General features: G+C 39.9%; 2 protein-coding genes and 1 non-coding gene across 3 annotated transcripts in view; 1 reads left to right on the forward strand and 2 right to left on the reverse strand.

Moving 5' to 3' along the window:
• Positions 1-2837: 2837 nt before the first annotated feature.
• On the reverse strand, positions 2838-32833 carry YTHDF2 (YTH N6-methyladenosine RNA binding protein F2). Its single transcript, XM_052656964.1, has 5 exons — positions 32561-32833; positions 32027-32051; positions 31371-31450; positions 26776-28362; positions 2838-3683 (listed from the first exon to the last, which is right to left on the reverse strand). The coding sequence occupies exons 1-5, from the start codon at positions 32585-32587 to the stop codon at positions 3660-3662; spliced, it is 1743 nt and encodes a 580-aa protein (XP_052512924.1). The 5' UTR covers positions 32588-32833; the 3' UTR covers positions 2838-3659.
• Positions 32834-40307: 7474 nt separating this feature from the next.
• On the forward strand, positions 40308-40414 carry LOC128043984 (U6 spliceosomal RNA). Its single transcript, XR_008198981.1, has one exon. It is a non-coding gene; the product is annotated as a U6 spliceosomal RNA (small nuclear RNA).
• Positions 40415-49608: 9194 nt separating this feature from the next.
• Positions 49609-72089, reverse strand: part of GMEB1 (glucocorticoid modulatory element binding protein 1) — a 25772-nt gene continuing 3291 nt past the window's right edge. The window contains exons 2-9 of the mRNA XM_052662986.1: positions 66946-67028; positions 66016-66140; positions 64860-64963; positions 62087-62244; positions 60374-60505; positions 58769-58906; positions 53752-53874; positions 49609-51022 (exon numbers count right to left, since the gene is read on the reverse strand). Coding sequence (XP_052518946.1) covers positions 50322-51022; positions 53752-53874; positions 58769-58906; positions 60374-60505; positions 62087-62244; positions 64860-64963; positions 66016-66140; positions 66946-67028 — 1564 coding nt within the window. The 3' untranslated portion in view covers positions 49609-50321. The remainder of the gene's footprint in view (positions 51023-53751; positions 53875-58768; positions 58907-60373; positions 60506-62086; positions 62245-64859; positions 64964-66015; positions 66141-66945; positions 67029-72089) is intronic.

The following is a 72089-nucleotide window of genomic DNA, read 5'->3' on the forward strand; positions in this document are numbered from 1 at the left end:
CCCATGCTCATCGGCCCCCACTCTAGATGAAGTATTAATAAGCCGAGTGAAAAGCCCTCTCCACAACTCCAGAAGACTGGTACACAGCTCTACAAAAGTGGAAGAGAGGAGTGGTTAGTGTTTTGATTAGGCTAAATAGTTCTTTACTTATACAAGAAATAAAGCCTCCAACTTTAATAATCTATTGCAATTCAAAGTGCTGCTTTAGAAAAAAATCAACGGTTGGTTTCTAAATATTCTCCAATAAAAAGAACTTTTGTTCTTTGGAAAAATGGGGCTGAGAGACTAAAAATACAAGACTAGCCAAGAACATCTTATAGTACATACCAGAATGTTAAGGAAAGAACACTAGGGGCATGTCAAAAGGACACAGGAGCCAACTTGAAGGAGCTCCCAACAGCCAAAGCTGGGACAATTTGAGCAACAAATGATAGCACTGACCCATAGAATAAAATACTTCTGAGTCCATACTGATGTCACTAAATAAATAAAATGGGGAGAAGGGACAGTGTCTCCTTATAGAATTCTAACAGTACAAATGTAGAAGAAAGAATAGACACAATGAATTAACACTTGGTAAATGTCACATACTTGACAGCCAGTGAATAACAATCCAAGGTGTCAAAATTAGTGAACAGAGATTGTTTAAAATTATATCCCTCCACAAGTTACTTCTTCACTACAAAGGGAAACAATAACTTTACAATGGAGAAACATGGCAAATACTACCTTAATGTGATCAAAGTTAACACCACCAATAATAATACATGTGGATATCATGTGTCCAGATATAATGCACCAAGAAGGGCATACGATTTTTGCAGTATTCTTACCAAAATATAACTTCAATCTAGTAGTGAGACAGTATTAGACAAAGTCAATTCAAGGGGCACGATATAAACAACTGGCCAGTACTCTTTCCAAGTGTCAAACTCATAAAAGATAAAGGCTGAAGAACCTGCAGTCTACAAACTAAAGACAACTAAACACACCATGGGATCCCGGACTGAATGCTGAGCTGGAAAAAAAAAGACATTCCTTGAACAGATGGCACAAGTCAAATAAGGTCTACAGATTAGTTAATAGTACTGTATTGGTATTTACAGCTTTTGAAAATGGTTCAGTGGCTTATATAAAATGTTAGCATTTAGGGGAAGCTGAGTGAAGGGTATATGAGAACTCTTCACACCATTTTTGCAAAGTTAAGTTTTTAAAAAATGGAACATGGTTGGAGAAAGGTAGCCAATTAAGTATTAAATCAAGTGAATGTGAGACACACAGTTTGTTCACATTAAAGATTTAAAATGCTCTGAGTTAACACTGATGGCACGCTGTGAGACTGTTCAGTTTCCCTTCATATTCAACAAAGGAGAAAGGTAAACAAGCATGGCTGCTGGAGTCTTACATTCACAAATGACAAACAAAGCATTAAGGGCAAATAGTCAAAAGTCAACAATTTCCACTGGCAAAGTTGTCATTAGCAAACGAGAGAACTAGTTTAGCTGCATTTGGGGATCTTCACCAAACCAACTTTTGGACAAACTTTTTAAGAGCGAATATAATCTAATTTTTATACTACTTATATATTAAAAGTCCAATAAGTTTTTTTAAAAAAAAAATACACAAATCTAACATCCTGACTCCCTCAATACTCGCTCAAGTGAGCAGCCTTTTTAAAGGCTCCAAATTCCTTTCAGCTTGTCCTCAAAGCCATACCAGTATTTTTTATGTGATGTAAAAATAAAGACTGGCTTAAATACTGAGGCAGTAACATTTCGAATTGCAGAAAGGCATCTTAAATGATCTCATATCCAACTTGAATACAATGTAGGAAAATCTAGCTGAAACTGATTTTGAATTTGCTTTTCTCAGGATATTTTTTCCCTTTCAAAAGTGAAATACTAAACCTCCATTAAGCCCATGGGAGTCCTCTAGAAGGCACAGAAGTCTCAGCTTAACTTGAATGTAATAAATGTTACATTTCCAATTCGAAACTGGGCATCCTCAAACTGATAAAAGCACAAAGGACTCCCTGATTTGGGGGGAATGTATTTCAGAAAGCCTAGCAAATAGGAATATCTAGATATACTGGACCGTGTCTCAGGCAGAGCAAAGTTCTCAACTCTAAGTGTTAACAATAATGCTAATTATTATTATCAGCAATTTATGAGTTAGTAGCCTGGGTTGTGTAGAATGGGATGAATAAATCATTTGAGGGCAAAACACGATCCAACGGTATTATAATCTATTTCCTGAATCCATTACTACGGAAGTTTTTACATTTAACTGAGACACCTTAAGGCTAAAAATCTGTAAGAAAAAGAGAATCTCCAAACCTTAGAAAATAAATAATGATGAATCAATTACCCTTATGGTTACATGGTTCACAAAGATCGAAGCCTACTGGAATTTCTTATTCTTGGGACACATGGAATCCTGCCTCAGTCATATTTCAGACTAAACCGTATATCCTTGATACTGGGCTCTACCTATTTCGCACAGAAGCTATGTGGCCAGGTTACTATAGGGTTATTAGCACAGTGCCTGCCTGGCAACTAATAAAGATACACAATCAAATATTTGTTGAACAATCTTAGCATAGCAGGGGCACTACCTTCTCAGAAGTATCCAGAAATAAAGCAGCATGAATATTGGCCTACCCTGCTTTGCAGTGGTCATGGTTATCCAACTCTGGGTACAAAGCATTTCCTGAACTATTCCATCTCAGTGAACTTTCTAAAAATGGTTGCTGTCTCACCTCATGAAACTCCTTGTACTCCAAAGCTCTCACAAAACATAGCAAATCAAATAATACTAATAAATGGTACTAGAAGTGATGCTCAACAGGATCTCACGTTTATTGAGAAGTGATTAATGGTAAAAAGAAAGGCAATGCCCTTTCCTCATTGGCTGAACAAGAAACTGAAGAAACATTCACTACACGTTTTTACAATATTTTTCTCTTCCAAAATGCATTTCTGTAAACAAGTTTTTACCACTGTTCTTAGCTTTGAAATCAAATTAATCCTGACTTAATCAGTATAATGTACAAGAACAGAACATTTCTTAGGACTCCTAGTACTTTACTTTGAGTAACAAAGGGTCAGAGAAAATGAACCACCCTTAAAGACACAACCTTGGGTAACACTGTTAAATTCTCCAAGACAGAAATTCTTCATAAAAATGTTCTTCCAGTTCGGAAGGAAAAAACCAAATTCCCACTTTCTGGGGTGGATGCCCAAAACCTTCAAAACTCAAGTGTTCTCCAAGTGCAAATGTCAAAACGGGGGGAGGAAAGGGTTTAAAAATTAGAGAAAACTGTATGTACTTACGGACTTTAAAATCCGAAAAACATAGTAAAAAGACAAAAAAACAAAGCATTATGCTCTGAAATCACAACCAAAGCCAAAATAAAAGGGACATTTTTCACCTAAACTACCTAGAGGGATTTTTTGTTTAGTTTTTCCTTTTTCTTTTTTTTTTCATTTTCCAGTTAAGTCCTATGTCTTTTGTGAAATTCCAATACTTAAACTGCAAGTCTGCAATCGTCTCTGAAGTCAATGAAATTAAGAAAAAAGTCCTAATTCTCTTGAAGGTCATTTTTTTCCTCTTAGGATATGCAGATGCAACCGTTGCTGCAGTCTGTGCAGAACTGCCTCTTATTTCCCACGACCTTGACGTTCCTATAGAAGTTAAAAAAAAAAATTGAAATGGTTAGTTAAAACTTAACTGAGCAAGAATTAAAGCTTCACAGAATAACACTACAGAAAATTAATTATTTGAGCTAAACAGAAGATTCCCCACAGGTAAAGACTTTTTACTTCTAATATTTTATTTTATTTTAAAATTTTATTTATTTTTGGCTGTGCTGGGTCTTTGCTGCTGCCATGGCTACTGTCTAGTTGCGGTGTGAGGGCTTCTCACTTCAGCAGCTTCTCTTGTTGCAGAGCATGGGCTCGGGGTGTGGGCTTCAGTAGGTGCAGCTCCCGGGCTCTAGAGCACAGGCTCAGTAGTTGTGGCCCACGGGCTTAGCTGCTCCATAGCATATGGGATCTTCCCAGATCAGGGGATCAACCCTGTGTCTCCTGCATTGACAGGTGAGTTCTTTACCACTGAGCCACCAGGGAAGCTCTACTTCTAATATTTTAAATTGAAGTACTAACACTCACGAACCCTAATTAATATGAAATTATTTTTCTTGCGTAAGCCCTAAACAATACTGGAGTCCTCCTATATTAGTCCCAAGGCATTAAACATATTCACAGGCGTCAATTTCCTTCTTGTTTTTGGTAAAGTGAGGATATGTATCCAGGTCGTGGGAGAATTAATGAGCTGACATACAGAAAGCTCTTACTCCATAGCAGGCAAGAAAATCATCCTTTTCCCCAAGGGAGAGTTTAAAATCCACTCAGAAATGGATTTTGAAAACTGAATGCAATACTTATGTTTCCCCTGAAATAAATCTAAATGCTCCTTTCTTACTAAGAATCTTTTCTTTTATGAGCTTTTCATAAATTTACCCTAAACATCATTCCATTTCACACACTACCTCACAAAGGAATTTTAAAACATACAACTAAATCCACATGCCTTTTAAAAACAAAAAACAAAAGCAAAAGCATTAAGTGATTAGGAGCAAGCGCACATACCTGAACTTAAGACTCAATTCATCAAGCTACGTAAGTAGTCATTTGCTCCTATTCACCTTATGTTAACTATGGTTCTGAAGTTAAATATTCCTATTTAAACAACCAAAAAAGCCAACTACCACTTATGGGCTACCACATTCCAGGCGCTGTACATAATGATCTTCATAACCAACCCGCAACGACTGAACTACTCCCGCTTTAGTGATAAAAAACTAAAACTCAAAATAGTTACTTGACCAAGGTTTCCCAAGAACCAAGATTCCAAACCCATGGCTATGTGGTTCTTTGTCTACAACATGTAGGAATATTTATCCAAAAGTCAACAAAGTGAAGTGAGGCTTTGTGGTGAACTGACTACCCTACCACTAAATTACTCCATGGATATGAAAAACAGTAAACTATTCAGAAGGAGCAGTTATCTTTTTGTGATGTCCTATTGGACGTGTCTGGAATTCAGAGATAAACTCACCAACATACAAAGAAGTGGAATATTATTTTCAAAATAAGTCATTTGGAAATTTCAAACAATAAAATTAACAAAATTCACCCACATGCTATTTCTGGAATTCAAACTCAACAATTTGAAAAAGGAAAAAGAAAAAAGAAATTAAATCCAACATAAATAAGGGACCTCAAAAATTCTGATGTTCCTGGGCTGCAATATTGACCCCTACACACACTTTCTATATAACTGTCCCAAAGTTTTGATGATGGATATAATATTTATAATAGGAAAATTCCAACTAAAAAAACCTCTGGCACTGACCAAAATGAAACTTTCAACAGCACATCAATTCTCATATCATATGTCTTTTTTTTAATTGAAACATAGCTGATTTACAATGTTGTGCTAGTTTCAAGCATATAGTAAAGTGATTCAGTTACATATATTCTTTTTCATCATGGGTTATTACGAAATACTGAATGCATCCTATGCTATAACAGTAGGTTCTATCAATTGTTTCTTTTTCCTTTTTTTTTATTGAAGCATAACTGCTTTACAGAATTTTTCTCCTATCAATCTTAAACTTATCTACCTAGTTCAGTCTTTCTTAATTTGGATGAATACTATTTATCTAACCTCTCTTCTGTTGCTAATCAAAATCTATCTTTCCTTTCAGGAAATATGGACTTTTTTCATGTTTCTTGATTAAATCTCATTCTTATAGTTTTAAGCCAAGAATGCTTAGAATACCTAGCCTTCTGACCTTTAGGGTACAGTTCAAAACTCCTTCCTTGAGACCTCTTTAACCACTGCAGTTTTAAAGGTCCTTCTAAATCTGCAACCACAATTGAAAATTTAATTGTTTTGTTTCATAGAAAATTAGTCCCAACTCAACCAAAACCTCCTAGAAAGCAAAGAAAAGGTCTTCAATTACACTCACACACTTACTTACAAGTTTGGCAGAGGATAACAGGCTACAATTGACTTTTAAATAAAATTCTGGTTATCACAAGAAAAAAAATGGTAATGGATGTTAATTAACTTATTGTGGTAAGCATTTCTCAATATACACTTTTATCAAATAACTATGCTGTAGTACACATTTAACAATGTTGTATCAATTATATCTCAAAAAACTGGGAAAAATCCCTAGAGGCAATTTCTATTACCAGTTCCTCCTGTCCTTCCTGAGTTATGTTACGCACATAAAAGCTGATATTGTTTTTTGCTTTTCACAAGTAGCATATAACACTCCCTTCACTTTGCTTTCTCCCCCGACTTAATACGGCCTGCAGACTGTTCAATTTCAGCACATACAGATCTGCTTTTTTATGGATCTGGGAGCACCCTGCTAGCTCTGAATGTAAGTACTGAAGATCTAAAAGAAAAGCAGTTCAAAAGACAAGTAGTTCTCAAAGACATGCTGAATGAAAGAAGCCTTAAACAAAAAGAATGAACACATAATGCATGACTCCAATTATGAGAAGTTTTATAACAGGGAAAACAAATCAATGGGGACAAAATTAGAAAAGTAGTTGTCTTTGGTGAAGCAGGGGTGGGACTAAGAAGGGGCATGAGGGAAACTTCTAGATGTTTTTTGTATCTTTTTTAAATTATTATTTTTGATGTAGATCATTTTTAAAGTCCTTATTGAATTTGTTGCTTCTGTGTTATGTTTTGGATTTTTAGTGAGAGGTAGGTGGGATCTTGGCTCCCCACCAGGGATTGAACCGGCAGCTCTTACGTTGGGAGACAAAGTGTTAACCTCTAGATCACCAGGAAGTCCTCATTCTATATCTTCATAGGAGTTTGAGTTACACAGGTAGGTACGTTTGTCAGCATTCCATAAATATACACTTGTGCATTTCATGTAAGTTAAACTCAAAAAGTACATAAAACAAATACTGAGCTCTAATAATGACATGTATGCTGAAATGTTTAGGGGTGAACTATACTGATAATGACAACTTCTTTGTAATGCATCAAAAAATAAAATGGACTGGTAGAAAGACAAAAAAAAAAATACTGGGGGAAAAATTCTGCCTACTATTTCTTATTTTAATATAATGTGGCCCCAAGAATACAAATAAACTTATATGCTCCAAATTGTACTGCTAAATTAGAAAACCTAGACTCTGCCAAATCTGTTTTCCCCTAAGAAATACATTTATAGGAAATTCCCTGGTGGTCCAAAGGTTAGCACTCCATGCTTCCACTGCAATGGGCACGGGTTCAATCCCTGGTTGAAGAACTAAAATCTCCATGTGCCCAGTGGCTTGGCAATTACAACATTTAAAATATTTAGTGAAAAGAAATTCAAAACAGCACTGTAAAACTGCACTTATTATAAACAAAGTTTGTTTCTCCTTATATAATATGATACTAAATCCACAAACACCTGTGTTCAACTTTGCCTCCAACAAAACTATTCCTGAATTTAACCACACAATTATACCAAGAGGGCAAATACCACCTGTGTCCTAATGTAAACCTGTGTGACAGGTTTACTTTAAATCAAGGGTCCTAAAACACCACCCCACCCCACAGTCTGTCAGGAACCATACTATACAGCAGGAGGTGAGCAGCTGTGGTAGGGCAGGGGCCAGGGTGGGGGCAAAACCGAAACCACTCCCACCCCCACACTATGGAAAAATTGTTTTCCACAAAACTGATCTCTGGTGCCAAAAAGGTTGGGGACCACTGCTTTAAATTATGGAAATTTCATGCAAACAACAAATGGCATTAGCTGCCTTAATCTCCTAATCAACATCAAGAAAATATCACATTGATCCAATTCTGCAAGCTGATTAAACTGCTCTTCTACTTCCAAATACTAATTTTGATGTGTACACAAATAAGTTTACATATTTACAAATAAATATCCATCTTCTCGGAAATTGTAAAGATACTTAAGCTTTCACATCTTGAAAAGTAAAATGAATTTGGCACCAATAATAAAACTGTAAATATAAATAATAATAAAACTGTAAATGATTGACAAGATTTTTAATATTGCTATATATTTTAAACATTAAAAAAAGAAAAAGAAAAAAAAAACTAAGGGGAATTCCCCAGCAGTCCAGTGGTTAGGACTTCACACTTCCACTGCAGGGGACATGAGTTTGATCCCTGATCAAGTTTGATCCCTGGTCAGGGAACTAAGATCCGGCAAACCATATAGCACACCCAAAAAAGAAAATCAAAACACAACACAAAAACAAAGATCCACAACTTGGCTAGAAACAGAAATGAGTCAGATGACCCTGCTTGAAGGGCCCATGACTGCCCACATCTATGATGATGTGAGCATTACACAGCCTTAATGATAAGTGAACAACTATCTTAGTAATATCTTAACTGGGCAAGAATGGATGCTAAATCTAAAAGGTGAATATTTGATGAGGAGCAAGATTTATTTATGGTCTCAAACTATTTTCCCACTTATTGAAAGGAAAACAGTACCTTTGCAATGAAAAACCACATGAATACCTTAAGTGATCAAAGTAAACACTACCAATAATAACATAACAGACATCTTGTGCCTCCTAATGTGATGCGCTGAGGACAGTCACGCAGTATTCCTGTCAGAAAAGCATAATCTGATTGTACACTATGAGGAAAAGAAACTTTAGACAAACTGAGAGCAACATCTACAAACACAGAATTCATATACTCTTCAGAAATATCATGTAATAAACAAAAAGGGCAAATGGGTGGGATGCTGGTGTGTGATTATGTGTGTATAACTGCAGATTAAGAGACTAAAAAGACATAAAACTGAAAGGTCCTGTACTGGGCCTTGGACCACAAAAAAACTGCTACCAAGGACATTAAGACAACTGGTAATAATATGAATACCATCTGTAGATAAGACAACAGTACTGCATCAATGTTAAATTTCTTGATTCTGAAAAACTGCACTGTGGTCATAAATGCATGCTCTTCTTTTTAGGAACTACACCGCAAAGTATTGAAGAGAAAAGGGCACGGTGCCTTGGAATTTACTTTCAAATGGTCCACAAAAAAATTTCACACACATCTCCAAAGAAAATGACAAAACAAATGTAGCAGAATATTACACTGGTAATCTGGGTGAAGACTATTTGGGAGTTCTTTGCACTGTTCTTTAAATTTCTCCAAATTTGAAATTATTTCAAGATAAAAAGCTAATAAAATGTGGGACAATTCATTTAATTCTGCAAAAATTGGCTGCATTAAAAAGCTATGTTTGGGGACTTCCCTGGCGGTCCAGTGGTTAAGACTCTGCACTTCCAATGCAGAGGGTGTTAGTTCGATCTCTGGGCAGGGAACTAAGACCCCACTTGCAGCTGTAGCCAAGAAAAAAGTTTATGTTTAACAACTCATAAAACTTTGAAATGTGTTTATTTCCTCATATCTATACTAAAATAATCAAACATGAGAGTATTTTAGCAAAAGAAAAAGAAACATATGCCTATCAGCTTTTTACAAGTCTTTTAAAATGAGAAAAAATGACAGAAAAGATTCTAACACAAGGACCATTATTTTAACCATTTTGAGACATTGAAACCTTTTAGGTTTCTATAAAATACTTCTCTTACAACAGGCCTTTTGTTTTACTTGTTTGACTATTTCCTATTACTGCAGGAATCCCAATAAATTGATTGCTTTGACAATCTATGGTCAAGACTTCATTTGTCAGATGCATTTATAACATTTCTAATCAACCAGTGCTACCGTGGTAATATTTAATAAAGAAAAACCTGGGGGTGAGACAGAAGAATGATGATAGATAGACAATAAAAGGGAAGAGCAGAACACATAAAAGCAAGCTGAGACCTCCAATGGGTGCAGGTCCCAGCTGGAATTGCCAGAAGCACAAAATGTACTTGAGTCTTGCTGGGCACTCCAGCTTTTATACATGGAGATGCTACTGATCCACCGAAGCAGGGGAAGTGGTAAGGCATATTGGCTTTCCCCACCGTGGTGTCCTCTTGCAGCCTATATCTACCACATTTTTTAAACCTAGTGTCATGTGCAAGGCAGCTATAGTGTGATCAGTGGTAGGAACAGGCTGGAGTGGCCAGTCTAGGTTAAGCCCCTATATAAGATCCCCAAATACAAACACAAAATTAATCATGAAGTCCTAGTTAAACAGAAAACAGACCAAATGCTAAAAGGAAGGAAGATGCACTCCCAGAGCTTTACAATATACTGTGATATAATAAGGAATAAAGGAAAATAGCAGAGCAAGATTTTACTGAATTCACACTGCATTACAAAATTCCCACTAGAACATTCACCTAATCTTTAAATCAGTTCACAATTCCATTATTCATTGTTCAATAAAGGAAACAATCTTATGAAATTAAATAAGATAAATGTAAAGATATTAACTAAGAATATATAAGCCAGGGGAAGAAGTTTCTAGGCCTCAATATCTGGTCTGTCACTTAAACAACTAGAGGTTAATACACCATCTATCCATCACATTTTAGTCTCTTCTCACCTTACATCTATGACTATAAAATGCAAAAATCCATCTCTAGAGGAAATATCCTGAAGGCCACAAAGTGGCAATGTTACTTAAAGTCTGCACATTTCAAATCTCTTTGAGATTCTTTAAATCTGCTTAATTTTCCCTCTATTTAGCTGAATATCCTTTCTCATCTCTACTACCACTCCTCTCCCCGCGTTTAAGTGGGCCACAAACACAACAGGCACACATGCATCTATTCATCAGATATGATCTTATTAACTTTAAAATCTGATGTCTATCCTCTGAAATAAAATTTACTTAACAGCCCTCAACTAAATCTTCTTATGTCCCCACGGTCCTTGGTAGATAAGAACACACACTTCACAACCTCTGGCTGAAAATAAGAAAATGGTAGACAGCTTAACATGAAAAAGTAGGATTATACTAAAATAACTTCCACTGTTTTATATGGTTTATGGAATAAATCTTTTTTTGGTCCCACTTTGAAGTTTGTGGGATCTTATTTCCCTGATGACCAGGGATTGAACTCCTGCCCTCGGCAGTGAAAGTGTGGAGTCCTAATCACCAGACTGCCAAGGAACTCCCTGAAAACAATCTTAATAATCCCTGATGCTGTTAATATATGCATTACCTGAGTCTAAGGGCAGAAAGATCACAAGCTGTATATAAATTAATATTCTGCCTTCCCCATAAAGAAGGAACAAAAATATCTTCCATCAATTCTTTAAAGCAGAGCTATAGTATTTTATTTAAAGTATCTTCTATCTTCTCCCTTTTGAAGATTTTCTAGGTGCAGAAATGGACATTTAGTTTAAATAAACTTCTAGGAAGTGACATAGGAGCACCAGGATGAAGTAAATGCATTTAACTATTAACTTTTCCTACCATCACATTTATAACGAGTTAGTAGCTGAACTCCTATATACATTTCACCAAAAGGGTTAGAAGTAAAAGCCTGGATAATCTACTATTTTCAAGCACTGAATAGTAAGTCTAACTGGTAACAGAACAAAGGGTAAGACAGATTACATTTTTTCAGTTATTCTTCAAAAATAACTGATTCTCCAATAAGAAATACACTTGAACAAAAACTAATTTTACAATAAAACCAATTTCTGAAAACACTTCAGAATACAATTTAACAAATAAGGTTTTTTAATAGCTTGTCAGTCAAACCCCCCCAGCTCCCAGCATTTGACAGTAAGTTCAGAAAATGAAGCAATCACTGAATATGCTTCCCAGCTATTTGATAAATGATATAGCCTCCAGTTCGACCTTCAAAAATTTGCAGTGGAACCATCCTAGACACCTCCATGAATACCTCTCTAGCCCAAGCTACTGTGATCTCTCAACAGAACTTTGCTACAGACTCCTTTTAACTGATGTCTTTCAGTATTGCGCCCTCCTCAGTCTGTTCCAAGAATGGGGACCCAGCAGCATTATTAAGTACTGTATCAAAAGTTACTGAAGAATTTGATGTTTGACCCAAAATAAACACAAATATATGTATATTTATGTATATATGTTTATATGCCTGAGATTATGGCTAATATTAATAAAAGACCTGTATGCAAATACTTCAGTCATATACATATATTTAATCCTAACAAGAGAAACGATGGACTGGAAGAAACACAAGCTGGAATCAAGACTGCCAGGAGAAATATCAATAATCTCAGATATGCAGATGACACCACCCTTATGGCAGAAAGTGAAGAGGAACTAAAAAGCCTCTTGATGAAAGTGAGAGAGGAGAGTGAAGTTGGCCTAAAGCTCAACATGCAGAAAACTAAGATCATGGCATCCGGTCCCATCACTTCATGGAAAATAGATGGGGAAATAGTGGAAACAGTGTCAGACTTTATTTTGGGGGGTTCCAAAATCACTGCAGATGGTGATTGCAGCCATGAAATTAAACGCTTATTCCTTGGAAGAAAAGTTATGACCAACCTAGATAGCATATTCAAAAGCAGAGACATTACTTTGCCAACAAAGGTCCATCTAGTCAAGGCTATGGTTTTTCCTATGGTCATGTATGGATGTGAGAGTTGGACTGTGAAGAAGGCTGAGTGCTGAAGAACTGATGCTTTTGAACTGTGATGTTGGAGAAGACTCTTGAGAGTCCCTTGGACTGCAAGGAGATCCAACCAGTCCATTCTGAAGGAGATCAGCCCTGGGATTTCTTTGGAGGGAATGATGCTAAAGCTGAAACTCCAGTACTTTGGCCATGTCATGCGAAGAGTTGACTCACTGGAAAAGACTCTGATGCTGGGAGTGATTGGGGGCAGGAGGAGAAGGGGACGACCGAGGATGAGATGGCTGGATGGCATCACTGACTCGATGGACGTTGAGTCTGAGTGAACTCTGGGAGTTGGTGATGGACAGGGAGGCCTGGCGTGCTGCAATTCATGGGGTTGCAAAGAGTTGGACACGACTGAGCAACTGAACTGAACTGAACTGAATCCTAACAACTCAGTAAGATGTTCCCCCTATTTTCCTAAAATACTAAGGCTCAAAAGGTTTACTCGCTCAAATCACTAAGAGTCAGAGAAGGGTCCTAGGCTTTTCACTACTATGTTAACAAAAGCACAGACTTTATGATTCATGGTCATCAATAATACCAACCTAATGAACAATATATAAATACCTAAGTTTTTTAAAAGGCCCGTCATACATAATATACTTCACAGAATCCCTTCCCACAATCCCCCAAAACTAATTACCTTTAAAAATCAGTTAACATCTTTGGACAACTTCAGGATGGATAGTGGTCACTAAATCTTATTCCTTTAAATTATCTAACAACTCTAAACAATTAAGGTGCTCATAAAAAGGAAGATACAATAAAATAAGCTAAAACTTAAAAACATTAAAGCCTCTTAGAAGTAGCCATAATGTCTCTGAGGAGTAGATTACAGCATAAAGTTACATGCAGGATATTCAGTTACACTGCCACCTTTTAATGAACAATTACAGGCAATTCACTGGAGGCTTGTAATATTGATAGCTGATGAAAAATACTACTCAAAAGACCCTTTCAGCCTCAAGGTAGGCCACAGTATAAAAAGGTATACAGCCAGGCTTACCAGACACATATGACTTCTAACATTGTTTCCAAACATCAAGTCTTGAGACTAGCAGGCAGAGACTGGGAAAACTTTAGGCCAAATGAAGAAACTTCCAGGAAAAATAAGCATGAGGAATCTGAGGTGGGGGACACACAAAAAACTACCTAATGACATTCATAATTTAAATACAAGGAATCAACTATGGAGCTGAGAAAATGCAGATTCCAAAGCCTCAGCTTCAAAGGTGCTCACTCAATAGGAGAGGAAGGGCAAGAATCTGTCATGTAAATGGTAACTTGTAGGACTTCCTAGTTGGTGGTCCAGTGGTTAAGAGTCTGCCTGCCAATGCAGCAGAGGTGGGTTTGATCCCAGAGCAACTAAGCCCGTGTGCAACAACTACTGAACTGGCGCTCTAGAGCCAATGCTCTGCAGGAAACCTGTGTACAACTAGAGAAAGGCTACACACAGCAACAAAGACCCAGCACAGCCAAAGATAAACAGTAAATAAAATTTCTAAAAACTAAAACAAAAACCCAAAGAACCATTTATGTTCTCCCTTACTCCTGCTGTCATTAGCAGCAACTCTCACAAGGTTAGGTAGATACAATTTGCTCCCTTTTGATGCTTGTGATGAGGGAAGTTTTAAACCTAAGTGCTTAAATAAAGGTTTAAGTTTCAATTAATTATGCTCTCCTCATATAGGCAACAAAGAGGTGACTGGCTATAGGCATCAATAGATAATAGATCATTGCTGTTAGCTACTTTACTTTAAATGACAAATGTGAAGATTCACAAGACCAAAGAACAAAAAGCTTTGGGGCAAAACAAATTCCAGCTCTTTCACGACCCAGCCAGTCTCTTAAGAAAGTTATTCCTTTTTGAATCTCAATTCCCTAATTGTAAAATGAAAACAATCTTGGGGATTCCCCAGCATCCAATGGTTAGGAGGACTCTGCTTCCATTGCTTGGCACCCAGGTTCTATCCCTGGTGGTTGGATCCGCAGTCAGGATTCCCTCCCCTCCTTGAGCTTCACAGTGGGGATAAAAAAAAAAAAGCCAAACATAATCTAAATATCTGAAGTGTCAAGAGGGAAAAAGCAGGATTAAATACTATATAGAATATGATAACTACATAAACCACTGAACTGTGTAGGAAAATCAGTCAAAATGATGAGTGGTTTTGTCAGAGCAGAGGAACTATGGGTCAGCTTTCATTTGCTACAGTTTTTTTACAATTAGGTTATATTTTCCAGTGAAAAAACAAATGCACTGGGAAATGTGCAAATGTTAATATAAAATTGGCACACAGCAAATTTAACATAAATTAAAAACTCAGTATGCTATCCACACCAACTGCCAAAAAGGTCCACATGAAGACAAAAGCTTATATATGTCTACCCTTTATAAATGACTTCATGTATTACACAAGTTATCTGTCCAAAATTTTCAGCTTTGACACATGTAGCAGAGTATCAAATATCTTGTTTCATAAGAACCAACAGGTATTACAACAGCAGTAAATGCAAGAGTTGGAAAGAGCAACTGCCTGCTTCTTCCCTCCCCACCCCCCACCAACATTCAACAGCTGAAACTTGAAGACTTAGCCATTTTCTTCCCTCATCTTTCTTTCCACACTTTTTCTATATACATGTCCTTCTAGACCCAACTCAACTCCAGTCTTCCATAAAAATGACGACCCTGGTCTTCCTATTCTTTTCTTCTGTACTTAGTTTCATACTGTAAAATTAGCACTTTAATCACACTATCCTGTACTGTTTCATCTAAGACACCTCCTCCAATACACACTATCTTATACTATTTTATCTGTATCTCCTCCCTAGGGTTAAATGGAGTAAGTTAGTTCAATTAGGGATTGTTTATTCAGCAAGGGAAGAAAAGTATTAGGGCACTATTTACTGAGCTAGCTGTCAGCTCCTGCAGGCTTGCAGAATTCAATGGTGAAGAGATCACATTTGCTTTCCCTAATTCTAACAGAGCTTTTTCTCCTCTACATGAAATTCCTAATCAGTGCAGGTGTCAGTCCTTATCATACAGTTCTTTAAGGCAGTCAAAGCCAGTGCTGTAGCATCCCCAGCTTCTGTGAGATGTTTTCTTAATCCCTCCCTTCCTCCAAAGCTAAATAACCAATACATCTAGATGAGATGTTGAAGCAGCAGATTCCTTTCAGTTCTTCAGTTTCAAAACAGATCACCCCAACTCCCAATTCCACCTCCTTGCACCATTCGTTCCATTAAAAAAAATTCCTGTCACACAGTGGGTTCCCAATTCTGCTTCACAGAGGAGGTACTCTGAAGATCACCCAGAGGGGAAAAAAAACACTGAGCATGTAAGAATCCTCCTGTAAAACAGGCGACCTGGGTTCAATCCCTGGATTGGGAAGACCCTTGGAGGGGGGCATGACGACCCCCTCCAAGATTCTTGCCTGGAGAATGCCCATGGACAGATGAGCCTGGTAGGCTGCAGTCCATAGGATTGAAAAGAGTCGAACACAACTGAAGCAACTTAGCACAGCACACATGTGAAATCAGCCATTCATGGGGTTCTGAGCAAGTGTTTGGAGCAGAAAAAAAAAAACACTGTGATGTTAAAAAGTCTGAAAACTTATAGGACTAATCTTTACTTCTGGTAGATAAGCAAAATAGTTCACATCTCAGTAATTCTTGGTTTATACTACACAGAGTAAATACAAATAGTAAATGATTCTGAAATTGTTAACCACTCCTTGTCCCAAACTATTCAGGTCTGGAAAAATGGCGCCCTCTAGATCAATCTTTACCCCTATCAAAAGCAGAATACTGGACTTCCCTAGTGGTACAGTTGAGAGGAATCCACCTGCCAATGCAGGGGACACAGGTTCCATCCGTGGTCCAGGAAGATTCCACGTGCCTCAGAGCAACTAAGCCTTGTGCGCCACAACCATAGGGCCTAGGGCAGCAGCTACTGAAGCCCGCGCACCTAGAGCCTGCGCTCTGCAACAGGAGAAGCCACTGCAATGAGAGGCCATCGCACCGCAACTAGAGAGCAGCCCCCGCTCACTGCAACTAGAAAAAGCCCACCACACAACCAACCAAGACCCAGTGCATAAATAAATTTAAAAAAGAAAAAAGAACCAGAATACTGACATTTTCAATACTCAACTGTATTTCAGAAACTGTTATATGGTCTAATTCACCAAAACAGCCAATACTGACTAAACAGAAGCTGGTCTTACTTCCTTAAATCTCTTTAAGACTTGGTTGGAATAGACAGCTTAGAAAACTTCACAGGTTGGGAAGGGTTAGAAAACTACAGAAACAACAAATGCAGAGTCTGTTGAATAATGTGTGGAGGACAAAACCTTCAAACCCTTAACGAAGCACTCTCATGTTGCTTTTATTCAGATAGTTGTTGGCATTTACAGTCATCTGCTACCTCTCTGCAGTCTCTGAATAAGTTGATTATACCCCACTGTTTGAAATTCAACTCAAGATATAGCCCTTTCCTGGTTCTCTTTAAAATTCAAACTACTCCCTGTCAATCTCTCTCACTTGCTCCCTCTTTAATTCATCCTTTAAATTGTGTTACTGCTGGGGGTTCTTTCTTTGGCCCTCTTCTCTCACTGCACGTTGGTTCTACACAGTAAGTAGAACATCAGCTCTGCTTTCTTAGTTTGGGTAACTCTGCAGAAGTATTTACTCTTTAGAGTTCTCCGAAGTCTTCATCTGTAAAACTGAGGTAACTTGTACCTATACCACAATGATACAATTAAATGAAAACATACATAAAAATATGTATTCAGGACACCTGCATACTACAGACATTACAGAACATATAATTTCGGCCATTATTTTTATTACCAATATTCTTAAAGAATCTTAAACTCATCCATGCCTTTACCTACACTGAGGGCTGAAACTCCAAATTTCTATCAACAGACCTCTCTCGTGAGCCCAAGATCCTACCATCAACTGATTGTACCACAGGTACCCCTAATACTATTTCCAAAAGCCAACATATCTCCAAACCCTAACCTGCTGCTCACAGTATTTTCTAAGTTTTTGTTTTTTTTTAAATAACTATCAGCAAATGTTTCTATCACATTTCCCCATTCCCACTATCTTGATTCAGGCTCTCAATGTCTTTCTCCCAATTATTGTAAAAAACTCATTTGGCCTGAGTCACCTATACCTCTCTCTCTCCATTTAACAGATGATTTTAGTTGCATTGCTAACCTGAGTTTCCATTTTCCTACCTATAAATTTTGTCTCTGAGAGTTGGTGCAGGGATTAAAGCAAAACTATGAAAGTGCCTAACAAAGTTAGTGCCCATTACTGACTTAAGACAACTGAAATGAAGACGTATGTCAAGACTTCACTGGCTCATCAATCTGAACAACCCTTGCTAAACTGGATAATGACTTTCAAATTGTGGAAGACTAATTCCTCAAATTTTGTGTTATTCAAAATACGTTAGGATAGAGACATAAGTGTGTTTAATCTGCATTAAGGGAGCTCCCCAGTGGTCCAGTGGTCAGGACTCCACACTTTCACTGCAGGGAACATGGGTTCGATCCCGAATGCCTCACGGCAAATCTGCATTAATATTTTCTCTATCACTTTTAAGTCTAGACAATCAACAAAAATCAAGTCCTGATTTGTATACAGCATTTGCCAATTTCTGTAGTGTCAATAACATAGCTGAGCTCAAACTAAAAATGGGCTATCTGTAGGGCTAAGAGATATGCAATTGCAGTGTATTATATTGATACAGATATAACTTCAAGATTAAATATTATGGTTTAATGTTAATAACAACAGTATTCTAAATTTATGTAGCTTAACTTTACATTTCAAACTGTAGTTTATAATGTAATTAAATGTAAATAGAAATCTAAAACACCTATTAATACAATGTATTAAATTTTTAAATTCATATAATTTGTTTAATGATTGTATTTAACTAGCTTGCTAAAATTCTTGAAACCTGAACAGCTGGCTCACAATGAGCAAGCGCAAGCACATTATTGGACCTGGACACTGAAATACCAACTCCACCACTTGTACCTATGAGACCTTTATACAGAACCTCTTTAAGCCTGCTTCCTCATCTAAAATATGAGAATGATATACTAGATGGGAAAGTTATTATACTAGATGGGTAGTTAACTTTTATATGCAACAAGTGCCAAGCATTACGTGCCTGTAATGTAATAAGCACGTAATGCTTATTACCCCCTTACTCATCCTATTTGATACAAACCAAATGCTGTTTCCTCCATGAAGCCTTTCCTAATTTCACCAAACTTATCACTTCTCCAGAAAGCCAAACTATTTCTTCATCTCTCTATTACAGCTCTTATCTCATATTTTATCCATTTTGTTGTACGCTTAACAACACTGTTTGGTCCTTAGACAAAGATGGTGCCTTGTTTATCTGCTCTATCCCAGCAATTAACACAAACACATTTGTTGAAAGATGGATACAAACAAAGGGCATGCTTCAAAAAGTTCCAAATTCAGGGTCACCTATCCTTTTTTGGTCCTCCTTTAAGAAGGCTACAGAGAGGCATTTCATCTATTCACAAAGCAAGGAAGATGAGTAATACAAATAGAATTCCCTCAATCCTATTAGCAAAAAGACAAGTAAATTTATCTGCAAGACAGAAAATAAAGAATGCCTTAGAATTTTACAAAACATTCAAGTTTGCCATCCAGATTAAAACAGGATGCCCACTCACTAGTTCTGAAGAAGTAATTTAAAAAAACAGGAGTGGAATATTGTTAAATGGAAAGAACAATACTCCCTGGTCATTTATTTCTTAAAGATTTAATAAAGCAATACATGTAGCTAAAGTTACGGCTTTTTCCTTTCTGATTTTTGCCATCACCAAAACTTTGATATTTTAAATATTTTTCTGAAGTTGAAAATGGAGCCAATATTTGTAAACAAGGAACTGAATGTCCAAGTTAAAGGGTGAGGGGGGAAAAAGAGAGCTGCAAGAAAAAAACGCAAAAACAACTTCCTTATAAAGAAAAATATTACTTGTGCTAACACTACAGTAAACCTAGATTTTTTTTTCTTTAAAAAGGAAACAATTATGTGGTAATCACTTTGTGCTTCTTTGCTCAGTCTTTATTACATTTTAGATAAGCTTTTCATTAACACACAATAAATATATTAATAACTACCCAGACACCTAATCTATACCAAGATCCACTGAGAATTCACAAATCCTTTCTGTCATCTATCTTCTTCTAGCCTCAAGCCCTTTTTTATATTTTATATGTAGTAAGTATTTAAGTCAGAAATTATAGAACACAAACAAAAATAAGGTTTTCCAAAAAAGATCTCTTTTGTATCATCAGTTCCTCTCCATGAACCTCAAATGTTATCAAGCCACCTAACCCTTTCTTCCTGGAGAAGGAAATGGCAACCCACTCCAGTATTCTTGCCTGGAGAGGAGGAGCCTGGCAAGCTACAGTCCATGGGATCACAAGAGTCTGACAGGAGTAAGCCACTGGGGAGAGAGAAAAAACCCTCTCTTAACCCTCAATTTCTCTGATCGAAACTACCCTGTATGTGAATCTTCTTTAAAATTTATCTAATAAAAGTCCTTTGGGTCTCTTCTTCAAATCTTCCTGTGACTAAGACTCCATTTTTAGAAAAGTTCTCCCTTTTATTTACAAAAATTTTCCTCCCTATATCCTCTACCCATTGATTCTAGTGCTGTCACTGACATGAAGAATAAACCTACCAGAGTTTTTAAAAAGTTATATTCCCCTTCTAAATCATCTCTACTAAGCTAAACACTATGATGAGAAATAGGATATAAGATAACATGTCTAAAACACACTGCGGGAAGAAGTGAGCTGAGAAGTGAGCTGTATACAGAAGGTAATAGTACAGGCCCACCTTTACTTCTACAAGTTTCCCACTGCCTTTCATGTGAAGGTTACATCAGGGACCTCCTCCAACCTGATTCAAATTAGACCCTACCATACACACCTGTTTTTTCAAGCCAACTTTGTATCTATCTCAGTAGATTCCTTCTACATCCAACTAAATGCAAATCAACTCCCTTTTCCTCATCTGATCTCCAAACTTCCTTAGGAGAAACACATCTGACAATCTCCATTTAGACTTCTTCTTGAACTATACAAGAATTCCTATTCCAAATTATCCATACAATGTTATTATCTAGACAGATTTGAGCTGTTCTGAAACTATGTTCACTCTTTTCAAAACATCTCTGGCTATCCTCTACTTATCTTCCAAGGCGCAGCTCAGAGATCACTTCTTCAACGATTCTTCCATGATCAATCAACCCACACCCCGAACTGGGTTAGGCAATCTTCAAGCTTTCAAACTGGCACCCTGTGCATACCTTGAGAAAACACTTTCCATTTTGTACTGTTATGTATCACTAATGTAAGGCTCCCTGACAAGACTCCTCTGATTTTTCTATAAAGTCTAGCACATTGTAAAATTGTTCAAAGAAAAGATAAATAACTTCCATCTCAATTCTTACACACCATAATAAATTTTCATTACATCCAAACACAATTAAGTCTCCATTTTTAAGTCCTCTGCTTGAAAATTAGAATCCTAGAAATAAAGAAATCCTACTATTCTCACTCACTAGTAATGGAATTTTTTTAAATATTAAAAAAAAATTTTTTTAAACCTTAAGCTGTTGTCATTATAATCACATTTTCTCTAGATCTGTCTCTCCTAAAATCCTCTGAGCTTTCCAGTTAAACAACTGGATAAACTCTTACCCAGATATCTGACTCAGTCTAATGCTGGGCTAGAATTACACAGCCCTTAGTCCCCTCTACTAGACTATCCTATTTGTTGTTATTGTTTAGTCGCTAAATCATATCTGACTCTTTGTGACCCCACGGACTGTAGCCCACCAGGCTCTTCTGTCCATGGGACTTCCTAGGCAAGAATGCTGGAGCTGCCATTCCCTTCTACAAGGGAATCTTCTCAACGCAGGGTTCAAACCCATGTCTCCTGCACTGACAGGCGGATTCTTTACCACTGAGCCACCAAAAAAGCCTATCTTATTTTTGCCTAGAGTTAAAAGGCTAGAAAGATAAAACCAAGCCAACTATTTTATGAGGTTTATAAACAAAATTACAAAAAAGATCTTCACAACCCAGATAATCATGATGATGTGATCACTAATCTAGAGCCAGACATCTTGGAATGTGAAGTCAAGTGGGCCTTAGAAAGCATCACTACGAACAAAGCTAGTGGAGGTGATGGAATTCCAGTTGAGCTGTTTCAAATCCTGAAAGATGATGCTGTGAAAGTGCTGCACTCAATATGCCAGCAAATTTGGAAAACTCAGCAGTGGCCACAGGACTAAAAAGATCAGTTTTCATTCCAATTCCAAAGAAAGGCAATGCCAAAGAATGCTCAAACTACCGCACAATTGCACTCATCTCACATGCTAGTAAAGTAATGCTCAAAATTCTCCAAGCCAGGCTTCAGCAATACGTGAACCTTGAACTCCCTGATGTTCAAGCTGGTTTTAGAAAAGGCAGAGGAACCACAGATCAAATTGCCAACATCTGCTGGATCATCGAAAAAGCAAGAGAGTTCCAGAAAAACATCTATTTCTGCTTTATTGACTATGCCAAAGCCTTTGACTGTGTGGATCACAATAAACTGTGGAAAATTCTGAGATGGGAATACCAGACCACCTGACCTGCCTCTTGAGAAATCTGTATGCAGGTCAGGAAGCAACAGTTAGAACTGGACATGGAACAACAGACTGGTTCCAAATAGGAAAAGGAGTACGTCAAGGCTGTATATTGTCACCCTGCTTATTTAACTTATATGCAGAGTACATCATGAGACACGCTGGACTGGAAGAAACACAAGCTGGAATCAAGATTGCCGGGAGAAATATCAATAACCTCAGATATGCAGATGACACCACCCTTATGGCAGAAAGTGAAGAGGAACTAAAAAGCCTCTTGATGAAAGTGAAAGAGGAGAGCGAAAAAGTTGGCTTAAAGCTCAACATTCAGAAAACGAAGACCATGGCATCTGGTCCCATCACTTCATGGGAATTAGATGGGCAAACAGTAGAAACAGTGTCAGACTATTTTGGGGGGCTCCAAAATCACTGCAGATGGTGACTGCAGCCATGAAATTAAAAGACGCTTGCTCCTTGGAAGAAAAGTGATGACCAACCTAGATAGTATATTCAAAAGCAGAGACATTACTTTGCCGACTAAGGTCCGTCCAGTCAAGGCTATGGTTTTTCCTATGGTCATGTATGGATGTGAGAGTTGGACTGTGAAGAAGACTGAGCGCCAAAGAATTGATGCTTTTGAACTGTGATGTTGGAGAAGACTCTTGAGAGTCCCTTGGACTGCAAGGAGATCCAACCAGTCCATCCTGAAGGAGATCAGCCCTGGGATTTCTTTGGAAGGAACGATGCTAAAGCTGAAGCTCCAGTACTTTGGCCACCTCATGCGAAGAGTTGACTCATTGGAAAAGACTCTGATGCTGGGAGTGATTGGGGGCAGGAGGAGAAGGGAACGACAGAGGATGAGTTGGCTGGCTGGCATCACTGACTTGATGGTCGTGAGTCTGAGTGAACTCCGGGAGATGGTGATGAACAGGGAGGCCTGGCGTGCTGCGATTCATAGGATCGCAAAGAGTCGGACACGACTGAGCGACTGAGCTGAACTGAATGCAAGGAGCAACTCTCCCTCTATCCCAGACTACTCCCAAGTTGAAATAGAAGGAAAAATTGACTGTTGCTGCCTTATTTTTTTTTTTTTTTTGTCGCTGCCTTTTGAATATCTGACAGAGCTCTCTCAAAAAAAATTTTAAGAAAAAGGCTCATGGCAATGTATAGCACAGCCAAGATCTTCAAAAAGCATATCCTTTGACCCAGCACTTAAGGATAGGTGTGAATCAATATTTATATCTTAGAATGTTAAGAGTGAGTGAGTGAAAGCCACTCAGTCACGTCCGACTCTGAGACCCCATGGACTATACAGTCCATGGAACTCTCCAGCTCAGAATACTGAAGTGGTAGGTAGCCTTTCCCTTCCCCAGGGGATCTTCCCAACCCAGGGCTCGAACCCAGGTCTCCCATACTGCAGGCGGATTCTTCACCAGCTGAGCCACAAGGGAAGCCCAAGAATACTGAAGTGGGTAGCCTATCCCTTCTCCACAGATCTTCCAGACCCAGGAATTGAACCAGGGTCTCCGGCATTGCAGGCGGATTCTTTACCAACTGAGCTATCAGGGAAGCCCCTTAGAATGTTTACAACAGTGTTATTTTAGCCGGGAAAAATGTATAAAGAAGCCGACATACTCAACAGGGACTGGCGAATTACAGTAAATCTTTGATAGAATACTATGAAGCCTTCAAAAGTGATGTCACAGAAGAAATATTTAACAATTAGGGGCAAGTTCTAAACAAATGCACAAAGAGTTTACAAAACAGTATCCGAGGTATACAACAAAGTAAACCACATATCGAAGTCACTGAAATTTGCTGGAAGCGTCAAGCCAGACAGCTAAGATATTCAAGCCAGACAGATCTTGAAAAGGTTTTATGATATTGAATTAGATCATGTGACAGAACAAGGCAAAAATGGCCGCAGTTCTGCTTCACTGTGTTCTGCCAAGAAACATGCCCAATCACGGAACTTTACAACAGCTGTGACATCATTTTCAGGATGAAGTATTAAGTATTTCCCTACTGACTGAGTTACCATTTGGTCAAAAGATCTTTTGCAATCTTGTAAATAACACCAAGGCAGACACACAAACACCCCACTTAAGGGAGTTAACTGCTTCAATGAGCTATCAGTTCCATTCTCATGAAACTTGTTTTATCTTGGAAGCCTAATAAAGACTAAAAAGTACAGTTTATAGTCAGTTATGTAAGCATGTTAAAGAATAACAATGGGCAACACAGGAGTAAGGCAATACTGACTGAAAGGGTAACTGGATTTAGAAGCAATCGTAGGGACCTTCCTGAAACCTCAGCAAGTTTTTCTTACAGAAAGTAAACTAAAAAGTAATCTGACACAAGTATAATAGCTTTTATTTTTATTTTTAGTGATTAGTTCACCTGAGAACAACTGGGGTACTCATTCATCAAAAGTCTTTATGGAAGATCCATCAGTTACCTTAACAAAGATCCTAGCTTGATTAATACACTCACTCTTTGAAAATACAATGCTGGTCAATGTATCTTACACCTTCTTATGAAGTTTTATCATTCACTGAACCACTCAAGTGAATTTAATACCTGATAAAGACGGAACATAAGTTAACAATCCTCAAACTTGCTACTTCATTTTTAAACAGCTTCCCCACCAGTTCTAATATATACAGAATGATCTTAACAGTTATGCTGTATGTTCCAAAAAATAGTCCTGTCTTTGCCTTCTTACTTTTAAAACCACAAGATGTAGAACAGAACTTTGCAGATGAAAGCAAGCAGGTTCTTAATATATGACACTATGCATGTTGCCAAGTGATTACACCAAGCACCTGGATGCCCCTCACACACATTAATAATCTGCTCTGCCATTACATGATGCCCAAAAAGCCAGTCTCCTCTCTTGTTCCTCCAGAAAGAGAAGCCTGTGCAGACATACTTAGACCCTTTCACAAGTTTGGCAAAAATAATCAACTACCTTTTTTCTACAAGATTATGGAGAATTTTAAGTTAAATTATTAGAACTCTAGGAAAGGAGCAAGTTTTTTTGACAGCCAACTTTCCAGTAATCTGGCTCTATCTCCCCAATACTTTCAGCATCACTGACAAGTATTATCTTTATTTCTTATTTGTCTGTACATACTGGAAGATAAAAGTCAACCATCCTGTTTTAGGCAACTACAGACCTGATTCTGTGTTATGGAGGTGGAGAATCTACCTGAGCAAAGTTATTTCTTTGAGCAGTCATTCACAGAGGGAAAACAAGTGCCTCAGGTCCTAGATCAAGTACAGAAGATCCCTATGAATTAATGACCAATTCAAGGAGAATATATTTACATAACTGGTGCTGCCGCTAAGTCGCTTCAGTCGTGTCCGACTGTGTGTGACCCCACAGACGGCAGCCCACCAGGCTCCTCCATCCATGGGATTTTCCAGGCAAGAGTACTGGAGTGGGGTGCCATTGCCTTCTCCACGTAACTCTGTTAGGTTTTGTTTATTTTACATTTGAAACTAACCACTCAGGATTCTATCATTAATGAAAAAAATTTCAAAGTATTACCTCCTCGCCATTATCTTCTCACCTACTTTCTACATTTAAATATGTTTAAGTTCTGGATAATACATGACTGCTCTGACCAGTATTTTATCATTTGCTTATGGTCCTTACACAGTCAATGCATAGGACCAACTCTTTCAAATAAATTCAACCTTTTGGTATAGATCTATCCCCATCACTCTATCCAAGATAACCCACCTGTTACAGAGGAAACAAGAAAGTGGATCTTTAGGAATACAGCAAAATGTTAAGAGCAAGAGGCCAGCTTTTTCTGACCATCTGTTTTTCAAGTTTTATAAAATAAACTTTTCTAATGGGAAAAAGATCTTGAAAAAAAAAAATGATTAAGCAGAACACTAAAAAAGATAGGAACAAGGGAGAAAGTTCTGAAAAACATCCTCCTTAACAGTCAGTTGTCAGCAGGCAGGCAGAAATGTTAGGGCTTGGTGACTCTTGAAAATAACCAAGTACCCAGCTAGGCCAAAACCTGCAACAGAATTTTTATCTTTTTCTCTGCCACATTACAGCCTCAATCTTTTCCTACTTTCAGTTCTGTTTCTTTCACTTCAATACTCCCTTCGTGTACTTTTCAGACTCACTCTTCACCTGTTCCTGCATCACATAAAGTCAGTTTCTCTATGCTTTCTGCTTTCCTTTAACTTAAACCCACATTTCTGCCCCCTATTAATATTCCCACACTCTTTCACACTAAGGTTCAAATAGTAAGACCAATTATCCTCCCATAAAGACCTGAACTGTTAAATGATACTTGTGTTATTTACAAAGCTTTATTAACGGTTGAGTATTATACTTCTCCTGTTCTCTCTAGTTCCCTCCCCTTCCCTTAAAGTTTTAAGAAGGGTAAGCTGGTTACCTTTTTAACACTTTCTTCTTCCTCTTGGCGTTTCTCATAGTGTGAGAAGTCATCAAAAATGGAAGTGGTGTGCTTGTAGCTGGCTATGATTTTCAACACCTGCTTAGCTTTTTCCAGAGGCACTTCTTGAGTGTCCCTGGAGTTGGTCACTGGTTTATTCTCGTTGTTCTCTAGGCGAATGTGTCGCAGCTGGCTATTGGGAACGTCCTTCACAAAAATCCACCTGACATCAAAACGGCCCTTCCATTTGTCCTGGGACCACACACCTGCACATGTGTTGTAGTCCACAGCAGATTTCATTTCTGCAACGCCACAGAAGTGTCCACTGCCGTTGACACTGAAAAGTAAGTAAACGGGGCCTTTCCCGTTCATGGAGCGATAAGCAGCATCCAGTCTCTTGTTACCATGCTCTGTGCTGCACCAGATATTATACTTAATGGAACGGTGGATATCGTCCTCGGAGTAGCTCTTAATGATGAAAACCCGGCCATGTTTCAGATTCCAGTCAAAATCCTTGGGGTTATAGTTATTAATGGACCGCAACTTCTCCAAGACCGGATGAGGTTCTGAAGGAGTAGATCCAGATCCAGCCTGAGTCTGTCCTACTCCATTACCATCCACCCCATTATGACCGAACCCACTGCCACGGTTCCGAGGTGCTACCCAGCGGGTTGGCTGAGCTGCCTGCTGCTGCACTGACAGTTGAGCAGGCTGTGGTGGAGGTGGAGGCAATGGCTGCGTCTGTTGCCCTACTGATGCCTGTGCCACTGGTGGGCTATTGTTAGCCTGCTGACCTACAGGCTGCGGAGACCCTTGGGTTGGCTGCTGACCTATATTCTGAACCAAAGCCTGTGAGGGGGCTTTTGCCACAGGACCCTTGTTATCCCAAGTTCCAATATCCATGTTATGCTTTATTGGGGGTGGTGGAAGACTTGACCCTGCAATGCCATTCTTGGTCTTCAACTTGGGTTGCTGTTTTGCAGGCTTGCTAGCAATATCAGCCCAAGATGCTGGTTTTGGAGGAGCAATGGTAGCTGGAGGCAAACTATTGGAAGCCACGATGTTACTAGTAATGGACCCACTACCAACAGCAGAGCCTACAACTTTTGGAACATTGCTTGCAACTTCTGTGCTACCCAACTTCAGTGCTGCCATCCCTTGGTCTATAGTATTCATGCCAGGAGCTTTATTGAGGGTCTCACTGGCAAAAGCTGACTGTCCATCAATCATGGCTCCACCTAAGGAGCTAGGTGCATAAGCATAATTGCTACTATATCCAGAGCTCTGAGTAGACTGTCCCTGAGAACTGTTATTTCCCCAAGCTGAGAAGTCAATCCCACTGGGAAAGAAATTAAAACCATGCTGACCAAGAAATGGAGTGCTACCCAGGGCTCCTGGTTGTCCAAACATTGCATCTGGTAGAAAGTGAGGCTCTCCGTTGCTCAGCTGTCCATAAGAAGTTAGATAGGGCATGGCTGTGTCACCCCCAGTAGACCAAGCAGCTTCACCCAAAGAATAGGAGAAGCCAATGGAGGGACTGTAGTAACTGGGTAAGTAGGAATCTGACATGGCAGTATATGCATTATTCTGTGGAAGAAAAAAAAAGGCAAATTAGAACTAAACACAAAAATAAATAAAACAACCAGGACATTTCCTCTCCAAATTATTCATATAGTACAAACATTTCAGCCATTACCATAAAAAATGAGTGTTTTTTTTCAGATGGTCTCTTCCCATAAACTTGCTGGTATTTTTATAGACTAAGATATTTTGGTTGAATCATTGAAGTGTTTAAACATTTAAAACTAAACTGACATACACTGAACACAGGCCTTAGCTTTTAGTGCTTCAATTCAGAAAAAGGAAAACGCAGCATCTCACCAAGTGTAAGTCCTGTTCTGTGAGAAAGAATGTGTACTTAGCCACTCAGTCCTGTCTGACTCTTTGAGACCCCAGGGACTGTAGCCCACCAGGCTTGTCTGTCCATGGTGATTCTCCAAGCAAGAATACTGGAGTAGGTTGCCATACCCTCCTCCAGGGTATCTTCCCAACCCAGGGAGAACCCAGGTCTCCCACAGTGCAGGTGGATTCTTTCTTTACCAGCTGAGCCACCAGGGAAGCCCAAGAATACTGGAGTGGGTAGCCTATCCCTTCTCCAGGGGATCTTCCCAACCCAGGAATAGAACCAGGGTCTCCTGCATTGCAGGCGAATTCTTTACCATCTGAGTTACCCAGGAAGCCTACTCTCTGAGGATGCCTTTATTAAAACCACTATCTCTGGACTGAAGGAATGGGAATACTGGCAGAACAGAAGAATATTCAAAAGAGTTTCCTATTAAAACTGCATTGTATAATAAATAAAACAAAAAGAACTAGAAATTTCAATTTCTATCCCCAAAATCTGTGCAGCCATTACCCAACCATAAACCAAAAAGAAAAGTTCAATACATCTAGTTTATAATATAGCTTTCTGGCAGACCATCTGAGAACATCAGTAGATGCCACTATTTAATTATAACCTAAAATTTTTAAAAATGAAAAAAAAAATTATAACCTGGAAAGAAAGTGCACACTGGCTTCCAGAGTATTCAAAACTAAACAAGTATTGCTATTTGTTCTGTTTCATCTATAAAAGTAAAGGGTGTAGCTAAAACGTACACTTAACTTTTCCATTAAAAATAGGAATTAATTTCTAAAGGCATGGTACAGTCCATATTTTAAAAAAAAGGAATCATCCTTGAGAATAACAACCAGAAAAAGTTTCACCCAACTAGTCTTCACATTAGAAAACATTACATTGTAAAAACATTCTTTCATCAGTGCTGACAGTATTTTAACTTTTTTTTAAATAAACCCTGTAACTCACAAAGCAGTCCCTTAAATCAAAGTAACAGATACATACAATTGGTTTCTATACATGGAGAGTCAGCTCAACTCAAAAATAAGAGTGCTTTACCCTAACTTCCAAAGAGCTCTGGTATCTAAGAACCCACTAACTAGTCAATAGGGAATGTTGTTGTTGAGAGACTTGGATTATCATAACTATTAATATGCTAGGTCTGTATTAGTTCGTATTATCAAAGCCAAGAGTACTTCTCCCTGGCCACTAAAACACATCTCTTGAAGATTAAATTTTTCAACTAATGCAGTTTAATTAAATAGTGGTGCTTTTCTCTACCAATTTAAAACTTTCTTTTAAAAAACTAAGTGACATATACCCTCAAGTTTATGAAAAACCTACGTCTCAAAGATAGTGTTATAATTTTAACAGCCCCAAATTCATTATAAATAAGAAATTCAGTCTACACTTAATAGATTAAGCCTGAAGAAGTATTCCAAATAATGTGATAAAAACTGGTTAAAAAATAGATCAAACACTCTTGACAAACTACAAAGATTCTCAAATTATGTCTTCTCAACCAAAATTTATATACCCCTCCAAGTTTTTCAAGACATTTAAGTTTTAGCTTTCTTTTTAATAAAACAAATGCACTCATTATCACAGGTTTTGCTATTATAACAGCTGAATACCTACACCTCATCTGGCAGGTTCCCACATGCCCCTGAGCTCAAAACTCTGAATTACACAATGTTTCACAAGAACTACCTAGAATTATGTTTCCAAATGCTCTCACTCTCCCTGTTATGATTATGTAAGCAAACTACTTCAATAGCAGGAACCCAGTGATAGTTCATTCCTCTACCTTCTTCCCTACTTTTCCTGATTAACTGGTTGTCTTCTGTAAAAACTTTTCCCCAATCACTTGCTTAAGTGGTTTCTACACTTTCAATGCAGAAACTTTTACATTAGGAATCAAAGAGTTTTACGTAACAATTAGGCCCGAACATGCACTCTCACTAATACGTCTAGTTATTCAAGACTATTATATATATCACAGAGCATCTGTTCAGAATTTATATAAATGTTCCATAAGCTTCTCTACCTTCTAGGATATTCCAAATGAGTTACTGTCAATTTTCCTTTTGGCTAATTAGTCTGGGGAGTTATATTTATTAGCTACAACTTTGAGGCTGTGTCTTTGGGATTCAAAATACTAATACAAAGAACTGCCAAGTCAAAAGTTTTTGTGTGCACAGGTCATGTTCATACATGAACCTACATGCAACTCATCTTCATATTAGAAGATAATTACATTGCAAAAACTGAATTCCATTTTTCTTGATCTATCTTTGTGCTAAACACTATCTTATATTACTTTAAATCCATTTTGTAAATTTTATAGATCCCCAAAGAAGCCAATGTGAAAAATGTTTTGGGGGTGAAAGCATTTAACACAGGAAAGTACTCTTAAGTTTCGCACTGTTATATTCTTGGTAAGGAGAAGAACTACTCAAACAAGTGTTGCTGTTAGTACACTATAAAATGTTATCAGTACTAGCCTCAGAGAATTGTTTGCTGACAATAAAGATGAGAATCTTAACAGCCTACAACATCTGTAGCAACATTTTTTTTTTTAATAACATGCTGACTGGTATTAAGAAAGTCGTCCAGGGAAACTTAGATTTATTGATAGAGCAAAGAATAAACGTATACTACATCCTAAGATCAAGCATGTAAATGGTTAACTACTCACGGGCCTTGCCTGTGGACTCAAGTAAGGTTCAAAATCATCATCGTTTAATCCATCCTTTTGATGTACAGATCCATTTTGTACTAGAGGAAAAAAATTCCAATTAGGAGTGTCTCAATCGTACAATCTACCTCCCAAATTAATCAAATTACCTCCTAACAAGAGAAAAACCTTACTAAACAGAGCAAGTTAAGTTTGAATTTCAAAACGGTGAAGATGAGAGTGAATGCTGAGCAACAATTTGTCAGTGAAAATGTCTCCCTCCACCCAGAGAAAGTTGATCTAAAAAGGTCATTTTATTGGCTCCTCTAGATTTCAATTCCCTCCCGCTTCCCCTCCCCCACCACATGTGAGTACTTCCAGAGTGTGATCCACGAGGATGAAAAACAAAGGCCTTCTAAGACCTACAGGAAACTAAGGACCTGGAGCATTTCAAGACCGATTCCACCCCCTACTTCTAATGAATTACTCCTTGTTCACGAAAAAGCTGTTCGTCAGCTGCAGGAACACACCGAAAGGGTCAAACACTTAAGTGTGTGAGGCACCTGCAAACTAAGCGGCTTCCGAACGGTCCTCTCCCCGGGGCGCTTCCCGGAGACCCCGCCCCCCCACTCCGGGTCCCCTCGCCCGCCCGGGGCCACCGGCGGAGCCGGGCTCACCTTTGTTTCCTTGACCTTTTGGTCTCTGCAGGCGAAGGAAACGTCGCCGAGCGGCAAGTCGTCCGAGGAAGAAACGGAAAAGAAAAGACAAATTAAAGCCGGGCCCGAGAAGGGAATAAAGGCGCAGGCCTGAGGAGCGGCGTCAGGAACGGGGGTGGAGGAGGAGGCTGAAGATGGGAGGCGGGGGAAGTGGCGAAGCCGGAGGGGGGCCGCGGAGAGGAGCCGGGGCAGCGCCACAAACAACGCGAGGGGGCCAGGGCTTCAAGGAAGAGGAAGGAAACAGGAGAAAAAACGAGGCCCGCTGAGAGGAAGGGACGCGGCGCGGCCGGCGCGGCCGGCGGGTCCGAGGCCCGGGGAAGAGCGGGGAGAACGGGCCGAGGGCGAGGCGCTGGGCGCGGCCGGCCTGAGAGGCTCGAAACCTGGCCCGCGAGAAGCGCCGCCTCGCCTTGGCCCGACTGGGGGCGGCGGGTCCGGGCCTAGTCAGGCTCCCTCTCGCCTCACACAATGGCCGAGGCATGCGGGCCGGGCCTGTACCTGCTCCAAGAGGCTGCTGGCCGACATGACTCTCGGATCCTCACGGGTGAAGACGGCGGCAGACTCTCCTCAGGGCGACGGCGGCAGCGGATGAGCCCCGGCGACGAGAGCAGGCGGCGCGGTGGCGGCTTTTGTCCCTGACACTCGGGGGCCTCGGCGGACGCAGCGGAGACACAGCGCGCGGCTCGGGCTCCGGCTCCGGCTCGGCGACGCTCTAGCCCGAGAGCTCAACGCCCGTCTCTATGCCTTTACGCGCGCACTCGCCCCTCGCAGCCGAAATAAGAGCGCCGGGCGGCGGAGGCGGTCGGCGCGCGCGGCGCGACGCTGACTCTCACAGTCACTCACCCACGCGGAAGGGGCCCGGCGCGAAGCACCCCGGGAAGGCAGAGGCGGGACCGCAGCGCCCTCTGGTCGTGTGGAGGAGCGGAAGCGGCGCGCGCGGCCTCCCCGCCCCCACCGCCTCGGGACTGGGGCCTAGGAGGGTGGGATTGGCGGCCAGGGTTGCACCACGAGGTTTTGACTAACAGCTGGAGGTGAAGAGAGGCCGTTTAGCTTGAGGAAACCTACAAAAGTTGGTTTTTCGAGGAAGAAGCGACCCTCGAAGGCTGAGCGACCTTAAACCTGCTTCCCAGTTGCGGATGGCACACTCCCCCTCATATGGGAGGGAACACAAACGGGAGTCACAGATCCCTCACGGAGTTCAAAGCGACCCTGCCCTGAGAAAGAAAGCCGTCACCTGCTTATCCTCTTCTGTTATCAGGCTACAAGAAAGAGTACCCAGAGAACAAAAATATTCACAAAAAATCTGATCCCCTGAGAAAGAGATTTACTCTTTGGCGGTTACAGGCAGAAGAATCTACAATTCTTTTTCAGGAACATCGCTGGCCCCCATGATAATCTGTTAAACTGTGGATTTTCTTTCCAAGAAAAACACATCTACACAAAATTTTACTGTTCTTTCAATGAGCCCTTACCTGGAGAAGGAAGGAAATTCATGCTCTTTAAATATCTGCTGTAGACTATGCTTTGTTGTTAGGTGTTTTCAAACATATTAAAGGCTTTCAGCATCAAAACAGCTGTCAGTCAATCCAGTTTACAACTGAGGAAACAGAGAGGTTAAGGCATGTGCCCAAGGTCACAAAGCTATTAAAGAAGTTTGTCTGACATTGAGAGGAACATAATAGTGGCCCTCCAACCCCAAGAGAAATCATATGTATTGAGGAGGCCTAAAGGATGGGGATGGCACTCGTGATAAAGAACCTGCCTACGGAAGCTGGAGACACAGGAGATGCAGGTTCTATCCTTGGGTTGGGAAGATTCCCTAGAGGAGGAAATGGCAACCCACTCCAGTATTCTTTCCTAGAGAATCCCATGGACAGAGGAGCCTGGTGGGTTTACAGTCCATGGGGTCATAAGGAGTCAGACAGGACTTAGCAACTGAGCACACACACAAAGGGTGGGCAGAAGCATTTTTCATCAGAGGCAAACCTGACTCGTGCAAGGATATTTGATATGGGACAGCCCATTACCTAATAGCTTTTGTTTTTGCAAATAGTAGTAAACAGATGAATAATGCACTCTTAAGGGTCAACCTGATACCATCAATTCCCTGGATACAGGAAGCTTTGGTGGACTCAGTAGTAAAATAAGTGATAACATGTTGGATGTTGCATCATAATTTTACTAAAAGTGCTCAAAGTACTTTTTTCCTGCCCATAATCACATTTATGGTTGGAATGGATAAGGTGAGGTACCAAATATGATAGATTTCTGGCAGAATCCAGGTTCAGAGCATAGATCCCACCAAAGAAAGAAAAGTAACCTGGTAAGCCTTTTTAAAAAAAAAAGATAACTTAGTCAGTTAACTCCATTACCCAGATTTATGTGTAAACTGTAAGTAAAGTTACCTAACCTACCCTTTCAGACGTGTATGGTAAAAATAGGATTAGACCAGGAGTCATAACCTGGGAGAGGGAGTGACTAAATACAGGACTTCTCAACAGATTTATGACTCTAGGTAAACTACTAAAATTTTCAGCGATTCCCTCTTTTGGTGAAAGGGATAATAATATCTACCTAACAGGTTTGTTGCAAAGATAAAGTTCCATAAATCAAAAAACAAAAACATTAAAGCAAATCTGGTACATTTTAAGTTTCTTTCCTATAATCCCATTAAGGGATGATAGTGAACATTCCCTCCTTTCAATAATATTTTCTTAGTGCCTGAAATTTTGATTAGTCCCTTTGGGATTACTTTCTGTCCTACAGGAGTTCCCAGTTAAAAGGCAGATATCCTGGGGGGAAGGATAGTCTCTAAACCTGAATTAGTTCACAAGATTGGCTTTAACAGGCCCCTGAACAGAACACTAACAATAATGATACATATTTAGGGACTTTCCTGGTGGGTGGTTCAGTGGCCAAGACTCCTTGATACCACAGCAGGAGGCCCAGTTCAATCCCCAGTCAGGGATCTAGATCCCACATGCTGCAGCTAAGACCCAGCACAGCCAAAAAAAAAAAAATTAAGACATATAGAACTTCCCTGATGATGCAGTGGTTAAGAATCTACCTGCCAATGCAGGCGACATGGGTTTGATCCCTGATGAAAGAAGATTCCACATGTCATGGGACAACTAAACTTGTTTGCCACAATTACTGAACCTGTGCACTAGAGCCCACAGACTGCAACTACTGAAGCCTGAGTGCCCTAGAGCCCGTGCTTTGCAATAAGAGAAGCCACCATAATGAGAAGCCTGTGCATCCACCCACCACAAGTAAAGGAAGCCCAGTTGCAGCAAGAAAAACCCCAGCATAGCCAAAAAAGAGAGAGAGAGAGAGAGATAATTAATCATCGGGAAGAGGGAGAGGAAGTCTGGAGTGTGGGGTATCATCTTAGGGTGGCAGAGAAAAGAATACTGTATCAGAAATTAGTTTGGATGGTAGTTTCACCTCTACCACTAGGTGCATAGATCATTCAGTCCCTCTACTAACATAACAAGTATTTATTGAGGGCGAGGAGTACGTCAAGGCTGTATGTTGTCACCCTGCTTATTTAACTTATATGCAGAGTACATCATGAGAAATGCTGGACTGGATGTAGCACAAGCTGGAATCAAGATTTCTGGGAGAAATATCAATAACCTCAGATATGCAGATAACACCACCCTTTTGGCAGAAAGTGAGGAAGAACTAAAGAGCCTCTTGATGAAAGTGAAAGATGAGAGTGAAAAAGTTGGTTTAAAGCTCAACATTCAGAAAACTAAGATCATGGCATCCGGTCCCATCACTTCATGGCAAATAGATGGGGAAACAGTGGAAACAGTGGCTGACTATTTTTGGGGGCTCCAAAATCACTGCAGATGGTGATTGCAGCCATGAAATTAAAAGACGTTTATGACCAACCTAGACAGCATGTTAAAAAGCAGATGGACCTTGCCAACAAAGGTCCATCTAGTCAAGGCTATGGTTTTTCCAGTACTCATGTATGGATGTGAGAGTTGGATCGTAAAGAAAGCTGAGCACCGAAGAATTGATGCTTTTGAACTGTGGTGTTGGAGAAGACTCTTGAGAGTCCCTTGGACTACAAGGAGATCAAACCAGTCCACCTTAAAGGAGATCAGTCCTGGGTGTTCACTGGAAGGACTGATGTTGAAGCTGAAACTCCAATACTTCGGCCACCTGATGCAAAGAGCTGACTGATTTGAAAAGACCTTGATGCTGGGAAAGATTGAAAGCAAGAGGAGAAGGGGACGACAGAGGATGAGATGGTTGGATGGCATCACCGACTTAATGGACATGAGTTTGGTTAAACTCCGGGAGTTGGTGATGGACAGGGAGGCCTGGTGTGCTGCGGTCCATGGGGTCGAAAAGAGTCAGACACAACTGAGTGATTGAACTGAACTGAACTAAGGCAGTGTGCTGGAGAGAAAGTCGTAAGAGTTCCCTTCCCCTTGAAGTCTATAGTCAGGGAAACTGACAGCAAATAGCTATTAAAATAATTATTCAATTACAGTTGTGTAGAGTGCATGAGAAAGCATAGATGGACCTCACTTAGTCAGAAGACCAGGAAGTTTTCTCTGAAGTCCTGAGCTTCAGCTAGAACCTGAAAGGTGACCGGAAATTGACCAGTCTAGGAGGGAAAGAATGTGAGAGATAATGTGTGCAAAGGCCTCAGGCAGGGAAGGAGCTTTGGCACTGGTGAGGAACTGAAAAAAAAGGCCAGTGTGACTGGTGCATAATGAGAGACAGGATGAAACTAAATAAGACTCAAGAATTGGGCAGAAAGAAGAAAAATAGAGACTTCAGTTGTTAACTACAAGCAGTGATCATCTGGTAAAGGGTTAATAGAAGCATAGTATTCTCAGGTTTATGTTTTAAGAAGTTCACTGTGATTGCAGTGTGGAAAGGAGATTCAAAGAGAGATGAGTACATTAGGAGTTAGAAGAATATTGCAGCAAATCCAAGCAAAAGGTATTGGTCTAACATAGTGATGATGGGGAATACCTTCACAGTCCAATGCTTAGGACTCCTCGTTCTCACTGTTAAGGGTCCAGGTTCAGTCTCTGGTGGGGGAACTAAGATCCCACAAGTTGTGCGGCTTGGCGGGGGGAGGAAAAAAATACATATATATAAACAGAAAAGGACAAATGGACATTTTAGGTGGTAAAAAGAGAGGTCTCAGTGATTGATTGGATTTTGGGAGGGCATTAAAGGAGGAGATACAAACATAATATCTAGTTTAATTTGAGTGATTTGGTGGATCTGATGCCATTTTCTTTAACTATGTTTATTTATTTTTAATATCAATATTTATTTATGTGGCTGCACTGAGTCATAGTTGCAGGACACAGGATCTTCAATCTTCATTGTAACATTCCAACTCTTAGCTGCAGCATGTGGGATCTAGTTCCCCTGACCTGGGCCCCCTGCATTGAAAGCAGGTGCCATTTTCTAAAGCAGGTAATACTAGAGATGGGGAAAGATCATTAATTCACCTTTGGACATGCTGTGTTTCAAGAGAGTCTAAAATATCAGATAGGAATATTCCATAGACAATTAAAAGGTTTGAGGCTTAGAGAGTAAAATCAAACTAGGAATACAAATCTTGGAATCTCTGGTATGGGGATGTTAGTTAAAGCCAAAAGAGCCCCTGAAATTTCCTCAGAAGAGCAACAGGCCCAGTACCAAACTAGAGATGGAAGGGAAGAGACAGAGGAAATCATCTCCTTACTCAGAGTCTATTTCCAAGACTGTAAAATAGGGACGTGGGGCTATTAATCTCAGAATAACTTCTGAGATTCCTTCTAGTTCAACCATTTTAGACCTCTGGAAGGTAAAAACCAAAGAAATTCTTCCAGATGTATGAAGAGGGCAGTGGGGATAAGAGAAAGAAAAGAAGCAGGCAAGGAGAGGACTTCCCTGGCAGTCCAGTGACTAAGACTCAGGCATCCATCTCAGGGGATACAGTTTAATCCCTGGTTCAGTTCAGTTCAGTCGCTCAGTCGTGTCTGACTCTTTGCAACCCCATGAATCGCAGCACGCCAGGCCTCCCTGTCCATCACCATCTCCCGGAGTTCACTCAGACTCGTGTTCATCGAGTCGGTGATGCCATCCAGCCATCTCATCCTCTGTTGTCCCCTTCTCCTCCTGCCCACAATCCCTCCCAGCATCAGAGTCTTTTCCAATGAGTCAACTCTTCGCATGAGGTGGCCAAAGTACTGGAGTTTCAGCTTTAGCATCATTCCTTCCAAAGAACACCCAGGACTGATCTCCTTTAGGATGGACTGGTTGGATTTCCTTGCAGTCCAAGGGACTCTCAAGAGTCTTCTCCAACACCACAGTTCAAAAGCATCAATTCTTTGGCACTCAGCTTTCTTCACAGTCCAACTCTCACATCCATACATTACTGGAAAAACCATAGCCTTGACTAGACGGACCTTTGTTGGCAAAGTAATGTCTCTGCTTTTGAATATGCTATCTAGGTTGGTCATAACTTTTCTGCCAAGGAGTAAGCGTCTTTTAATTTCATTTCAAATCCCTGGTTAGGACAAGTTTAATCCCTGGTTAGGACAGGTTCAATCCCTGGTTAGGACAGATTTTACGTGTAATCTCCAAAATTTTACTATGGGCTGGGCTGGGCCCTAGCACTCTTGCTCTTTTTCTCAAATGCTTCCAGACTTCAGGAACAGCAGACTTCATTGCCCAAGTCACCCCCTTATTAAGGCAGGAATGGAACATTTATCCTTTGATAAATGTTTATATACTTCACACAACTGACACTGTAAAACCCTATTTTTAAAGATTTCTACTGGTTCTCTATAATCCACACAGTTTACAAAGCTTGTGACTCCCTAGCCATGTATATTTCTCACCATACTCTCCAAGCTCCAGCCACATTGCATTTTTCTGAAACATACATTTTTTTCCTGGAACCTACAACTTTGCACATGCTGTTCTTTCTGCCTCCAGTGTCCTTGCCATCTCCCCTCCCCAACTCCCATTTGTCCTTTGAAACCCTGATCTATTAAGCCATATTTTTTCCCTTGAGCAGAACAAAGGTGCTCTCTTTGTCCACCCATAATATTGGTCACAGTTCCTTATGGTAACCTATTTTAGTGTATTAAAGTTATCTGTTTATATCAGCATTTTTCTTTTGGAAATCTTGGACTCAGTTGAAAATCTAATAAGAGTAATGAAACTTCTCAGAAAAATGCACAAACAACCAAATTTTTACCTCCAATCTCATTATGTACTCTCTTTCCCAAGTATGGGGGTTCCCTGGTGGCTCAGATGGTAAAGAGTCTGCTTGCAATGCAGGAGACCCAAGTTTGATCCCTGGTCAGGAAGATCCCTTGGAGAAGGGAATGGCTACCCATTTCAGTACTCTTCCCTGGAGAATTCCAGGGACCGAAGAGACTCACGGGCTACAGTCCATGGAACTGCAAAGAGTCAGACACTACTGAGCGATTAACGCTTTCGCTTTCACACTTTCCCCAAGTACATTCATTTCATTGACTGCAGGTTAAGAGAACCAGCTCTCAGATTATATACTGCCTCTCCAATAAATCTATGACTGCTTATAGGACAAAAAACATTTTATTATTAATCTTTATAATCCAGTGCTTGCTAAATAAATGTTTGTTGAATTAATTTCTCACATTCATTTTCAAAATTCTCCCTAGTAACGTCAATCTCCATTTTATTAATGAAAACCTTGTGGGGCCAACCTTTGCGTTCAAAAGTTAAATGTGAAGATTTAACTAGCATAATTGAATGTTAAAGGAAAGGCACTGTGGAAATCCCAAGATAAATGGATGGTGGGCTTTTGACGTGCAGGTGTGTTTTATGACTTGCTGAATGAAGTTCTGAGAAGAGCAACATGAGAACAAAGCTAAAGGAAGAAAAGACCTACAGCTGGGCCAGGTGGCCTAAGGACACTAGGAATCCACAAGGGCCCCTGTCGGGGATGTCATCAAGGGCAGAAAAGAACCAGAACCCAGAAAGAGCCAGCAGGAAAAGATCCTTGAAGTTTTTAACTCAGAGTCTAGAGGTGAAAGCTGAAAGTTTCACCAGTCCCCCAAGAAATGAGAAAGCTAATGATAATGTAATAAGCTTTTCATAAAGCTAAACTTATTTAGTGTAGAAGATTTATTTATTCTTAGATTGTTTTCCTCCTGCTTTCTTGATGTGAAAATGCCCTTTCTTCTCAAATGATGCCAGTAAAAATTAGCCATTTAAAAAATAGCCCTTGCTCACTTTGGCAGCACATATACTAAAATTGGAACACTACAAAGAAGATTAGCATGGCCCCTATGCAAGGATGACATGCAAATTCATGAAATATTCCATATTTTTATATGTATGGCTGAGTCCCTTCGCTATTCCTCTGAAACTAGCACAACATTGTTAATCAGTTATACCCCAATGCAAAATAAAAAGTTTAAGGTTTGGAAAAATAAAAAATATACGCTAGATGTTGAAGATATAATAGTGAGCAAAAGAAAATAAGTCAATAAATTAATATCCTTATTTGGTAAAATATAGTGTATACAACTCCACACTGGTTCCTATTCACTCCACACTGGTTCCTATTTTTTATCTCATACTGTTTCCTAAGACTTTGTTTTTTCAAACCTCTTTTATTGATCCACAGGATCTCAGAGTTTCAACAGCACTGTGCTAGGGAACAGCTTATAGTCTTAATCTGGAAAATGAAGTATAAACAAGATTTCTGGAGATAGTTCCAAGAGAAAAATGAAGTTAGGGAGACCTAGGAAGGACTGGTTCAATTTTAAGTCTGTGCCAAGAAAAAATATTTAAACTAATGAATGTGCTTCTAAACTATGACAGTGTTTTATAGTTAAATGTGTCCCTTTTGATCCTTGGGTGGCAGCTACAGAGTGTGAGAGGCAAAAATATATCCACTTTGCTCAGAAAGGCTTATCAGAATGTCTTGGTCAATAGAAATGTTAACTTAGCATTTCTGAAGCATAGTGGTTCCATTTTCGTTCCTGGAGCAGAAAAATACATTTTCACTGAGTTGGTAAAGACTTTACAATATTATTAATGTTCTATGAAATTGGTTCCTCATAAACAAGGCACATGGGGTTGGGCTCTCAGTTCAGTTCAGTTGAGTCGTGTCCAACTCTTTGTGACCCCATGGACTGCATCACACCAGGTTTCCCTGTCCAACACCAGCTCCTGGAACTTGCTCAAACTCATGTCCATCGAGTCAGTGATGCCATCCAACCATCTCATCTTCTGTCATCCCCTTCTTTTCCTGCCTTCAATTTTTCCCAGCATCAGCGTCTTTTCCAAAGAGTCAGTTCTTTGCATCAGGTGGCTAAAGTATTAGAGGTTCAGCTTCAGCATCAGTCCTTCCAATTAACACCCAGGACTGATCTCCTTTAGGATGGACTGGTTTGATCTCCTTGCAGTCCAAGGGACTCTGAAGAGTCTTCTCCAACACCACAGTGCAAAAGCATCACTTTTTTTGCACTCAGCTTTCTTTATGGTCCAATTCTCACATCCATATATGACTAATGGAAAAACCATAGCTTTGACCAAACGGACCTTTGTCAGCAAAGTAATGTCTCTGCTTTTTAATATGCTGTCTAGGTTGGTCATAGCTTTTCTTCCAAGGAGCAAGTGTCTTTTAATTGTGTGGTTGCAGTCACCATCGACAGTGATTTTGAAGCCCAGGAAAAGAAAGCCTGTTACTGTTTCCACTGTTTCCCTGTCTATTTACCATGAAGTGATGGGACCAGATGCTATGATCTTAGTTTTTTGAATGTTGACTTTTAAGCCAGCTTTTTCACTTTCCTCTTTCACTTTCATTAAGAGGCTCTTTAGTTCCTCTTCACTATCTGCCACAAGGATGGTGTCATCTGCGTATCTGGGGTTATTGATATTCCTCCTGGAATCTTGATTCCAGCTTGTGCTTCATCCAGCCTGGCATTCTACATGATGCACTCTGCATATAGACCCAGGGTTCCATCCCTCGGTCGAGAAGATTCTCTGAAGTAGGAAATGGCAAACTACTCCAGTATTCTTGCCAGGATATCCTATGGACAGAGAAGCCCGGTGGGCTACAATTCATGGGGTTTCAGAGTCAGACACGACTGAGCAACAGCATCCACTCTGCATAGAAGTTAAATAAGCAGGGTGACAATACACAGCCGTGACGTACTCCTTTCCCTATTTGGAACCAGTCTGTTGTTCCATGTCCAGTTCTAACTGTTGCTTCCTGACCTGCATACAGATTTCAGGAGGCAGGTAAGGTGGTCTGGTATTCCCGTCTCTTTCAGAATTTTCCTCAGTTTGTTGTGATCTACATGGTCAAAGGCTTTGGTGTAATCAATGAAGCAGATTTATTCTGGAACTCTCTTGCTTTTTCTATGATCCAACGGATGTTGGCAATTTGATCTCTGGTTCCTCTGCCTTTTCTAAATCCAGCTTGAACATCTGGAATTTCACAGTTCACGTATTGTTGAAGCCTGGCTTGGAGTATTTTGAGCATTACTTTGCTAGTATGTGAGATGAGTGCAATTGTGCAGTAGTTTGAGCATTCTTTGGCATTGCCCTTCTTTGGGATTGGAATGAAAACTGACCTTTTCCAGTCCTATGGCCTCTGCTGAGTTTTCCAAATTTGCTGGCATATTGAGTGCAACACTTTAACAGCATCATCTTTTAGGATTTGAAATCGCTCAACTGGAATTCCATCACCTCCACTAGCTTTTTTCATAGTGATGCTTCCTAAGGTCCACTTGACTTTGCATTCCAGGATGTTTAGCTCTAGGTGAGTGATTATACCGTCGTAGTTATCTGGGTCATGAAGCTCTTTTTTATATAGTTCTTCTGTGTATTCTTGCCCCCTCTTCTTAATATCTTCTGCTTCTGTTAGGTCCATACAGTTTCTATTGTTTATTGTGCCCATCTTTGCATGAAATGTTCCCTTGGTATCTCTGATTTTCTTGAAGAAATCTCTAGTCTTTCCCGGTCTATTGTTTTTCCTCTATTTTTTTTTTTTTCATTGATCTGTTAGGAAGGCTTTCTTATCTATTAGGCTTGCTAATCTTTGGAACTCTGCACTCAGATGGATATATCTTTTCTTTTCTCCTTTGCCTTTTGCTTCTCTTCTTTTCTCAAATAATTGTAAAGGCCTCCTCAGACAACCATTTTGCCTTTTTGCATTTCTTTTTCTTGGAGATGATTTTGATCACTGCCTCCTGTACAATGTCACGAACCTCCGTCCATAGTTCTTCAGGCGCTCTGTCTATCAGATCTAATCCCTTGAATCTATTCCTCACTTCCACTGTATAATCATAAAGGGCTGGGCTCTGTACAGTAGGAAACAAATGAAGGAGTTCTAATCAGGGACTATGACATCAGCATCATCTCAAACAGGACCACTAACAAAGTGATAAATTGGTACTTCCTGTGACTGATGGACAGGATAGATGATTTGGGTTCTAAAATCATTTCTCAGGTAAGTTCCCTCCCCCAACAACTCCCTCTCCAGTACTTTTGAGAGACGGTGAACAGGACTGTAAGCAAAACAACCTTAAGGAGCAGCTAAACAAAATACATTATCAGTAGAACATCATCATGATAAAATAGTTAGTTGAAAGTTTCCTTTTAGGTATTAAGATTCTCTAGCACATTTAAAGACTCTGTTTAATAAATTTGATCCATATACAATGCTTCAAATGTATCTGTTGTTTGGAATATAAATGTTAGTTTCCTCATTGTAAAATGATGTAAACAATGTTATTGACCACACAGGACTGTAGTGAGGATCAAATGGATTAACAATGTAAAGTGCTTAGAACAGTGCTTGGTACATAGTTATCCTTCTATAAGTATTGGCTATTATTGTTATTATTATTAATATTATTATTCATGCATCAAATATCTATCCAGCCTCTACTACATGCCAGGCACTGTTCCAGGGACTGCAGAAACGGCAGTGACTAAGAGGTGAGAAAGGTCCCTGCTCTCATGTAGCTTCCATTCTAGTTGGGGGAGAAAAAAATACATGTGTATCAGGTGATAGTAAAAGAAAGAAAAATAAAGCAGGGTAAAGGAAAGTGGGAAGCACAGTGCAGAAGGAAATTGCCACTTTTCATAGGATGGGTAATCAAGGAAGTCCTCTCTGATAAGGGAACATGTGAGCGGAGACTTGAAGGAAATGAGGTATTAATAATAAGCTCTGCAGCTACCTGGGGGGAAGAGTGTGCTTGAAACCATTGAATCAAAAAACAAGCTACAGAAAATAAGCATTAATAGATTTGGGTTTGTAATAGGGAGTGACAGCGTCTGTTAAGAAGCCGTGTTCCAGCTAACACAGGCCTCAGTCCCGGTCTGGTGCTGCTGCGAGGAAATGTGGACCCAGTGTTTGGTCCACATTTGGTTTGGTCCACATCTGGGCTTTGGTTTTTGTTGCTGCTGTTTTTTGAAGAAAAGGTTTATCCTAAATTTTTCATGTGAACTGTTCCTATGTTTGAAACTCTATGTAGGCATAAACGGGGCTTCCCTGGCGGCTCAGATGGTAAAGAATCCGCCTGAGATGCTGGAGACCGGGTTCAATCCCTGGGTTGGGAAGATCCCCTGGAGGAGCAAGTGGAAACCCACTCCAGTATTCTTGCCTGGAGGATCCCATGGACAGAGGAGCTTGGCAGACTACAGTCCATGGGGTTGCAAAGAATCAGACATGAGACTGAGCAACGAAGCATGCATGCATATAGGCATAAATACACAGATTTGTTTGTCAAAAGACAGGTACAAGCATATTCGAAGGTGGGAATTCCCTGGTGGTCCAGTGGTTAGGATTTGGCACTTTCACTGTCAGGACTGGGTTCAGTCACTGGTCAGGGAACTAAGATATGGAAAGCCACATGGCACAGCGCCCCTCCTACCAAAACAAAGTTTTTGCAGGCATTATTTATAACAGCCCCATACTGGAAGCTACCCATGTGCCGATCAGTTGTGGCATAGTAAATAATAGTTTCTACACAGCAAAGAGAAGCAATCAACTACACTTCACACATTATGGGTGAATCTTACAACATAATGTTGAGAGAAAAAATACCAGTCCCAAAAGAGTTCAAAAATAGGTAAAACTTAGAGACATAGATAGCTGTTACGCTGTCTGGGAGAGGTGCTGGTGGGTTGTTTTTTACTTTTCTCCCCCCTTGATCTGAAAGCTGATTTCATGGGTATGTTCAATTTAAGTTTACCAAACAGTGATTTATGTACTTTCCTGTATGCATTTATATGTCAATAAAAAGTTAAAACAGCAGCAACTAAGACCCAACACAGCAAAATAAATGATTTTTTTTTTTAAGTTAAAACAAAAATGCGGGCCAAAGTAAATCTTAAGGCTGATTCAGAGCTGTAGGTTTCCAGTTTGCTCTACAACACATATGTTTCTTTAGAGAAAACAACTGAGAAGTTCTGGGTTTTTTTTAAAAACATACTTTGAAATGCAGGTACAGAAGCTCCTACATTAAAGTCCAACGAGGAACCCGTCTTTCCTTCTGTATCACTACCCAGACTCAGATTTATCTTTATATGTGACCCAATGCTAATGTCCACTTGTTTTCAAACTGGAAAAATCAACCCATGTATACCATATCATAAACCATAGTTACTAGTAAAGGCACATAGAAGCAAGAGGAGAACCCAGAGTTAATTTCAAAGTAGAGTGTGGCCTACTTTAAGATGAGAAGGCTTTAGGAATCTTCAGGTTGGGAGGCTCATAGACACAACAGAAATTTCAGGTAGTTATGAAGATGCAGTAAGAATCATACTGGGCTGCAATAATTTATCCAGCAAACAGGCATGTCTTAGCCTGGGCTATGGACCATAGGTAGAGAGAATCAATCAGGTGTGAAAGATAGATTTTAGAATCTGTCTTCTGAGGAACTTCAAGCACAAGCATATCCCAAAGATGCCTCAATTCAGGTGATGACTAGAGTTAAGAAGGCTGTTCTAGAGTGAAGACTGAAATCTCTGGATGTGCGGTGAGGTTTGGGTCTTGGAGTCTCCTTGGAAGGAAACGATTGCCTTGAGTTGTTGATAAGAAAATTGTTGCTAAGAAAGGCAGAGTTACTAACATGGCAGGATTTGGGAACTAAGTCACACTGGTTTCTCCAAAGCAAGGATGGTGAAGCATGGTGAGGATGTTCAAGGAAAGTAGAACCTTCTAGAGGGAGCGAGATTGCCTAGCTTGGGACTAAGAAAGGTGTTCCAGGTTGGCAAGGAAACCTAGAAATGACTCAACTAAGGCTATCTAAGAAGAGAATATCAGGGACAGAGAGTGCTAGTCTAGCAGAACTGATCCTTTGTTTAGCGCATCAGCCTTGCTTATCATTGTAGTAGGTTACAGACTACACAAGAATTTCCCAGGGAGGAGGTATCCAAGGTGTGAGGGGTCTGTATCAATTGTACTAGGTAAGTTGACTGAAAAGGCAGCGGCTAGCTAACCTAGAATCTGATTTGTCTCAGAAAGGACTATTTCCTCAGGAGTATTACCCAAGTGAATCACAACTCATGCCTATTTTGAGAATTCAACCTTTTCTTTGTCCTTTCTGCCTCCTTGAGAGTTGTGGGCCAGCTATAACTCAATGAACTAGGAGTTCCATATTTCATGCTTGATTTCACTATCTTTATTTCACTGTCATCAAGTGTTACCAGTACTTCCCACCATGCAGACTTACCTTTAATGCTTTTCATGAAATGGGTTAAAATGCCACCACTAAACAGTCAGTCCACCTGAGTTGAATGTTAAATTCGAGGGTATCTGGATTAATTCTGGTCTTCCTTCCCAAATACGGACAGCAGCATAAAAGAAACTTCACATGAAGCAGCTTGAAATCTTAAATATTCAAGTCTATTGTTCCCTTTTAACTTCGGAATGGCAGGGAGTTTTAATCGGGGGAGGGGACAGGGACGGAGCCTGGAAATTGAAAAGGGGAAGAGAACAGGCATGCACCAGGCAGGGGCATGGCCAAGGTAAGACAGCTGAACAGTTGCTTCTGAGCCCTTTGTGAAAACCACATGGCAGGAACGTTTGGGACATTTACCTTCTACCAGCTGAAGTCCAGTCCTGTACTGGATTCATCTGCTGGAAACTCTGAGAAGCTGATGAATGACTGGGCTTTTTCCAGTGGAGTGCTCTCAGGAGAGACTGTCTGAGCTGCTGACTCTGCCTTGCTCTGGAGGCAGAAGCAACAAGACAGCAGATTCCCGCCCCCCCCGCCCCCCCGCCCCTTCTTGTATACCTAAGTCCAACAACTTGAAAATGGAATGCAAAAAAGTAGCCAAAAATGGTCTCTCCTAAATCAGGTTAGGTATACATCTTCTCCGGGAAGTACTCCCATTATTTACTGATCTCTGCCTCCAAGCTGGGTTAGATGCTTGACCCTTTGTTCTCTCTTCTCCCAGCCAATAGCTCTGTCACTGCACTTATCCCATTGGATGATGAGTTTCAGTATCTCCGTAGAGAAAGGCTTAACCATTTTGTACCTTTGGTAGCCTTCTGAAATCTATGGACCAGCTCTCGGAACAATATTTATCAATGCATGAAATAAAATACATAAGGTTACAGAGGAAACCAATTATATTGAAACATAGTTCTTAACTCCAGACAGTCTCTGGAGAATGAGTCCCTTGAGTGCATGGACTGAGCGAGCCTTCATCTCTGTACTGGGAGTGCCGAGCACAAAGCCTGGCACATAGGTGACACTTACATTTACTTAGTGAGTGAACAGAAAGATGGATGGCTACTGAAAGCTCAGCCTGAGGAACGGTTGATTGCAACGGCTTGTGCACATACCAGCGGCTTGCATGCGTCTCACCCCATCTGAGCTCATTTAGACCAGGGCTATGAGGAAACCCACACTCAACAACGGGTGCATAGCATTGAGCAATAATGACAGGCTATTGGAAGACCAGGAAAACAACAAAGCTCATGTATTTCCACCAGGTGGAATATTCAGAGTGAAAACAAACAGGCTCTGTCTTGAGGAGGCGATCTTTTGACTTAGGAAGCACGATCCTCACACTACTTTAAAACAGTACCAGCATCTCTGAAACAAGAAAGAAAGGAACCTGAGCTAGCTAGCATGTAGGTGTTCTCTAGGGCTCCTCCTCAACAGAGTTAAGCCTGTTGTCTCTGGGAAAGAGCAAAGTGTCCTTAAAAACCACAATAGGAATGACATGTGCCTTTCTAGGTTCAAGCAGTAGTTTTAGACTTAGGCAGAAATTTTGTTTTTATGTACCAACAGAAAATCTAAAGAAGCAAGAAATAAAAGTCATTTCCCTCACTAAAGATATATTAAGGGCCAAAGCTTTGTTCTAAATTGATTGCTATGTCTATTGACTATTCTGAAAAGAAAAAACAAAACCCCAGACAATCTTAAAGCTGAAAACCACAACTGCATGGGATTCAGAAATTTCACCCTTAAGCCTTTTAAGATTGACCCTTCCAAGTTAAAGGGCTTCTCTAGCTATACAGAGCTATCAGAGGGATGGCAGAACGCAGTTTTCACTTGCTTAACAACAGGGTTTCCAACATCCGTTGGAAGAAACATGGCTTCAGGTGGGTGCCTTCAAAAAAAATAAGGAAACTACAGGTCAAAGTTTTGTTTTTAATCAAAAAAAAAAAAAAAAAGACCTCCCACTCCTAAGATGTGTGCTTTCTTTTTTGACCTACTTTTCCTTTAAATGGTCTGCAGCTTCCCTACATTTTTCCTAGTGCAGTAAACAATGCATTCTTTAGAAATAAAAACCAGGGTCCACTCTTGCCCCAAACACCGAAGATGGTCAAAGAGAAAGAATCACAGCACAGAAAATGGGCCCAGCTCCAAATATACAAAAACATTAAAAAAAGAACAAAACAAAATACCCCCTCCCCACCCAAAGACATTATGATTACATTCCTGGTACATTTCCTATAATATAATGCTGCAGACAACGCTTCTTTCCCAGGGAGTCCAGCTCGCTCAGAGGGAGACATCTACTTGATAGGCTGGGGTGCTGAGTTCTCCCTGCCAAACCTAAGGGTCTTTTATGAGCTCGGTATCTCACAGAAACATCTGTGGTATAAATGGTATAAATGAATCTAAAAGGGGACGAAGGCAGGCAGCCACCTGTCACTGTTCTCTGAATCAGCCAAAAAGCTGAAGAGCGTGGGATCCAGGAGACAGATGCCATTAACCATTGAAGGATAGAGGGGAAAACAAGAGGAAGCACCAAAGGAGTGGCTGCTTTTGGTTCCAAAGTCAAGAAAGGGCCCCCCAAAAAAGGGCAGTTGGTCTGGAAGAGGAACTCTCTTGCTCCTGGAGTCACGCAATAAAAATGATGGCCTTGGAGCCCCACCCCCACCCCCACCCCCACCCCCAGAACAGCCACAGTCTAAGGACCAGAGCGATTTTATACACCACACCACAGTTTGCAAATGAATGGACTAGGAGGGTAAGTGCTTTGACAGAGCGGGCTGCAAGGTAAGCCTGAGCCCCAAAGCACAGCTGTGACATCTCTGGATTCTTATCTCTGCCAAGCTGCAGGTCCCTGACGCCACCTGCTTGGTGAAAATGTACCCTTCCGCTTAACACTGGCCTTGCCTCCAAACGGCACCCATGGTGGTAACCCTCAGAGATAGCAAGAGGCATCAGTAGCACTTCTGGAAGTAAGATAATTTCCTTGCCCCATCCTGGCCAAAGCACTTCCCTTTTTAAGCTTCTGCTAGTTTGTTACCTTCCCCTCTAAGCAGAGTTCAACTCACTTTTGTTTGGGGGTTTTGCACTGGCCTCTGAGGGCTTGTTCCAGGATACAACATCAAGGATACTTTTGCATCCACGTGTGAGTGGGTTGCCTTCCAGGGTCAGATCTGTGTTCCCTGGTTTGGTCAATGCACCTTATGAGACTAAAACCATGTGTATACACAGAGAGACTAGCCTGGAAAGTAACTTCTGGAGAGGGTTTCAGGTTATCTCGATGCCTCCCCTCAAAAAAATACCTCTCTTGGTGTAAGACGGTTAGGACATTGAATGACCTATTCTCAACTTCCAGAAGGGCAGCTTGTTTTGTCCATTTTTCAGAGAGGGGCTGGAAGGGACCCGATATGTTCAGTTACAACAATGAGATCTTGTTTTTTTAAAAAAAGGATCCTATGTGGAAATGAGTGGGACAATGATAAAAATAAACAAATAATTAAAATTCCAAACCAAAACATATCTCCTGGCCCCAAGACCCCCAGTTAATCCTCTAAGACCACAATCTCCACATTGTGGACTTGATGCTGGTGTTCTTCCATCTCAGCCACGACTTTCTCCTCAGTCCTCAGTTCGGTCTCCAAAATGACTGCTTTGCCCTCAGTATCCTCAGCCTCTGGGTCTGGGGCTGGGTCAATCTCAATGATGGTCTGCCCATCCTCTGAGGTGCTTTCAACTGCCTGGATGGCCGAGGTTAGGCCAGACTCCATGGCCACCAGCTCCACAGGGCTCACCATGGTGGTCATGTTGCCCAGGGTACTCCCATCCTGCATGGCGGTGGAGCTTAGCAGCGCCAAGCTAGACGAAGGGTGGATGGTCACTGTGTCTGGTGAGCTGCTCTTGGCTGAGGAGACCACTGTGGCATAACGGAAGAGCTGAGGGCCAGAAGGCAGTGTGTGGACAGTCACAGGACTGGAGCCCTGGCTGAGGGTGGCCACTGGAATATTGCCCATGGAAAATGACTGACCCACTGGCGTGATGGTGATGGGTGAGATGACTGTGAACTGAGGCTGGTGGACAGGAGGAGAAGGGCTCAGGACGGTGGTGGAGGCTGGCCGCTGGAGCCGGGGCCTTTTGGGAGGCTTAGGAGTGCTCACAGGCATCAGTACCACATTTTGAACTGTCTGGGATTTCAGCCTGTGATCCTGGGCTTGCTTCTTCTGTTCTTCCAACTGACGTTCCAAGTCTAAGAAGAAAGACAGACTTTGTGTAGAGAGAAGTATAATCTTGGGAACAGTAAACTAGAAGTGAGGAGACCTGGGGTATTGTCCTGGTTTTGCTACTATTTAGCCTCAGGCAAGTCATGTCATCGTTTTCAAGAAGGAACTAGACTGGATGATCTTTACAACTCCACCAGTTATTATATTTCATTGTGCGATTATAGGCAAGGTGATAATTCAGAATTTTGCCATACTGTGATCCTACTACAGCTCAACTCGAAAGCTCCTGTGGCATTTTGTCACCTCTCACCAAAATGCAAACCAAAGAAGTCTCCATTTGGTCTAGCAGTTTACATATGCTCTGCCTACAGATGAAAATAATATCTGTACAATCCCTTTGCAGTTGCCATGGACCTACAAAGGAGCTACAATGGCCATTCTGAAAAACAGTGATTTCCAAACTGTCCTTCAAGGCAGGATCACTTGCTGGTGACCCAGATGGCTTTAATCTATCATTAGCCCCAGAGAAGTCTACAGAAAGTTACAGAGGAAGTCCCTAAGAATTACAAACGGAAGCAGGTGTTAGAGTTCTAACACATTCATTTTGATAGTGATCCAGAGAAGTAAGGCTATTTAAGGTCACATAGCTTGGGCCAAAACAAAAGTCTTCTGATAGTCAATTTGGTGGCCTTCCCACCCCAATACACCTATCACTATCCCTCTCCCAAGGGTCTAATCCAACCTTGATGACTACTGGTGAGTCTGGTTCTATAGCAGAACATCTCTGCTGCTTAGCACCTGATATACCTCCAATAAATAACCAGTTACACCCGAAGAGCACTATTCTTCCTGTGTGACACCAAGAGCAAGTCAATTCCTTGCTTGGAAGAAAAGAGTGTGTGTGTACACTAAGTCGCTAAGTCGTAGGGACAAAGAATATAGTCAAAAATTTTACAACGCTGCCTTTTAAAGGTTATAAGATACATTTTTTTTCCATCTTTGGTGGTAATCAAAGAAATGTGAACCTAAACAAGATATCAATTAAACCTATAGTTTTAAAAAAGTTAAATCAGAGTGTATTATAAAAAAACAACACCCAATGTTGGGAGCTCAAACTTGTGAACTCAATTGGTATAATCTACTTGGAAATTTGACAACAGGTCACAAAACTCCATAAACAAATATCAATACCATTTAGCCTCAAGCTTAGTCCTGTGAAGTAGTTTATTTCTTTATTTTGGGGGGGCCTCACAGCTTATAGGATCTCAGTTCCCCAACCAGGGATTGAACCTGGGTCATGGCATTGAAAGCCTAGAGTCCTGACCACTAGGCCACCAGGGAACTTCCATGAAGTAGTTTAAAAGGACATAAGAAGAAATGTTATATTCATACAAGTTCACGGCAATAAATAAGCCTTTGAAGAAATTTTTGAAAATTTAAATTCCTCTCTAGAAAAATGGCTACTCTGTAAAATGCTACTGTGTAGAAACTTGAAAAAATATTAGTATAGCATAGTGAAAAAAGCAGAAAACACAACTTTATGTATATTGTGGTCATAACTAAAATATATGAACAAGGAACCAGAAGCCTACAGTTCTAACAAAAACCATTTTTCAGACTGTTCTACCACTCTGAAAGAAGACAGTACTACCCTGGGCTTCACTGTCAAGGAGTGATGTGAACCCAGCAAATCATTTATTCTCTCTGTGCCTTTACTGGGTTATCTGTAAAATGAGGATAACAGCCTATAATATCCCTAGGAAGATGAAATGAAAAGGGGGATCTCCGAGAATACTTGGTAAACTGAATTTAAAATATAAACTGGGCATAAAAATAAGTTTAAAACAACCTAAATTGTTCTTCTCTTACCAAATGATCTTTCTTGCCTTGTCTTCCCAACTGACTGTATTCTACATCATATAAGATTGATAAGCGATACCTCTAACTTGCTTTGTACCTTACTTCCTCTGAAAGCTTCTCATGACTTTTCTCTGGATATAAATGATAATTCCCTTTGTTCCACCACCATACCTTCCATATGCCTCTGTTACAGAACTCCTTTTTGCACGTATTTCTAAGTCTGCTTTCCCTTGAATTCCTTGAAAGCCCTCAAGAGACTGAGATTACCTTATTCAACATTATATTCCTAAAATCTAGCTTGGAGACCAGCACAAAGCATTGGGTTGGCCAAAAAATTTGTTCAGGTTTTTCTATAAGATCATGCAGAAAAACCCAAATGAACTTTTCGGCCAACCCAATATTTATTTAAAAGGGTTAAATTATACATATGCTCATAATTTCTGATTACCAGAAATAAGGGAAGTGCAAAATGTGTATCTATCAACCAACTCAGTATTAATAATGTAAAAAAGACAAGGGTCAGCTTTATTCTTCTGCCACTTATGTTACTGGGCTAATGGAGCAATCTAGCAGACATCTTAATCCTTCAAAGATATAAAAGGAGGATCATATTGCTAGTTTTCTTTTCTTTCCTTTTGTGCTTCCTCTGCTTGACCTTATTCCACCTCACCCGGGACTATGTACAGAGAAAAAGCCAAATCTGATACTATGTGATTTGAAAGAAAGAAAGACAGAGAAAGAAGAATAGAAAAGGCAGGAGTAAGGGAAAGAGGGAGGAAAAGGAAGGAAGGAAGGAAGGAAGAAGCCAGTCCAGTCCCAACAGAAGACAACAAAGAAATGGCAAGACTCAAGGATGTTGATGTATCATCAAAGAAAAGAGAGAAGCTATACATACCTGTGAGAGTATAGAGAAACTGCTCTTCTCCCTGTTCTACTTGGTTCTTCCTGTTGTCCAAAACCTTCTTGACTGTGTCCATTAGGCCAAATGTATGTGCTACATTGTTAAGAACAGCAGCATCTATTTAAAACAAAATAGGTCTGTCCAGTTAAAACAGAAATGCTCCACAAACTCCCTACTATGCTGCTTATAAATATAAAACAATTCCGAAATTAGAATACTAATTGCATTTTCAAAAAAATTTAACAAAGATTTATCATAGGGCATCCCTGGTGGTCCTGTGGCTGGGATTCTGCGCTCCCTTTGCAAGGGGGCCCGGGTTTGATCCCTGCCCCACATGCCTCAACTGAGACCTGGTGCAGCCCAAGAATAAATACAAAGAATTAAATATTAAGTAAAAAAGATTTATCACATGTGTAACTAATTTTTATTTAATTGTTGTATCTTTATACATCTCTCCATATAAATAAATACAAAAATAAGGGAAAAAAATCTTGCATCTGGTTATAGGTTCTGACTTGGTTTAGAAAAACATGGTCATTCTGGACTTTCCTGGCAGTCCAGTGGTTAAGACTCCGCCTTCCAATGCAGAGGGCACAGGTTTGATCCCTGGCCAGGGAACTAAGATCCCACATGCTGTGTGGTATGGCAAAAAAAAAAAAAAAAGAAAGAAAAAGAAAACATGGTCATCTACCAGACAGAGCTAAGTCTGAATCTTGGTTTTGATGTTTCCTCTCTGTGGGACCTTGGGTAAGTCATTTCACTCCTCAGTTTTTTCATCTGAAACAAACGGGACTAATAATACTTACTCTGCAAAATAGACATGAAGATTTGAAATATCATATGTTAATTGCCAAACATGGGCATTTATTGTTATTAATAGTATTATCCCTATGCCCCTTTAAACAAAGCTTCTTGAAAGAGCTGTTACCAACTGAGCTGTTATTAACTCAGACCACTTCTCTACCTACAGCTCTCTTCCACAGTCATCTCAGAGTTTCATCAGTTTAGTTCAATTCAGTTGCTCAGTCGTGTCTGACTCTTTGCAACCCCACGGACTGCAGCACACCAGGCTTCCCTGTCCATCACCAACTCCTGACCTTGCTCAGACTCATGTCCATTGAGTCAGTGATGCCATCCAACCATCTCATCCTCTGTCATCCCCTTCTCCTCTTGCCTTCAATCTTTTCCAACATCAGGGTCTTTTCCAGTGAATCAGTTCTTCACATCAGGTGGCCAAAGTATTGGACCTTCAGCATCAGTCCTTCCAATGAATACTAAGGACTGACTTCCTTTAGGATGGACTGGCTTGATCTCCTTGCAGTCCAAGGGACTCTCAAGAGTCTTCTCCAACATAACAGAGAAAAAGCATCAATTTTTTGGCACTCAGCTTTCTTTACGGTCCAACTCTTACATCCATACATGACTACTGGAAAAACCATAGCTTTGACTAGATAGACAGACCTCTGTTGGCAAAGTAATGTCTCTGCTTTTTTTTTTTTTTTGGTCTCTGCTTTTTAATATGCTGTTTAGGTTGGTCATAGCTTTTCTTCCAAGGAGCAAGTGTCTTTTAATTACATGGCTGCAGTCACCACCTGCAGTGATTTTGGAGCTCAAGAAAAGAAAGTCTATCATTGCTTCCATTATTTCCCCATCTATTTGCCATAAAGTGATGGAAAGGGATGCCATGATCTTAGTATTTTGAATACTGAGTTTTAAGCCAGCTTCTTCACTCACCTCTTTCATTTTCATTAAGAGGCTCTTTAGTTCCTCTTCACTTTCTGCCATAAGGGTGGTGTCATCTGCGTATCTGTGGTTGTTGATATTTCTCCCAGCAATCTTGATTCCAGCTTATGCTTCATCAGGCCGGCATTTTGCATGATGTGCTCTGCATATAAATTAAATAAGCAGGGTGACAATATACAGACTTGATGTACTCCTTTCCCGATTTGGAACCTGTCTGTTGTTCCATGTCCAATTCGAACTATTGTTTTTTGACCTGCATACAGGTTCTTAGCAGACAGGTAAGGTGGTCTGGTATTCCCATCTCTTGAAGAATTTTCCAGTTTGTTGTGATCCACACAGTCAAAGGCTTTAGGATAATCAATGAATCAGAAGTAGATGTTTTTCTGGAATTCTCTTGCTTTTTCGATGATCCAGTGGATGTTGGCAGTTTGATCTCTGGTTCCTCTGCCTTTTCTAAATCCAGCTTGAATATCTGGAAGTTCTCGGTTCACATACTGTTGAAGTCTAGCTTGGAGAATTATGAGCATTACTTTGCTAGCGTGTGAGATGAGTGCAATTGTGCAGTAGTTTGAACATTCTTTGGCATTGCCTTTCCTTGGGATTGGAATGAAAACTGATCTTTTTGAGCACTGTGGCCACTGCTGAGTTTTCCAAATGTGCTGGCATATTGAGTCCCGTTTCATAGTTTTGAGTATCATAGACATGCTATGAACACATGTAGCTATCCAGCCCAGATCTCTTTCCTACATTACAGAGTCATACTTCTGTTTAGTCAAGTGACATCTCCATTTGAAGGCCTCATAAGCATCTCAATTTAAAAGTCAAAAGTCAATTTTGATTTCCTACCCCAGCAGTCTTCATCTCAAGAAATTTTGCCACTACTCACAGTTCAGACAAAAAATACATGAGTTATCCTGGATTTCTTTCTTTTTTACCTGACATCTAATCCATCAGCAAGACCTGTCAGTTCCACATTCAAAACATATCCCCAGTATGATCATTTCTTCCCAGGTCTACCACTACCCACTTAATTCACACTACCACCATCTCTTGCCTGAACTAACTCCTTCAAGAGTCTTCCAATTGGTCTTCTTTTTCAACTGTTTATTTATTTGGCTTGACTGGGTCTTAGTTGCAGTATGCAGGATCTTTAGTTGCAGCATTCACACTCTTAGTTACAGCATGTGGGATCTAGTTTCCTGACCAAGGATCGAACCTGGGCCCCCTGCATTAGGAGATCACAGTCTTAGTCACTGGACCACCAGGGAAGTCCTCCAACTGGTCTTCTTGTTTCTATTCTTGCCTCATGTAATCTATTCTCCCCACAGCAACCACTGTGATCTTTTAAAAATAAAAATAAACCTAATCATTTTACTCTCCTGCTCAAAATCACTATGATGGCTTAATGTCACCTTAAAATAAAACCCAAAGCTTTATCTTTGGGTTTTATTTGACCAAAGCTTATCCAAAATGTGCCCCCTGCTTCTGTCCAACTTCATCACCTATCACTGTTTCCATTAACTTAGTCCACTGGAGCCATGTCAGCACTCCTCTAATTCTTTGAACCCACTCGGTTTATTGTCATATCAAGATCTTTGTCCCCTCTGCCTGGAGTGTTCCTTCTCCCAGTCTGTCACATGGCTATCTCCTTCAATTCAGATTTCTACTCAAATGCCGCCTGCTTAGAGGGGGCTTCTTTGACCACCCTGTCTAAAAGAATCACCCCTGTTTTTTATATTAGTTGCCTTTTAAAAAAACAACCTCCAATCATAAAAAAAAGATTCTGCTGTAAAGTTTAAGCATATTTACATAATGTAAATACCAGGGGGTTCCCTGGCAGCTTAAATGGTAAAGAATCTGACTGCAATGCAGGAAACTCCAGTTTGATCCCTGGGTCAGGAAGATTCCCCTGGAAAAGGGAATGGCAACCCAATCCAGTATTCTTGCCTGGAGAATTCCACGGACAGAGGAGCCTGGAGGGCTACAGTCCATGACGTCATAAAGAGTTGGACACAGCTGAGCAACTAACACTTCCTTACACATAATGTATGAGTCATAAAGAGGTAACAATACACATCTAACAAATCTAAGTAAGGACTTACTAAACATACAAGCTTATGAGACCTCATAATGAGCCCTTTTGGATCAGATGATTAAAACATTTTACATTGTGCATGACAGCAAGTACCCTGTAAGTATGCAGAAACACTTATAAGTGCACACAATAGTTCTGGGAGCCTTACACTAACAGAATATGAGAACTGTCTAAGATGGGTGGATTTCTTCAATTTTCAAACTCTATATATCTATTTATATCTCTATCGAGAGAGAGACAGACTGCTTTCTGGCACCATTTACAAAGGCAAAAATTACCTGTGGAAAAAGCAATGCCAAACCTGAGTTTAAAACCAAGGTATGCTAAAAACAGAGCTACCACATATGATCCAGCAATCCCACTCCTGGGCATTATCCGGAAATGATGAAAACCCAGTTTGAAAAGATATATGCACTCCAGTGTTTACAGTAGCAATTTACAGTTTGCAGCAATCAAGACATGGAAGCAACCTAAGTGTCCGTTGGCAGATGAATGGATAGAAAAGATGTGGTATATATATTCAATGAAATATAATTTAGTCATAACAAAGAAGAAAATATTACCATTTGCAGGAACATGGATGGACCTAGACAATATCACACTAAGTGAAGCCAGTCAAAGACAGATATTATATAATATTATTTATACGTGGAATCTAACAAAATAATACAAATGAATTTATTTACAAAATAGAAACAAACTCACAGACATAGAAAACATGTTTACGGTTACCATTTCCCCATGGGGGAGGGATAAAGTAGGAGTATGGGATTAACAGATACACACTGCTACATATAAAATACATAAGCGACAATGATCTGCTATATAGCACAGGGAACTATGTTCAGTATCTTTTAATAACTTATAATGGAAAATAATCTAAATATATATAAACATATACACACACACAAAACTGAATCATTTTGCTGTACACCTAAAACTAACACAATATTATGAATCAACTACACCTCAATTAAAAAAACTAGATTTTACAGTTAAAATTTACGGTTATGAACTTTGTATAGTAACTTACTGTTTTATGATCCTTAATTTCCTAATCTGTAAAATGAGGATAATAATACCTGTGCCTCAATGTTTCATGAGGCTAATAAGGTCTGCCTACAATTGTTACTGTTTAATAAAGACCACTATTGTTAGGATTAGTGTGTTTACCTGTGACCTGGAAGGGAGCCTGGATGAGCCGCTGCTGAACTCCCCTAAGTAGCTCCTCTATTTCCTTCTGTATATTGCAGACAACCTCTTCCATCAGTCCTACATCAGCTATTCCTTTCCAGAACATCAAAGTATCCTCTGGCAAAAAAGGGTAAGACAGAAGGCAAATAAGGGATGCTACATATACTTAGGCTTCCCAGGTGGCTTGGTGGTAAAGAATCTGCCTGTAATACAGGAGACATGGGGTTGATCCCTGGGTCTGGAAGATCCCCTGGAGGAGGAAGTCGCAACTCACTCCAGTATTCTTGCCTGGAAAACTCCATGGACAGAGGAGTCTTATCGGTTATAGTTCATAAGGTCACAAAGAGTCGGATACAACTGAGCACACAAATAAGGGATGCTACATATGCTTAGGTATAGCTCTATAATGTTACGTTCAAAAAAATTTTTTTCCCATGCTGTGTGGCTTCATGGGATCAGCTCCCTGACCAGGAACTGAACCCAGGCCCTAGCAGTGAAAGCCCAGAATACTAACCACTAGACCACCAGAGAATGCCAATGATTTCTTATTTGGGCATTTCTGGAAGAAGAAAAGAAGCTTTTGGAACACCAGCTGTCTCCTTGAGTTGGTACATAATTATTTGGACTCCAGGTAACTGTGATAATTACCTCACTGGGTCATGCCTTTGGCTACAGGGAATGGGTATCTTCTTTCAATAAAAGTATTAAATATTAAATAAATACTAAAACATTTATTTAAATAATTTGAAGATAATAATACTGAAGTGGGTAGCCATTCCCATCTCCTGGGTTGGGAAGATCCCCTGGAGTAGGAAACGGCAACCCACTCCAGTATTCTTGCCTGGAGAATTCTATGAGAGAGGAGCCTGGCGGGCTACAGTCCATGGTGTTGCAGAGAGTCAGATGCAACTGAGTGACTAACTCCTGCACTTTTCACTTTCAATATATAATATTTCAAAAATTAAATAATAAATAAATTAAAAACATACTCCCTCTAATCCTATACTTAAACACACTAAAATAAAATCGTTGAATAGGTGGGGGTATAAGCTCCCTGAGGGCAGAGGCTATGTCTTTTCATCTTTCTATCTAGATCAAGCAACAGTGCCAGCTAAAAACAGGCAGCGATAAACATTTGATAAATGAATTAATGAAAGATGATATAAAGCTTCTCCTGTCCCCTTTAAGTGAATCACCATTAATTATCATCTACACCACCTGCCTGCTAATTTTTTCTTCTAAAATCTTGCAGTTTAGTTTACCTAACAAATGTGCCAAAGGTGGAATCAGTGTGGCAGCATAAGAAGATGGACTCCAGAGCGAAACAGCTGAATTCAGCTCTGACACCAGTTGTGTGACTGGTCTTAGGCAACGTACTAAACATTTCTGAATCTCAATTTTTTCATAAAATCTAACTTTGCAAGGCTGTTACATGGATTCAAATAAGATGTTTGCAGCTATAATTAGTATTAATATGCATAAGAAAAACCAGCACAAGTAATGAAGAGCCCTTCTGTGTCCATAATCATAATGGTGGTAAGAATTACAAAACCTTGCAAGAAATCTGGGTGCCATAGATAGTACCTGAAATTTCCTCTGAGTCTTTCTTCACGCCCTCCTCTGTGGCCATGGTGACAGCAGCAGTGAGAGCTGAGTTCCATTCCAGCCCTGCCTCTTCCATGCTCTCTTCTGAGATGGCAATCTGTGTGATGCTACCTAAAAGCAGTGCATTAAAGGGAAGGCCGGTGAATTTTATGAAAAAGTCACAGCCATCCTCTTTCTCAGACAGCCAAAGAGATCCTGTTATTTAACTTATGGCCTTTTGCCTGCAGGTCCCTATATTAAAAACTAGAATCCTAGGTAAGCCAGGATGAAAACCTGCCTTGCAGAAAATGCTTTCTTCTTACTTTGAATAGAAAGTGAAAGATAACTTACAAAATCACAAAAGAGCAATCTGAGCAGTTATATTTTCAAAAGAGACAGAAGGTGGGCATGATTGCCAGGCTGTATGCAGACTTAGTGAGGATGAGGAGGACTTGAAATAATCGAAAAATAAAATTATGGTGCTTAGTCAAGAGCCCTTCTCCAAGTGTATTTGATACTAACCATCTAGAATATGTGAAGTTGCTATAACTTATTTATCAGGTGATGTAAGAGAAAGCAAGATAAATGAGACCCAAAAAAAAAAAATCAGGTAAGAGATCCATGAATAGCAGATTCACAGAGGAAAAACCTATTGCTATCGATTTAATATTAAGGTTTTAAACGAAGAGAATTGAGAAAAGTCAAACTGACCTAGACAGAATGTAAAATGTGGATTTTCCACTCTGAAGGATATCAGTAAACAAGCAAAATATCAATATAGATGATCAAGTAAAGAAGCTTCAGCAAAATAAAAAGAAAGTAGATCATTTCATAGCATTTTCCACTTCTCAAGTGAAAGTGTCACATCACCAAGTATTCACACTGCTAGATACTTTATACTTTCCCAGAAGAAACTCAGTGAGATTTGGCTTCTACTCACCCAGCAGTTAGGTTGGGAACAGAACATTAAGGTTGACCGAAAGAAACCTTGAGAAGTCATTTTTCAAGCACAGTACCTTCCTTACACTGCATTCTGTGTCCCTGTCAGGCATATTTTTAAGTCTCCTGGAAGTAGTTTAGATACAGTCTAAGAATTTTAGCTGCACTAAGTTTCCAGCTCAACTAAGTCCTTAATAATAACCTCACGTGGCTATATCTTTCCTAGAGAGCCCTCATTCTAAACTCAACAATACTGAAGTTAAGTGTGTGCACACCCTATCTCATTTGTGAAGATGTCTCAGCTTGTTTATCTGGATTCCTCCCAGACAGAGCTCTTTGACCCTTACAGCAGAGTCTCCAGAGTCCAGCCCAGTCAATGACACACTGTCTTTGAGACATCTCAGTTCAACAGGTGAAAACCATTCACCATTCTAAATCCACCCCTTTGACCATAAGAATTGCCAGGGATTTTCAAAACAATCTAATTTCACAGATATACCACGTGGCACTGGTACCAAAGTAACACTGTTAAATAAACATTATATGAATCCCCTTTCTAAAGTTTACCATGCATCGTAATACAGAAGCAAGGAAGGAGGACTGGCCAATAGGAATCATTTGGGAGAAAACAGAGTCTATCTAATGCGTGGACTCCTACTCAAGATTACTATATCTTACATCAACACTCATGAGAATTAAAAACACAAAAGAGAATGAGGGGAAAAGTACTGCTGAGAAACACAATGGGTTTTCAGGTGGTTTCCTACCCCCTACCATCGGCCGAAGTGGGCGTCTGCACCACACTTGTCTGCTGTCCTGGCACTGGAGCTCTTGCACTGCTGATAAGAAGATCAAACTTGGTGCTTCTGCAGGTATTGGAGCAAACCTTGTCATGTTGGTAAAAATCAATCTGTCCGGAGTCCATCATTTTCCTGTGCAAAGAGAGACAAGAAGTACCAGTTCAGCCTGTACTTCATGTACAGGGGACAAACAGAGACAAAGTTGCGGAGTCCCTTCAGTGTATCAGTGAAACCTAATAGTATTAAAAGTCCTCAGGTCGCAAAAATTCTAATTGGGGCAATAAAATGTTCATGGTCCTGCCCACATGTACAAGTACTCCTCTTCCCTCCTTAGTCTACTCTTTATGAGTACTCTCTTTTATTTCGTTATCACTAAGTTTTAGACATATAATTGTGACACTAGCTAAATTCCCCACAGAACCTCATTGAAACCAAACCCCAAAGGGGAAAAGACTAACTCATATCCCAGCACAACTGAGAAAAGACACAGGCGGATTCAAATTTTGTGGTTAGATTCTGAAATGTTAGTACTTGTAGACCAGCAAGAACTGTTGCCACTTCTGGAGACATAAAACTTCAGCACATTTCTTTCCTTTGAAAAAAAAAAAAAAGAGATAACTCTCCTATGAATGCAGAGCAAAGCTGATTACACTAAACCCCCACTATAGAATGTCCTTATAACTAGATTCACAAGACATTGTTATTATAGGCTATGAGCAAAACCATAGGATATTTTAATTACAGTAAACTCTATGTAATAATGTTACTTGGCTTTCGCTAAAGATTTCTTAGGCATTCTGGGTCTTTTATATTTGGGGAGAGTTGGCATATGCTTGTTTATCTCGCCAAATACAACAACCCAAGAACAACAACAACAAAAGTTAAAGGTATTCACCTCCAATTTCATTCAACTAATAATTAACACATACAAATGATCTGGAGTGAATTTTTCAAAATCATGCCTCTCACTATAAAGATAATACATGAAGAAAAAAATTAACATTTCCTCTGGAAACTATAGAAAACTATAAAGAAAACAATTGCTCCTTAAGAAAAAAACAACCCCCAAACAAAGATAATGTCAAAAAAAAAACACACACAAAGATAATGTCAACATTTTAGCATATGTTCTTCCACTAAATTTACTTACCTATATGTTTTTTAAGACAACTAAATTAATTGATTGTCCATTTTGTTTTCTTTTTTACATTACATTATAAGCAATTTTCCATGTAAAAAATCTTTAGGAATATTTTAATGTATAAACCCATATATTTAGATGAGCCATAATTTACTTCAGATACACCTTGCTGTAAGTCACTTCAGTCGTGTCCGACTCTGTGCGACCCCACAGACGGCAGCCCACCAGCCTCCCCCGTCCCTGGGATTCTCCAGGCAAGAACACTGGAGTGGGTTGCCATTTCCTTCTCCAATGCAGGAAAGTGAAAAGTGAAAGTGAAGTCACTCAGTCATGTCCGACCCTCAGCGACCCCATGGACTGCAGCCTTCCAGGCTCCTCCACCCATGGGATTTTCCAGGCAAGAGTACTGGAGTGGGGTGCCATTGCCTTGACTGTGTATTAAAGCAGACTGTAATTTTCACTATCCTGAATTATGTTGCAATAACCCCCCCCCCAACTATACCTGAATCTCTACAAGTACTATAGATTTTTCTTTAGACAGATTCCTTAAAAAATTGAAGACAAAGAGTAAGAGGCTTTTAAGGCTCTTGATACATGTTCTGCGAGGAACTTTTAATTCTTGACCACATTTTAAAATTTTGTATCAATAGGTGACTGCTACTGATAGAAAATAATGTTAATTTTATGGGTAGGGGATGAAATTATGATAAACCTGCTGCAAAAACAGATGTGGTGAGGATATTATACATTCTAAAGTTAATTTCTGGGCTTCGCTGGAGGGAGGCCCAGTGGTTAAGAATTCACCTTGCAATGCAGGGGACACGGGTTCAATCCCTGGTCCCAGAAGATCCCACATGCTTCAGGGCAAATAAGCGCATGCAGCACAACTACTGAGCCTGTACTCTAGAGCCCATGAGCCACAGCTAGTGAGCCCACATGTTGCAACTACCAAAACCTGCACACCATAGAGCCCACGCTCTGCAGTGAGAAGCCCGTGCACCGAAACTAGAGAGTAGGCCCCACTCACTGCAACCAGCAAAAGCACACGGCAGCAACAAAACCCCAGCGCACAGCCACAAATAAATAAATAATTTTAAAAAAACCATCTGCACTAAAAAAAAAAAAACAACGTTTATTTCTATGGCACAATGACAGCAAGGATTGCATTCATTGTGCATAACTGTTTCTTATGAACAGCACCCTTCTACTGTACCAGATGATCCCAGAATTTGTCCGTCAGCCTGCATCTCCATGGTAGCCACTCTTTCTTAGCACCAGGCTTAGCTCCACCTATGCTGAGTGATCTCAAGCAAGACTGTCGTCTATTCCTGAGCTTCTCGGCACAGAGAAGATCCTACCCAGCACTATGACATCGCAAGAATTTGCCCTAGATGCTGGAAGGAGTTGATTTGATTCAATTTTCCTTCTCTCACAGGGATTTTAAGAACAAGTTGATGAAGGTCAAATAATACATGGATCGTTCAAGCCAATCCTTCAGACAGAATAAAAATTCAAGTTGGAGAGAAAAGACTGGATTCTCTGGATTCTACCATGATTAAGTACCCCACAGTCACTTGAAAGGTGTGAATTTGCTATTAGACCTCACCTGAGCATGATTCCACCCAGACGAATAGCTCTCTTCCAGTCCTTCAGGGTGGATTTGCCAGCCAGATGAACAAAATGCTTGGGGCTGATCAACTGATCATTGAACTAAAGTAAAAGGAAAAGTCCAAAATAATCCAATGTTAATTTAGGCAGGCCATGATGGAAAGAAAGACATAACTCTGTTCGTTACAAACAAAAAAATACCCAGATGACATCTCTAATCATAGCCTTGTATTCTCTATCTTCCCACCCTATTGCCCTAAAGGAGATGATCCTTCTCCAGCCCTGTCCTGTTGTTAATATACTGATTAGGATATAAAATCCATTTGTGTCCTGAATCAAGCAGATGGTTTTGATATTGCAGAGGCTATTAAAATAAACTGAAGTTATCTATCCAGCCCTGATGACAAGATTCAGGATCTGCTAGAAAGAAAAGCATGGTAGAAACCAACAGCACTGCAGAGCCTCAAAACTCTGTAATCCTTAATGATTCCAGGATGATGCTACTGACGGTGCCTACTATCTATGGGTAGAGTTGTGGCTACCAGCGGAGACAGAATAAGCAATTATTTCCACATTGTGCTCTCATGAAGATTATTTTTATCAGTAATAATTTTGAAGAAACTCTGCCAAACTACACACTAGTATAAGGCATTTTACATAACCATCTGTATTTCACCTTCCAACAACCTTACTGTGTGTATGTATGTATAATTAACACATATTTACATAACCATCTTTATTTTACCTTCCAACAACCTTACTGTGTGTATGTATGTATAATTATTTGTATTTTAACATATGAAGCTCTGAAATATTACTTGACCAAGGTCACCTAACTAGTGATAGAGTTGAGACTCCATTCATTCAACAAAATATTTACTGACAAATATTCAGAACACTAGTCCAGGTGCTAGGGATACAATGGTGAAGAAGACAGACAAATTCTCAGCTTTCAAAAGACTTGTATTCTGGTGGGACTTGAACCCAGGTCAGCATCACTCCAAAGTCCTTTTTTTTTTCTTTTAAACTGTGACACAAAGGGATGCCACTAAATTAAGAACACTGAAATGGTGGGGAAGAAGAGGTTCTCAAACCATACCTGTTGAAAAGAAGGAGCCCCAAAATAGACCCCAGCAAAGAGAAAAGACAATTACCTTGACACACTTTACATTTATTCCTGGACATACAAACTTCTTCCAAAGGAGAATGGCTTTGCTCTCCCCACAAGTTATGGGGTAAGCAATTTCCATATCCTCATTTGCTTCTATAGTGCTTGCATCTTGCAAATGGAAAAAATATCAGTTATTTATCAAACACTCTTCTTTAAAGTTTAATTCAACATCTCTAGTCTCCTGGTTCCTCTGAGGGGCTAACAGTTCACAGTGATTCGTATTGTTTAGGAATCTTCTGGAAGAAATTTGGCGTAACAGCTCTCTTACCAAGCTCCCACTCTGTGCCAGACACTGTGCCATGTGTTTTTATAAGTTCAATCTTTTTTAATTCTTAAAACAATCCTGTGAGGTGGTCATGGTTTCCTATGTACCTGTATGGGACTCAGAAAGGTGAAGGGATTTTCCCAAGGTCATACAGCTTAAGGGAGAATGTGGGATTCAAACACCTAGTTTAACTAATTTCAGAGCTCTTCTTCAGTTTCTTTCCACTGACTGCCTTCCAATCAGCACCTCATCAGCAACTTCCCTAATGACAGAGACTAACCTTGAGACTCCAATTTCTTTGACAGATTTCTACTGATGAGAAATCTTTTCAGTAACCCTAGCAAACTAATGTTAAACATCAACTGATAGCCCTAGCATCTCAGCAGTGTCTCTCGATGTACCATCATCAAATTGAAGGCTACAGCACTGGTAAGAGCACATTGGGTAGTGAGGTGCGGGGGGACAGGAAGGGGAAATCAGGCACAAAAAGCGAGAAATCTCAACCAAGGAGGCTAAGGTTAAAAGTACTAGAACAAGGCTTCCCTGGAGGTCCAGTGGTTACGACTCTGCGCTTCCACTGCAGAAGGCTTCTCATGCCTCAAAGTGCGGTAAAAAGAAAAAAAGTACTAGAACAACAAAAGGACTTACCAATCCCTTCTTCAATTTTGTGTATTGTGTGAGTTTCTACTGCCACAACTGCCGTATTGTTCTCAGATCCAGCTTCATAAATCCTGTCGTAAAAGTGCCCATCAATAAACTACATAAATCATGACAAAATTAATATCCACAGCACAGGTTAAGAAATTTGTTTTAATCTATCTCAAAAGGAATAAAATAATATACTTTACAACTTGATGTCAGTGTTCTGACTCAAGCCTCAATGTATTTAAATTCCAGGCTGCCCAAGACTGCTTAGCAGCTACTATCATGGAAATGAATCAACAACTTTCCTCACCCTAGAGGAAAAGTTTCTCTTGCTACTCTGTTTACACTGCTACTTGTAAAATACCTGTATTTTACACCAGGCTTATCCCTTCCTAACTTTAAAAGTTCATGACATAAAGTGTTGCTTCACTTATAACATATTATAGAATTATCCAAATATGACTAAAAAGTAATACCTTTAGACAATTCAAACCAGGAAGAACTTACTGACTACAGAAGCTGAGGTCCCTTGTTGAAATCTAGGCACTTTAGCCATTTTTACACTTTAGCATTTTTTAAGGCATCATAATCAAACTACAGACATGAGCAGAGCCTAGTTTTTAAAAAAAGAGAGAGAGTGATTATGCCCAAAGTAACTAGCAGTAATGAAAGGTACCACTTAAGGAAAACTCTCTCTCCAAAGTGTTTCTGCCTTCTAAGAAATGGGCTCAGATAACCTGACACGAACACTGACATCCTTTGTTTAATTTCCACAATAAGCCTAACATGCTATTTACTGCACTTGCTATCCTAAAGTACTGCCTGAACAATCTCCTTTGCATCAGTGATTTCCCTCCCCGATGGTGACACCTTTAGCACAAACCTCCCTTCTGAATTCCACAGCAGGACACAATTAACTGCTAAATAAATAAATACATTTGAATATCCCATAAGACTTGATTGAATGAATTATGTCTAAAATAACCAAGTTCTCTTTCCTCTCCCACCTCCCCAACTACTCTTCTTCCTATATTTTCCATCCTTGTTAATGGCACTACTCAGCACACAGTAGCCTAAAACAGAAGCCTGGAAATTACACTAAATCTCTCCCTTTTCATCCTCCTCAACTCCCACACAGCCAGTCACCAAGTCCTGCCAGATACATGTCCCTAACACCAGCCACCTTCCTTGTCTACTTCCACTGCTACTGCCTTAGCTCAGGCTGCGTCACCTCTAGTCTGAACCGGTCTCCTCACATCAACCTGATCTTCTATATTCCTTCCAGGATGATCAGGTAACACCCTCTGCAAAACCCTGCAAGAATCTCCTCCTTGCTGCTGAAATAGAGCCCCCAGTACTTAATATGATATTTAAGTCCCTCCACGATCTGGTCCCTGATTTCAATTCTCACCAAACCCCCACCAGACAACCCAAGCCCCAATAGTACCAAACTGCCATCTTCTTTTATCCCTTCTGTTCTTGCTCTTCTTCCTCTTCCCAGAACATCCTTCCTCATCTATTGTGTTTTAATCAGCAGCCTGTATGGTGCTTTTCCTTCCATCTCAGTCCTCCGGTATAATCACTCAATTCCTCCTCTGTGACCCAACTGTACTTTAGGCTTTTGCCACAACAACTATAATACTTAATACTATTTACTTATTTACCTTTCTTTTTCTCCTTGGGCATAATCTAAGAGGTCCCTGAGAGGCCTAGTGGTTAGGGTTCTGAGTTTCACTGCTGTGGCCCAGGTTCAATCCCTAGCTGGAGAGCTAAGATCCCACCGTGCAGCACAGACAAAAAAAACAAAACCATACCTCTACTTCAAGTAAATTTGGTAAGCTCATTCTAAGCTCATTGACCAATATGTACAAAATCCTTTAAAATAATAGATTCTTGTCTATACAAAATTTCAACAACCAGTAAATTGCACTTGGGAAGTCAGGGCATATTCTGTATTTTTACGGGCAAATAAGATTTTATCAGGGAAAATCTTTCTAAAGCAACTCATAATAGTGATGGATTTAGCTTAATTCTCTATATGTACTAAAACTACAGTCAAAAATCATAAAATATGTTTAAATTATTAAGGATTTATAAGATATCAATAAGCCTTCTGAATCATCGAAGTAAGGCAAAATTAGGTTTACTAGAGCTTTTTTTAATAATCACCCCAAAATTTTATTATGATTGTTGTTATTCCTTTATTAATTCACAAACATTCTTTGAGAACACATGATATACTAAATCCTTTTTTCCCAAGAATACAGAAGCTTACACTCTAAATTGCAGTGTAAACATGCATACAAATTATTATGCTACAAATAATAAGTGGTAATTATGGATCAGTGAAGTACAAGTCAGTTACTATTAGCATTTACAATGACTGTGATGTTAACTTCACTAATAGTAAAATGTGTGCATATAAATACATATAAATAGCACAATATATAGTACATATGATATACATGTATAAGAGTTTTAAAGTTAAGGCCACATTATTGTATTCCAATTCACTGAAAACTGAAAATCTATATACTTTTTTCAAAAATCTTGAATGTTAAGGACAGCTATACTGATTAATTGAATGTGGGATTCTTACATAAGCTAAGCGGTACCCTACTGATCTGAGTTTATACATATTCCTAACACTTTAAACCTCCTACTAGGGAGGGATACGAGCATAAGGAAAGTAAGGTCACTATTCCTCAAATTGAACTATTCCACTCAGCACACTGAGTAAATTTATGTAGTATTAAAATCACCAGTCCGTGATCTCATTGTTAAAAACTCTTATGAATCCAAAATGAATCAGAAAGTCAAGAATGTAATGAAATCTTAGTACTTTCATTCCTCCTGAGAATTTCCAAAGTATATTTAAAGGTTTTATTTGAAAAAGTTAATAATCCTCTTTTCTGTTTTTAAAAAGAATGCATGCACTGAACAAGTCTTCTTTGTTGGAAAAACTCCCAGAATAAAAAATCTTCTTAGTATCTCAGTACCTGAGTACCTTAGTATCTGCTTCCCTAGTAGCTCAGAGGATAAAGCATCTGCCTGCAATGCAGGAGACCCGGGTTCGATCCCTGGGTCAGGAAGATCCCGTGGAGTCGGCAATGGCAACCCACTCCAGTACTCTTGCCTGGAAAATCCCATGGACAGAGAAGGCAGGTAGACTACAGTCCACAGGATCACAAAGAGTCGGACATGACTGAGCGACTTCACTTCACTCACCTTAGTATCTCTATTTTCTTAAAAAGTTGAATATGGATATATTTTAACTTAGTATCATTATGAAAGTCTTATATAATGCGTCAGGTTCTATGTATTCATATAAATAGCCTGTTACCAAATACTCTACTTTTGCTTCATATGTATCCCTGAAAATGTGTATATGGTGAATATTTGGGAAAGTATAAAATGTCATATATGTAAAAAAAATTAAAATGATGGGCAAAAGGAATTACATATTGAAATCTAACAATGCTTATATAAAATCTCTATTTCTTGCCTTTTGAATATCAGCCAGCCAGTCAGTTCAGTCACTCAGTTGCATCCGACTCTTTGTGACCCCATGGACTGCAGCATGCCAGGCTTCCCTGTCCATCACCAACTTCCAGAGCTTATTCAAACACACATCCATTGAGTTGGTGATACCATCCAACCATCTCATCCTCTGTTGCCCCCTTCTCCTCCTGCCTTCAATCTTTCCCAGCATCAGTCTTTTCAAATGAGTCAGTTTTTTGCATCAGGTGGCCAAATTGGAGTTTTAGCTTCAGCATCAGTCCTTCCAATGAATATTCAGGATTCATTTCCTTTAGGATGGACTGGTTGGATCTCCTCACAGTCCAAGGGACTCTCAAGAGTCTTCCCCAACACCACAGTCCAAAAGTATCAATTCTTTGGCACTCAGCTTTCTTTATAGTCCAACTCTCACACCTTTTGAATATAATCTTTACCAATTTATTCCTAGCAATGCATGCATACCTTTTGATTGTTTATTTCCTTCACACTTGAATTATAGCCCATCAGGTGAAGTGTGATGAGGCTGAACATGGAAACCTGATAATTTTCATCTTTGTCTCAAGTGTATTAAAATTATGAGACCTATATATCTCATAACTAAAGTCACTGTTTTTGTACCCTGCTCATTTTTACAAAATGAGGCTAAAATGCAATAAAATATTAAAATAATTAAATAATACAACTGACAAACATCTCAAAATGCAATAGCTCAAAAACAACAACAAAAAAGGCAATACCTCAAAATGTTTATTCACTAGCTCATGCATTAAAATTCACTGTAGACAGTGGATTGGGAAGTCAATATATGTTGGACAAAGATGCCTCTACCTAATCAAGCAATGCCAGGTTTCCAGATACAGACAGTATCATTTGGAAAATAAAAAAGACAAACAGAAAATTAAGTGGAACCAAATCTTCAAAAGAATTAAGTCTCGAAGTAGCAGAGAAGTTTTTTCTGTCTCCACTGTGGATAAGACAAGTGACAACTGGAGTACTTTAGGAAAGACAGAAGGACCTGACCTTTAATTCTTCTTGATGTTACTGTACCTCAAAAGGTAACGACTACAAGTATGTGTGTGTGTATCAAAATAAAATTCCCAAATGAGTTTGCATAAGCGTGCATACTCTGTGGTGCCAATAAAAATTTAAGACGCTCTATAGACTATATGTTAGACATTATTTATATCAACTTTCCTTTATAGACCTTAGAATATCTCCTTTATGCTTAACAATATTTAGAAATGTCAGACTTCCCTCGTGGCCTAGTGGTTAAGAATCTACCTGCCACTGCAGGGGACGTGGGTTTGATCCGTAGTCCAGGAGGATTCCACATGCCATGGGGCAACTGAGCCCACATGCTGCAACTACGGAAGCCCAAGCACCCTAGAGCCCAGCAAGAGAAGACACTGCAGTGAGAAGCCCATGCACCACACTGGAGAGCAGCCTCTGATCACCACAACTAGAGAAAGTCCACGCACAGCAAAAAAGACCCAGCACAGTCAATAAATACAAATTATTAAAAGAGAAAGAAATGTCAGAAAGCTGTGGTTATGTTAAAACTAATAAGAAAGTGTCCTTATCTTTTACAGATACATACAAATGTCTGGGATTTGCTTCAAAAAAAATTC

Source organism: Budorcas taxicolor, chromosome 2 (genome assembly GCF_023091745.1).
Source record: "Budorcas taxicolor isolate Tak-1 chromosome 2, Takin1.1, whole genome shotgun sequence".
Classification (NCBI taxonomy): domain Eukaryota; kingdom Metazoa; phylum Chordata; class Mammalia; order Artiodactyla; family Bovidae; genus Budorcas; species Budorcas taxicolor.

What these genes read in the sequence shown, in the direction of transcription:
- YTHDF2 (XM_052656964.1), bottom strand. Translation starts at nt 32,587, where the DNA reads ATGTCGGCCAGCAGCCTCTTGGAGCAG. An exon ending in AAAAGGTCAAGGAAACAAAG is followed by an intron (nt 31,451 to 32,026) that starts GTGAGCCCGGCT and finishes TTTTTCCTCTAG; the next exon opens with TACAAAATGGATCTGTACAT. An exon ending in TGAGTCCACAGGCAAGGCCC is followed by an intron (nt 28,363 to 31,370) that starts GTGAGTAGTTAA and finishes TTTCTTCCACAG; the next exon opens with AATAATGCATATACTGCCAT.